General features: G+C 37.1%; 1 protein-coding gene across 3 annotated transcripts; it reads left to right on the top strand.

Moving 5' to 3' along the window:
• The first annotated feature begins 31,910 nt into the window (after positions 1-31,910).
• LOC127791945 (E3 ubiquitin-protein ligase UPL1) lies at positions 31,911-61,413 on the top strand. Of its 3 annotated transcripts, none has more exons than XR_008021034.1 (17): positions 31,911-32,305; positions 38,838-38,933; positions 39,028-39,234; positions 39,402-46,739; positions 46,831-47,400; positions 47,478-47,795; positions 48,308-48,509; positions 48,604-48,893; positions 49,158-49,447; positions 49,685-50,816; positions 50,948-51,094; positions 51,208-51,288; positions 51,459-51,684; positions 51,774-51,913; positions 52,384-52,490; positions 52,602-52,761; positions 60,865-61,413. XR_008021034.1 is itself a non-coding variant. In XM_052322167.1 (17 exons), the coding sequence occupies exons 1-17, from the start codon at positions 32,273-32,275 to the stop codon at positions 52,702-52,704; spliced, it is 11,181 nt and encodes a 3,726-aa protein (XP_052178127.1). In that variant the 5' UTR covers positions 31,911-32,272; the 3' UTR covers positions 52,705-52,767. The 3 variants fall into 3 exon arrangements, 2 of the variants coding, with proteins under 2 accessions (XP_052178127.1, XP_052178126.1); XM_052322167.1 differs by lacking the exon at positions 60,865-61,413 and having other exon boundaries at positions 39,402-46,074; positions 46,174-46,739; positions 52,602-52,767; XM_052322166.1 differs by lacking the exon at positions 60,865-61,413 and having other exon boundaries at positions 52,602-52,767.
• The last annotated feature ends 6,239 nt before the right edge of the window (positions 61,414-67,652 follow it).

The raw sequence follows: 67,652 nt of genomic DNA, 5'->3' as shown, positions 1-67,652 counted from the left end.
TAATGCTAAGCTTCAAATGCTCTCATTCCTCCTAGGAACTGCCCTAGGGATGGGTTCTTACTTAGGTCCCTCCACGCATGCTTAACCCTGGGATGACCGAATGGAGCAGGAGAGTCATGTACTATCTGCATCCTTGCGTCACGTGTTGATCATGTGTCGCAGTCATAGCCAACTACTATAAATACCTATCAATCCCTTGACTTTCAACAAGTCATTCTGATTTCAGAGTTTCTCTCTTTACCTTTTCGTGCCACTCATCTAAAGGGTCTATCTACATAACTCACTCATACTGCTTACTCGTACACCTCTTTATAGAGCACCCGTGGATTCCATCCGTGTGACACATCTGAGCATACTCACTACAAGAATTTGAGGATTTTACCCACACATAAATCATCCACAGAGAGCCCATACGGGAGAAATTCCTGCGTGTCTTTTGAGGATGGGGCTTGTTTACTTCTCTAGTGCTCCATCATTCAGCTCTTCCAGATAGAGGGTCGAGCCCTTGGTTGTTAATCTCCTTTGAAGATTCATTGCTCTTCCTTCTTACTTGTGAAAGGTAATGAAGTGTGTGCGCTAACACTTAGTGGTAAATGCAAGAAGACAAACTAGAAGAAATTTTTTAAAAAACCATATAAAATATGCAGTTAAAATGGATCGTTTCTTGCATGACACAGTGACAACAACCATATGCATATAATAAAACCATATAATATGAAAATGCAATAAACCGTAACTGTTACCTCAATTGAGAAAAAGATGTCGGTTGCTTTTTTTGCACATCTAACACGAACACTTTAGTCTCCCGATTGATCTCCCATGATCTTATTACGTATCAGCTCACGAATCAACTTCTCAAATTAGCTCTTTGTCTGCTCTAGTAATTGTCCTTAGCTAACCAAGCCACCCCTATAAACATAGGGGACCAAGTCTGTCCGTTCATATGCCACCCTGGAACCCTTTGTTAGACTCATGCTAGGACCTTCCAGGTGTTGCTGATCCTTTTGTTTGTGAGTGTGGTTTTATTGCAAGGTTTTTGGATGGGCTACCCCGTGATCCTCTTCTTATTCTTGATGGATGGGCTCCTTTGTCCTTTGCTACTTTCTCCCTTCCCGTTGTTCCCCCCTGGTGTACTCAGGAAATGGTTGTGGGTTAGCCTTTGTTTTCTTTCCCACTTCTTTCTTGGTTGGTTGTTCTTAGAGGATTTTCCTATAGTCCTCATTCCTATCAATGTGTTAGGCTGCTTGCAGTCGGGCTCGCGTGCTTTTCCATAATATCATAGTTGTTAACCTTTGCTTCTATTAGTTCTACTTTGTTTGTCTCTACTTAGCTGATTGAGGTTTTTTTTTTTTCATTTCTAGTGCGTTTGTAAGTCTTTTCCTCTATGTTTTGTTCGGTTTGCCTCTTTTGTTTTTTGTAATCTTTTGCGCAGTTTTTTCTTGCTAATTCATTTTCATTTATAGAAAAAAAAAAAGATGAAATGAGTTGGGAATGTCCTTTCAATAGACAATCTGTTAGTGTAGGTGCTCTAAACCCAATCAGTTTGGGCTTGTTGTACACTGACAATTGCAATCATATTTATTATTGAATAAGGAATTATTCAATTTCACAAGAAGTCATTCTATTAATTTATTGTTATTATTGTAATGACTTGATAAAACTAGATAAAAGTTCATATAATGTATACTATGATTAATCTATAAAGTTGTGAGATAATGCATCGCAGTTTCTAGACATCATTAAATATCCCAAATTGTTGCAATGTCAAGAATGGACATTGACAATTGCGGTAAAACTTGTATGTGCTATGTTTTTGCAATGTAATAACAATGGGAGTCTCACACCCATAGGCATGGGGATGCCTAGACAAGTACATAGGTGACAAATGTTGGAGAACGTGTTACTGGATATGACTTGCCATGAGAATCCATTTTGATTATACGCTGATGGAATTCTCACACGACGTGGGTGTAACTAATCCTTGGACCTGAGATTGTCACGGTCATCTCATAAGAAGACCGGTATACTTTGACATCATTTTGATGGGCCTAGACAAAGGCTGCATGTGGGCAATCATTGGGCATATCGAGGCTTTTGGAGATGGGTGCATAACCAAGATGGGACTCTTCTATCTCTTGATTGATGATGATATATCTAAGGCGTCTTTGGTGGATATTCACTTCAAATCTATGGCCATAGTGAAAGAGATCAATAAGGAGTTATTGATTCACATTCTATTAAATGAAGATATCCGGATGACCGAAGTAAACTCATGCGATCGTAATTAAGCAACACATCACTAGATTTGAGATCACATAAGATATATTGGCAAGATCATCGAATTACACGGTAACAGTGCTCGTGAAAGGTTATTTAAGGATTATGAATCCTTCTCAATAATTGGGTTGGAATGATGCCTTGCTAGAGGCCAATCTTGTCTTATGTGTTCGTACTGATACATTGCCAACATATTTATAAGTCTAATGAGTCATATGCAATATGTACGGTCTCTGATTTAAACCAGAAGAGCGGACATATGGTTAAGTGGGACATTTCGACAATAAGTTGTGTCATCGTAAGTTCTCATGAAAAAAGAACAAATAGACGTAATGACGTCGATATGACGAGGGTTGTCATAAAGAAAACATTTTCCTAAAATAACAATTGATTAAATTAGAAATGAGTTTCTGATTTAATAATTTTTTATTTGTTGGAGTGGCAAATAGGAAATAATATATATATTTGGGCTAAATAAAGTATTTGGTCCAACTATTAAATTAAATTAATACTTAGGCTAAATTAGATTTGGACCAAATATTAAATTAAATATTATATTTGTGTTAAATTAGATTTGAACCAAATATTTTATTTAAATTTATTATTGGATTTGAGCCATTTAATTAAGTTTCTAGTTGGACTAGAATAAACACATTTAAATAATTTCCTAGTTAGACTAGAATAAATGGGTCGACCCATATCCATTAGAGTTTAAGAAACTCTAACTCTATAAATACCCCTTTATGGGTTGCCCAAACAAAAAGATTGTTTTGTGTGGTTTTTCAAGAGTTCAAAAACAATTTGCCGTTCACTCTCTTCTGTTTCTTTTTTGCATGGATTCGAAATGAGAGCGTTCTTTTCATCCGTACACAAGCCGCGAACAGGAGAAGGAGTTAGCACTCCTATTCTGCTCTCATCACCAACGGACACGTGCCGCGTATCATGAGTTAGAGGCTGGATGCTTGGATGGCTCAGATTCGTAATCGATTCGAAAATCTAAATGTTAGATTTATTTTATTTTGCATGTGAATGTTATGATTTCGACGTTGATCCAATCGCAGGGATCGGGGTAAGGTTCAAAATTTTTGAACTACAGTACTTGCCTCATAGCAATACTGCTTTATTTTCCCTATCCATCTCATGGACTTTAAGTGGGATATAATAAAGGGGTTGTATTTATAAAACCACTACTAGAAACTCTTACCGTGCAGTCATCGAAAGCCTTGCCAGAAACCACAAATGTTGTTACTACCAATAACTCTTGTCATCATAGCTGTTGGAACCACCAGAGAACGAACCATGACCTTTGCTGGCTACCTACAATAGAGTACTATTGGACATTAACAACTTTTGCTACAAAGAAGATGCTATTTTCCAATTGCGCTACGTTGGTCACTTGCAACTATCATGACAAACTCTTTCACTGGATCTACACACTACAACTCCGTTCTAATGGCTATTAATTTTTTCAGCCGCACCTCTTATTCTTTTAATAGGTTGTCTGACAACTTAAACTCCATTCACCAACTCATTTCTCAGATGATACACACACATATATATCGCATATATATTAAAGAATCAAGGAGAGGAATAAGAAGAAGCTGAGAGAAGAATTGGCATTAGAAGCTTCAGTTGAACACTCCTTCTCAATCCTACTTTCTTTCATTGCCATCATCTCTCACTCTATAATATATATCATATATATATACACATATACACATATACAATGAGATGGCTGAGAGAGTGAGAGAATAGCTATGCGATCTTGCTTTATATATATATATATCAAATATAAACCATAGGCTGAAGGAAGAATAATCGAGAAGAAAAATGGAGAAATGGAGAAGAAAATCTGAGAGTAAGGTCGTGCATTTAATACGCCTAAAGCTCCAACTCAATTTCTCTCCTACCCCCTTATTAGTCTAATTGGCTTTTCAAAAGTCAATTTTGACCTTTTGACTCTTCATTTATATATATTGATTCTTATATATAATATATATTATGTATAATAATTATACACATTAATATTATACAAAAATTAATTACATACTGAGAGCTTTTCTCATATTTAATATTCAAATAAAAACACCATTAACTCTTAATGGTAGAAGAACAATCTGCTAACTCAGATTCACTAATTCAGTGCTATACCTACTTAGGGTGTGACCATCTAGGTCTATAGCTGAGTAGTAATTGAGACACCTCAAACTCTTTGATGCCGATCGAACACTTTATTCTACTAAGAGGATCTCTCATTCTCCTCAAAGCATCCTGAATGGTTTTAAGTAACATCTAGCCATGGCTCAAAATGATCCCATCAACAATGAAGTCAATACTTATTGTAAACCTATTTAGGGCTTTTGATTATAGTGCACTATAGTCCTTCCACTGACTAACATTTCGACCAAGCAAGAGCCATGGATCGATTAAACTCACATGACTCAGTAACTATGCTAAGATCCAGTTTAGGGTGATCGAGATGACACAATGGAACTCCTTCTAACATCGAAAACTCATTTTCGATCATGCGTACCTTGGCCAAGGATTTATACAATCACCAACCAACTGAGATCTCATAGGATGTTCACCCCACGCAAAGAACAATGGATCCCATTAGTGATCATCTGCCTCCATACACCACTACACAAAGGCCACACAAAGAGCATCTCCACCTCTCACTCCAAATGATTCTGCTTAATGACAAATCCCCAACACCAGTGTATAAGACAACTTTGTTGCCTCCGGTCAAAGGACCAGATACATAATCGAAAGCCAGTAATAAATCATTAATCCTTTAAGCCACGTGATTTGTTATAGGCTCATATTCAGTAGATATTCAAATAACACTAACCCATATGTCTACTCTATGCATCTCATGCAATATGGCATGTGACTCGCCATTCTTTATTATTAGTATCTCATACTAATCAAAAGTAGTAGCCCATATGTTAGTTTATAATCAATTAATCATAGTCCCATTTTGAGAAATCTTAGAACTATGAATACCTTTAAGAAACCATGTTTTATAGATCTTTGTCACATATTCTTAATAGTTTAAGAATAAGATTATCAAGATATTCATATACAAGTGGAAAGCTATGAATGAAGATATGACCATTTAGATAACAAGCAAGATTATATCAGTAGGCCCAATACTCATTCTAAATATCATTTAAATATAACATTAAGACACTAACACTAACAACTTGGCCCTGCTGACTATTTGCTGATGTTCCCTTACATACAAATTCAATTGTTGTAGTTTGAAAACAATAATTTAGCGTCGTCTGTAGGAATAACCAAAAGGTTGATCTATTGTTGTTGTAATACAACAATTGAAACATGTTTGTTTTGGGAAAGCTCAACAAAAAGGTGACAGGGCTACATGGAAGAGCAAGGCCTAATAGGAAAGGTGGCTCTGGAAGGGTTTTCGGAGGTCTATAGATGTGGAAGGGTCTTTCGAGTGAATTGGGAAAGGGTGGCTCCGGTAATGATCTTCAAGAGAGCTTCGATCTATAAGGCAAAAGATAGTTAAAAGGCACACAGGGATCTTTCCCATGTGGGCCCTCTGATGCCTATGTCAGATAAGATTATGGTACATAAAAGGTTATGCATATGCAATGCGATACGAATATGCCATAAGAAGAGTAGGGACTTTTTAGAAAATGTGTGTGTGGAAGAGTAAAAGATGAGTATTTGGGTTTGTCAAAATGATCCAAAAGGTGAACGATCAGGGGATATTGATACCCCTTAATAGACTGGGACACGTCGCAAGTCAGGACACGTGGTGCACATGCACAACGATATGTGTCTCGACCCTTCAGATAAGGGTGTTCGACTGCCACTAGGTTAAGCTTTGGGAAGACTAAGCCTTTTGGTAGCTAGCCCTTGAAGGGTCTTCGAAAGACTAATTGGGTCTTTGGGGAAGCAGTCCCTGAAGGGTCTTTGAAAGACTACCTAAGCCTTCGGGGAAACTAGTCGGCGAAGGCTCTTTCGAAAGGCATTCGTGTCTTCGAGGAATAGTACCCCCAAAGGCCCTTTAGGGAGAAGACACTTCTCCCAGACTTGAATTGACTTCTTCAAGAGAACTCCCCCGGAGGCCCTTTAGAGGGAACCTCACGGAGGGTATGCTAGAATAAGTTTAGATCATATGGCGAAAAAAAAAAGGTCTACTCCTTTCATAGAATCATCGTGCCAAGTGAGACACATGGGTAGTCGGAGACACCTTCTTGAATAACCTTCTCCCCTACCAAATCACGTGACGTATACTTTCCAAGATGAATTACAATTCTAGAAAGGAGTGCCCAAGTCCCCATGGGAACCTCGAGATCTTTGAAAAGAGTAGTGTCACAATCAACCTCTTTCATGGGGGATTGATAGCTTTGAGAGAGCCACAAAAAATTGACGCAAAGCTACGAAAAGAGTCTTAGGTTGTTGGGGAATTGTACAAGTCTCATGCAAGACACCTTGGCTGTCATTGAATTACCCTTATTGATAATGAGCTAAGTTTCATGGGGAAATAGGCCTCACTTGACTTTGACACAGTCGAGCATGTTGCCTCAAACTCTATAAGGGGTATTCGCTCACATGCCTGATATTTTAATCTTATGTTTGGTTTTGATGATGAAAAATAAATTGATTTATACCCTAAGTCATCAGCCAAGTTTATGGTTTTTCACAAAAATCAATTTCAAATACTTTGTTAAAATGAAAGCTAATTGAATTACATTCTTATCCATAAATGGAGATTTGCTCAAAACAAGTATTATGATGAATCTCTTAAATGGCTTTCAAAAATTAGTTTTGAACCATTGGTTAAAAGGAAGATAAAATTTTTCAAAGGCAAAAGACCATCTGTTCACTGGTTTTAGGAACTTGTCGACCGTTTTCCTATTTTGGACCAAACTATCGACAGATCTCCTGTATCTTTCGACCATTATGGATTTTATTCTTCTGGTTGTCAACTATTTGTCTTAGGGCTATTGACTGGCATAATGCTTGTTCTTGATGGTTTGCATTTTGCCTTACATTTGTCAACCGTTTTGTTATAAGTTGTCGATGGGTCGACTGCATATTCTTGATAGATTGATGTTTTTCCTTTGATATGGTTTTGAGGCTAAAAATTAATTGCATTTTGATAATGAAATTATTTGTAAATAGATATTAACTTGGTGCTCCAAATTATTTTTATATGATCTATTAAGCACTAAAATTAAAATTAATTTCATCATACAATCCAATGTAAAAAATCTTGTGATAAATTTCTTAATAACATTTGGAATATTATGTTTTTATTTGATAAAAAATATTATATCAAAAATACTTTTGAAAATTTTGGAGTAGAGAAAAAGTTTCAAAGTATTTTTTTTTTATTGTTTCTATAGTAATTTTTGGTTGCTATAGTACTTTCCGTCTGCTATAGTACTTTTCGTTTTGCTACAATAAAGTTGCTTGAGTTCTACAGTAGCTGATAGGTTTGAAATCCTATGGCACACACCCAAGGGGGGTGAAATTGGGTAATTAAAAATTTAGTTTGAACTTGAAATCTTTTTTATACAAATTGAGATTTAAAACATAAAACATATAAAATGACAAATGTAAATCAAGAAAAATAAATTTGTGAATTAAGTGAGGAATAAACATGTAGACACCCCTAACTAGGGACCCACAAAAAGATGACATATATGCCAAAACCCACTAAAAACATTACACATCATCCTTGATATTGACAACGGAAGCAACACTCATACATTTTTACTCATACACATATACATTTGGGTTCACATACTAACAAACATAACTTAATATTACACACCACAATAGGGTCCATAATACATCATATCCCCTCAGGGATACAACCTAAAACATAAACAAACATAACTTAATAATACACATCACAAAACCCCCCAAAGACCTTTGATTGAGATAGTTGTGTACACATTTCTACCCTACTGCTCCAACTTCACTTGACTCGCCTTCTACTTTAGCCTTACCCTTACCTGGAATGATGCAAGCAAATATGAGCCACGAGCCCTAACAAGTATAACTGGCAGAAAACGAGCATAAGAGTCATGGGTATCGAGAGGCAAAAGAGTCATGAATGCCATTTAAGGTACTTTCACATGATAATATGATTGAACATGCATCCATGCTCATATGCAATCTTTTAAAACCATAATCATGGGACCAAAGTCCAAAACCATGGGACGGAAGTCGAAACCTTGGGACCAAAGTCCATAACATAAGCCTGGGACCAAAGTCCAACTCTGAGTTCAAAACATTCTCTGCGTATATATCCTGCGAACTTGTCCGCTGCACGCATCATGAGGCCTTTACATATTTTTAAAAACCATTTCCATGCACATGCTTCATGCATCACCATAACATGCATATTTGTAATAACTTCTCATATATAACTGACATGCGATTAACGAAGCAAAATGCACAACAGAGCAACATTCATGTAAGACAACATCAAACCTTTGCATGACCTCAATAAAGCATCATTCCCAAGGAAAGATAGGGTGATACAAAACCCTATTTGAGACTCAATAAGTATAAATGTAAATCATGGAATAATTTACTAGCAAAAGGGGAATAACTTGTAAAATAGGAAAATGACTTGCAATTTAGAAAATAAAGAGGTAAGATCTTGCAATAACCAGAGATAGAGAATGGAACGTGCAATTTAAAACATAAACTTGAGAAAAGAGAAATTGAACTTGTAAAATAAGAAAAAGAACTTGTAATAACAAGGATAGAGATTTGAACTTGCCTATTAATAAGAAAACTGAGATATTGCCTCTTAAATGGAACAAAGAGGAAGAAGAACTTGCCTTAAATATCTTCTTAATTCTTGCAATGGACTGGGGTTGCTTATGCCACAACCCAAACTCATACGGGTAGAATTTCCCTCAATTTCTCTAAAATTCTCCCTAATTTCTCTCTAAATTCCCCCATTTCCTCAAGCACTAATGGCCTATTTATAGGCCCTAAGGTAGGAAGATGTTAGAGCATCATGGAGGTAGCTTAGGGGGCCAAAAAAATAATCTTGGAACACATAGCAAGGGGCTGGACAAGTGGCATGGCTGTTTGGACAAGTGGCAATGGCTGGAAGCCACTTGGCAGCGGCTGGCAACCACTTGGCGTGCAGTAGGGCCATGCAGGGCCCTGCGTGGCACAGCCTGGCCGCGCATGTGGGCTGCGTGGCCGGGTGCGCAAACATACTGGCCGTTTGTGCCTGCCCGCGCATGGGCGCGCCTAGCGCCAGCGGGGTTAAAAAATCCCAGCTTTTATTTTGTTGAGCCGGAGATTTGATCCCATGACCTCTCCTACCTCCTTGGCATATCCAACCATCTCACCTGCAACCATCCTTCGGTTTAATCCTCGCCATTTATGGTCTTAAGGTGACATCCAGTTTCCAAAATTATACTTTAACCCCAATAACTTTCAAAAATTAACCCAAATCCTTTTATTCTATTCTTTCCTTAAATACTTTCAAACAAAATAATTAATTACCTACGTTGTGCCATCGAAAAATCGAAGGAAGAAATGACAAAAATTTTAGCTCGCCGAGAAGTCGCTTCGTCGTGAGTCGATAGTCGCAAGGCGGCTAGATGATAGCTGCAAAGGCTAGCCGCAAGGCAGCCTAGCGGCAAAGGCTGGCCCCGAAAAGCTAGCTGTTGGGCTACCTCGCGGCAAGCTCAGGCTAGGAGGCCCAGCTACCTCATGGCAGGCAGCCATAAGCAGCCTCGAGGCTGCTTCGTGGCTATTTCCTCATATTTTTGTTAAATTTGGCCCATTAAGTAATCGACACGTGTGAGCATCTGCCATCCTTGAGAATCGTTCCCTATAAATACCCAACCACAGGACATTGATGAGGAATTCCAACTTCAGTAAAATTTAGACATTTTGAATGCATCTTTACTGTTTTGGTGAATAGACATTGGGCTTCAAGACTGACTTTGGCATCGGAGGGTTTTCGCGGGAGAAGATTCCCGCGAACCTTCTAAGCCATTTTTTTAGCATCAATAGAATTAAATCCTTACGGCGAACCTAGTGACGAAGGCAAAAGCTTGCGGTGAACCTAGCAGCGAAAGTAAAACCTTACGGCGAGACCTAGCGATAAAGGCAAAACCTTATGGTAAGATCTAGTGGCGAAGCCTTGTGGCGAGAGCTAGTGGCGAAGCCTTTTGGAAGAACCTTGTGGCAAGAGCTAGTGGTGAAGCCTTGTAGCAGAACCTTATAGCAAGAGCTAGTGGCGAAATCTTGTGGAAAAATCTTGTGGTGAGAGCTAGTGGTGAAGCCTTGTGGCAAAAGAGCTAGTGGCGAAATCCTTCATTGTCATTGAGTTGAGCTTTCTATAATCTATACACACATGCCATCCTGTTTGGATGCAGGTTGGGATCAGCTCATTTTTTTCATTCTTGACTACAGTGACTCCGAATCGTTTTGGCACTACTTGAGTCATACTAACCCACTTAGAATCAAAGATTGGGTAGATGATACCTGCGTCTAAAAGCTTCAGCACTTCCCTTCTCATTACCTCTTTCATGTTGGGGTTAAGCCTCATTGGCATTTGCCTGACAAGCTTTGTTTTCTCTTCCAAAAAGATTCTATGGGTGCAAATGATAGGGCTGATTCCTTGCAAGTCTGCTATAGATATAGCCTTCTTATCTGCTTTCAAAACACCGATCATTTTTCTCTATCGGTTGGGAGTCAAACTAAAAAAAATGACAACTAAGAGTGTCTCCCCCTCACCTGGAAAGGTATACTTTAACTCATTTGGCAATGGCTTCAATTTAGGTGTGGGTAGGTGACTCTCAGAGGGTGATGGCGTACTATGCATAGAACCTAGAGGTTCTGACTTAGGAATCCATCGATACATGGTTGTCTCCCACTCACTTCTGATGCTTTTAATTCCTCTTCACTCCTCTACTTCCTGATTTTCTACACTTGATTCACTTGTGAATCCATTCTTGAAATAAACATCAGCCAGTGTGTGAATTAGATCAACTTCCTCTATCTCACTTTCAATATCCTGTTGTTTGAAAACTCTAAAAATGTTCATTTCCACAGTCAAGTTTCCAAAAGACAACTTAAGCACTCGATTCCTATAGTTGATGATTGCATTTGAGGTGGCTAGGAATGGTCTACCAAGAATAACTGGAACAAGAGGTTGAGAACTATGGTGGGGCTAAATATCCAAAACTATGAAATCTACTGGGACGTAAAATTTATCCACTTGGACTAAAACATCATCCACTATACCTCTTGGAACCTTGACTGATCTGTCTGCTAACTGCAAAGTGACTCTGGTAGGCTTAAATTCTCCTAATCCCAACTGTTGGTACACACTAAATGGCAGCAGGTTGACACTTACCCCTAGGTCTAGGAGTGCCTGATCGACCTTCTGATTTCCTATGATACACGAGATGGTGGGACAACCAGGGTCTTTATATTTTGGAGGTGTTTTGAGTTGCAAAATAGCACTAACCTATTTAGTCAGGAATACTCTTTCATAGACATTTATTTTTCTTTTCACTATACACAAGTCTTTTAAGAATTTGGCATACGAAGGTGTTTGTTTTATTGCATCCAACAATGGAATGTTTATTCTAACTTGTTTGAACACCTCGTAAATGTCTGTATTTTGTTGATCTCTCTTCGTTTGATTCAGTCTCTGTGGGAAGGGTGGTTTAGGCTTGCATTGAATTTCTTCCACAATGTTTTTGCCTTTTTCATCTTTTTGATTTTTTTTCATGATTTTCCTCTAAGGCTGGCTCGATTAATTTTTCTTCCTGGGTAGGCTGACTTGTCCTAGGATCATCATCTGGTTTTTCAATTATTTTTCCACTTTTGAGGACAGTTATGGCCTGGACTTGTTCATGGGAACTAAGTTCATTGGATGTTGCTTCCACTTGGTTTGTTTGTTTGATTGGATTTGGGTTGGGCTGAGATGGAAAACGTCCAGGTTCTCTAATGCTAAGATTTTGAGTCAGTTTGGTGAGTTGGCTCCTAATGTCTTCCATGACTCTATTGGGTTGTTCTTGAAATTTAGCCACTTGTGCATTGGTTCCCATCTGTCATTGCATGAACTGATGAAGGGTATCTTCCAAAGATCTCCTATGAGGAGGTTGGTAAGTATTGGATGAAGAACCCTGATTAGGCTGAAACTGTTGAGGCTGTGTTTGTGAAGGAAAAAGGGGTCTAAGTATGGTTTCCTGAGTCATTTCTCTAAGAGAAGTTTGGGTTATTATGATTATTTGGGTGGTAAGTATTGAAATTTTAGTTATGACCACCCGAATGATAATTTCCTCCCTGATTCTGATTGGAGTATTGCTTTCTCTCATAAGTATGTGAGTGTGTACTATTGGCCTTTCCATACAGAACCTCTTTGAAAGCAAGTAATGTAGGACATTCTTCAGTTTTATGATTGGTTGTTTCACACACAGCACATCTTACCTCAATTTCATTCACTGTTTGGGGTTTTTTGAGTTCTAGATTCTCTATCTTTTTGGTCAATGCAGTTAACCTTGCACTAAAATCATCATTTTCACTCAACTGGTACTTTCCTCTGGGTTGGTCTCTCAGATCACTAGAAAATATTGGTCCTACTTCGAAATTCCTAATATTTTCTACTAGTGTATCAAAGAACTGAAAAGCCTCATCTGGCGTTTTCTCATAAAACTCTCCGTTACGCATAGTGGACACTAGCATTTTCAGATTGGGACTAAGAGCATCATGAAAGAAACTTATCACTATTCACTGTTCAAAAGCATGATGCGGGCAAGCATGAAGAAGGTCCTTAAACTTCTCCCAGGTTTGGGCAAAGTTCTCATTGGGTTTGTGTTAGGAACCGCAATTGTGCAGCCTTTGATGCCATCTGATTTCGATCCGCAGAGAAGCAAGCCCGATCTCATCCAAGTAAGTCAACACGATTGATTCTTCCACAAATGCCTTGGTCGTGCTAGCAACCCTATACGCCTCTTGAGAGAAACAAAATTTTCTTCTTCTTTTTCAACTTCTTAAGTGGCATATAAATGGAGTTCAAGAACTTTAATCATGCCAAAAAAAAGCCTAAACACTTTAGGCGCGGTCCTTAATCACATTGGGTTGGCTCTCTTCTTTTTAATTGTGGAATGAGCTCAATCTAAATGTGTGACCCCTTTGGTCTACCATTATACTAGATGTAGAGCCAATTCTATTTGGGCTATTTCAGGGCCTAACTCATTAGTTTAATTAAACTATTTAATTAACTCATCTCATGGGCTTATTAATTAAACTCTTTAATTAATAGTTTTAGAATTAATCCAATTAATTCTAATATCCTACATATCATGGTTAACGTCTAGAAGCATGCCATGAAAACCTAGCCAATGATGAAATAAACACGAACCTTTTCAATTGCAGTTACCGTGCAGTAAAATCCTTTCAGCAATCTATGTCCCGACTGAATTTAGGATATGGTTTTACAAAGAAACCCTAAGCATTCAATAACTATGTATCCATTCCAGATTTATGACTTGATTGATGAAATCAAAACACCTTTTGATTTCCACCTCACCTTGGCCAAGGATTTCCTCAGTCATGAAATCATCGGAATACATAGGACATCATCTCATCTTGATGATAAGTGATGAATTCTATTTCGACATTCACAAGCTTTCATATGTGATAAGGCCACGCCCTATGACAGTTTGTTAATGACTCCGTTAGAATCCAAAAAAGCACTAAGGCGTAACCAGTCAAATATAAGACTACCATGATGTCTCAAATCTAAGGATTAATCTGCACAATTGCAACACAAGAATTCCAATTCAACATTAAGCAATAACCATTAAGAATTCTGTAGTAGGTTAGTTCAGTGTACTTATTTTTATAATAAACACCCACATATACGCACTAGTGTCCTCACACCAATGTCCATGAAACAATACATTCTCCTGATTGAGCATGCATTATATGTGCTAGTCTATCCGAGTTATTAGTGTTCATTATTGATAACTCTATGACTATGAACATTTAAGATCAAGGCTTATAAGGAATATGTTTCATGATCGTCATTTCTATTCACGATCATACTCCATGAGCCTATTTGATCTATGGACTTTGTCAAATATGGATTGCAATAAATAATGACAACAACAATCAATGTCAAATAAAACATAATGCCTTGCAATAACAATTGATTAAAGATAAAGAATCCCAATGTAAGTATGATCAATTACATAAAATATTATTTGCTTGTGGGGCATAACTCTAATAGTTTGCACACAAAGTTCATTATCTGTCTTTGGAGAGTAGCAGTTCTATTGGTAGGGAATTACTTTTTCAATAAGGTTGTTTGCATTTCTCTCCAGGTTTCTATGGACCTAGATGGAAGAGTGCTCAACCATATCTTAACCTTATCATTCAGTGAAAATAGGAAGAGTTTCAATCTTATGACATTCTCATTTACTGTATGATCCATACAAGTGGTACACACTTCCTCAAACTCCTTCATATGAGTGCATGGGTTTTTATAATCCATACCATCGAAAGTTAGCAATAGTTGGATGGTGTTAGGCTTGAAATTGAACATATGATGATTGATAGGAAGAATAATGCATGAGGGGTTATCTGTCTAGGAGGGTGGAGATAATCCCTAAGAGGCCTGATCATTTCCTGATCAATGGGATCAGGGTCACCGTGGTCACTACCATGTGCAGATATGTTATTGTGTTGAGACATGAGTGAATGCAGTAGTGAAAGTTCAAAATCAGATAAAGCGTCTTCCGCTTGGTTAGAATGCAATTCTTGTTCCATCACACTACCAGATCTAAGTCTCATGCACAACACTAAACTAAAAAGAAACTAAAACAAAAGGGAAGAAAACAATAAAATGAGCAAGATGAATTAGGAATGATTGCTTTCTTATCTTAATCTCCTCAGCAATGGCGCCAAAATTTGGTTGCGTTTAACTCTGTGCAATTAATTAAACAAACACACAAACATATAAAGAAAGAAATCAAACATGCAAGCACAAAGCGTTTATACTCACCAGTGTGCGTTGCAGCACAAAATTTATTTACTAAATGAGAGTCCAGGTTGATTTACTGGGAGATTTTATTAAGACAAAAATAAAAGAAACAAAAATTTGTATTTGCTGAATGGGTTTATCTGACCAATTCAACTGATTTTAGAAAAAAAAAATTGAATGTGCGACTGAAAACAAAATGTCTCTGATCAAGACAATTTCAGTACCAATCCAAATATTTCTCAAGAATCACAAAAGATGGTATCATCAGGTTAAATTAATTTTAAAATCTTTGCTTTTGATTATATTTCAGGATGATGATGGTTCTAATTATAGTAACCGACATACATGGCATGCCGATTCTAATTTAAGCAACCACCATATATCAAAATGGATATAGTACACTTAAGTTTGGAGATGAATAATGATATTTTCAAGTTGGGCAACCCACATACATGGCATGAGGGTTCGGAATTAGGCATATATCTCAATCCAAACTCAAGTGTTTTGCCAATAATGTAAAAATTAATTTAAGCGCCTCAACTTTTAATGAAGTTTGACTAACTCGAAAAATTTTGACATCGGACATTGTCCTTGCCTTAGCGTAAGAATTTATTAGTCACACATCTTCATTTAAAAACTAATTGACAGAAATTAAATGATAGAATTTAAATGGCAAAAATATAAATTACTGAAATTAAATGATAGAAATTAAAGTGTTGAAATTAAATTATAGAAATTAAAAAAAATAGTATTTAAATTACAGAAAATAAACTACTTAATTTAAATGCTGAAAAGTAATCATACTGAAATTTAAATGACAAGAACTAAAATATGAATAGAAACTAAGGGCCTGTTTGATTGGCTACATTTTCCATAAAAAATGACTATTTTCTATCTAAATTTTAGCTTTTGTAGTGTTTGATTGCTTAATTTTTTAGGTAATTTAAATTCTCACTTGAGGGTCACGTGACCCTCTTTTCTCACTTTAGCTGGAAAATGAATTCTTAGGGTGAGGAAGAGAAATTGTTTTCTAGGCAGGCAACCTTCGATTTGCAGTGAGAAGGGGAGGGGCAGCGACTGGAGCTGAGTGGGAAACCATGGTTGAGAGCGAGTACGAGTGATGAGCGAGAGAGCGATCTATGACCAGCGATGGTTGATCTTCATCTTCTCTGCCATCTTTGCCGAAGAACAGCTCCGAGGGTTGATCTTCATCTTCGTTCAAGGTAAGGTTTCAGCCATTTTATGTTCTCATTTTCGACATCCCTTTCCCCTAGAAGTAGATTTGTAGTGAGAGGGACAAAGAACGAATGAGAGGCCAAGATGGAGTGAGCGAGAAAGAGGTTGGGTGGGCGGGCGAGCGAGAGAGAGGCAGCAAACAAGAGCGACGGTGAATGGCCGAGGGGTTTGTAGGGGTGAGCGGCCGACGGTGAGCGAAAACCCCATCCTTGACGCACAGTCCATTCGCTATAACTTTACTTTTTTGTATCTGGATCTACCACAGATGATGGCAGCAGCAATGACAGTGATAGGAAGAGGCAAAAAGGAGACGTGGGTTTGGGAAGGAGAGAGAGATTGGGGGAGGCAAGGAAAAGATGGGTGGGTTTAGGGAGGGAAATTCATAAAAAATAAAATTGTAATCACATGCCCTCAATTGATAATTTTCATGTAAATAATTTCTAAACAATTGAATTGACTGGAACTTATTTTCTTTCCATGCAAGTTCCATACTTACAACCAAATCGCACCTTAAATCTTGCTAAAATAGAAACAAAATGAAATTTAACTGAACAACACAAGAAATTAACAGAAATTATAAGAGCAAAAACAGAAATTAAGAACACAAATTAAATGAACCGGAAGAGATGCGATAAATCCCAGCGCTCCATTTTCTGTTTCTTCCATGCCAGCACACTCTGGTCGTTCCAGCGCACTCTCACTGTGCGATTTCTCCCCTCAGTGTGCTGTCCGACCATTCCAGCCTCCTCACTGTGCGATTCCAGCGCTGGCCCTAATCTTCCCCCTTATTCTGGTTCAACAATGGCGGATGGGGGCTTGCCCTTCTTCACTGTGCAGCTTGAATTTATATATATATATATATATATGAAGCTTAAACCCTTGCCCTTGCAATTCAATGAAATTACAGCTCCCAGGGACAGCGTTTCTATTCCAAACGGTGGGCTGGGGTTTTAATTGATCAGTGGCTGGGCTTCATGATTTGAGCCTCCAATTGCAGCTTCAAATTGGGCTTCACGCATGCTCTCCAATTATGATGCATGTTAGATATTATACATATGTATATATGGCTTGCACTTGTATTATAATATATATATATATATGGGGTATGGCACGCATGGGACATATATATTATGTTTATATTGTATTTATATATTATATTTATTTTTTATTATTTTTATTTTTATTTTTATTTATATATTTTTTAAATCCTTGAATACGTGCTCGATATTAATTTGGTCTTCATTTTTTATATAAAATATTCAATTAAACCTAATTTTAAGATTAAAATAAGAGCATAATTATAATAAAATTTTACAAAATTAGCCGCTAATCACACATTTTAACTTAAACATTGTTAGTCTCGTAACAATTAGATTTCATGCTGGCTAATTTTTATTCACCATATCAACATTAATGTGTAGATTTTAAATTTAAAAATAAAATGTATAAAGCAAGAACAAATTACTCTTACATGCAATCGACCATCCTTTGTTAGATTTTCGTCAAAAGATACTCAATCGCAGAAAGTAGCAATCAAATAAATTAACACACCCATATTACAATCTCTAAACTTTGATTTCAATTCTCTCAGATATACTGTTTAATAAAAAATGATCCCTCATGGTTACTCTCGGGGATGCACCGTAATGAGATTAAATGTAAGCAACTTTTAAATTAGTGTCATCTGAAGATAAAAAAATGAATTATACGAAAGAAAATGGACTTTGATATAGTTTCATGATCGGAATAATGTACAAATGCATAACTTTAGAAATTAAATAAAATTTCAATTCTAAAATTCAAATCTCAAGCTTCCTTGTATCATAGGATATAGAGAGATTGCATATAGGTTGTACGGGGCTTAGGAGTGGATGGGTTAACAAAGAACAGATAAAAGATACAACAAGATATGTGTACAGAAAAATTGACTATGTAAGCAAATAAACCTATTTTGGCTAGACGGGTCTGTTCTTTTTTTTCTTTTTTTTCTTCTTCTCTTTTTTTTTTCTTCTTTTTAAAAAAATTTTAAAGAACGTGAATAACAACGCACAATCTTATATAATCTCCTCAATATTTTTATTGAATTACTACGCCAAAGCAGCTGAGAAAGTTTATCTTTGAATGCTATTTTGAATTGAAATATACAAAGATCAGCATTTTTTTTTTTTTTCTTGCTATGCTAAGGTAAACTATTTCCCGAATACATTCGGTAGGGCAAACTTTATAGGGTTAAGGGATTAGATAAGGGTAAATGAAATGAAATAATTTTAATTGACTCAATGAGGCTAATAAGGGAAAATAATCATAAAAAGAAATAAGTTAACAGGTTCAATATTTCAACAAAAAAATCTCACTGTCATATCTTATTGACACACTTTCACTCAGTTTAAATCTTTCATTGACATTTTTGACATTCAAAACAAAATAACATACTGAAGTTATTGAAAAACATAAGAGGCAATGAAAACTGCAACTAGAATAAGCGTTAATTCACTCAGAAAAAATGTTAATATGCTCAAATTGCTCAAACTAAGTAACAGACTCTACTTAAATTGAGAAATAATGCGATACATTAATCAATTAATCACTATCTCTTTAAATTTCATGCCCGTCAAACAAATTTTCAATCAAAGGACAATCTATGCATGCAATCACTCGTTCTAAATCCTATACATTCATGGGTTCAAATAAGAAATCATAACATCCATGCACCAGATTGCAAACTCAAATCATAAAAATATAATGCAATAAGACTAACATCATTAAAGCACAAAAAATTCTTAAAAATTATGACAATTAAAACAAAGGCATGCATATTTAGATACAAATAGAAAGATAGCAAGGGTTCCCCAAATTTTTTTTTTAAATTTTTTAATTTTCTTCTTTTTATTGTTTTATTTTTTAACAAGACACAAAAATCAAAAGCACGAAATTAAAACGAAACACAAGCAATAACAAAATTAAAAAAAAAAATAAGGTGTGATACTAACATAATCTGGATCATTCTGCCTATATATGATAACTCCCCCCCCCAACTTAATTTGAAATTTCGAATATTCAAATTTCAAATTCACTTATCTAAAAAAAATTAATTGTAATTGTAAAAAAATCAAATAAAACAATTTCAAATATGACTATTTCAAATTAAATCTCCATGGGTTTTTATTTACATTGGTTCATTTAAAATGATAGCATTTAAAAATTTTATGTAAATATTCAAATTTAATTCATTAATCCAAATAATTAACCCTTACAATTATTATTGAGATATTATAATAATAAAGATAAAATAATGAAAAATCAAAGAAACAGATAAAAATTAGGGCAAAGCTAATTAAAAAAAAAGTGGGGAAGAGAATCAATTCAAATGGATAAAATTTGAAAAAAAAAAATTAAAAGTGGTTGTCTTAATTAATAAGCTTTTTAATTTTATATATTGAAATTAATTTTACAAAAATAAATGTTAATCTATATTTTATAATTTTATAAATTATACAAAATAAATATATCTATGTATATCAATCAATTAAAAAAATTTGTGCTGTGGGCTCGTCACTAATCTTAATTATAAATATCTTAATTTGGATCTTATAATTTCTTCTTATTTACATATCATTTGGTTTGGCTAGTGCAATGTTGTTTTATCCGCCCAATCAAATTTAGGGTTTCGAGTTTAAATTTATGGGTTTAACACTTTTTAAATTTTTTAAAAAAGTGGTTTATTTCCATATTTCTACTCTTTTATTCCATTAAAAAAGTAAACCTGTTATATAATTAAATAATATTTACAAAGAGGTTCATGATCTTGATTTCTGCCAGCCAAAACAAAGCATTGATTTTTGCATCTAAAGAAAGGAATAATTAGCTTTTTCCAAGTGGCCCCTTTTCTTGCACCCTCGAGCAAGAAAATCAAAAGGGGGGAATCCAGTTTCCAGGAAAGTAGCAAGAAAAAGGAATGCCATGCTGATTGGTCACCAAGAAAGTTTTGAATTTCTATGTATTTGGCCTTTTTTTTTTTTAATTTTTATCCTATTTTTAAATGGGTATTAGAGGTGGTGGGGCTGGGCATCCTGGAATTGCTTTTCATGGTAGAAAAAAAAAAAAAAAAAAAGATGTCGCTTGTAAAAATGGAGTGTAAATTCTTGCATAAAAGCATGCCCTTTTCATCCCTTTATATATTTTGGTAATGTTTTCAAAAGGCCAAGGCTCATTTAATTTTATTATCATTTTTAGTTTTATGTTTTCATTTTAATCTAAAATTAAAAATAAAAAATAAAAACAAATATTTAATGTTTATTGTTGTTGAGATGCAATAATATATTTATAACTACAGTAGAGTCATCTTTAAGTTTTTAAGAGACTGCAAGACAGAAAATAATTAAGGGCGCAAAATGTCTCCCACGCAAATCATCCAATATTTAAATTTTTACATACTTGGAGAGTTGGGGTCATTCTTATTTATAGCTACAGGCTAAAATTGACAGATGAAAAAGGATTCATATCTTATATGATCGTTTGTTTCGGATTTCAAGTTATCAATTTTAAAAGTTAGCTGGCATGCTTCAAACAAGACCGCATTCTGAGGGTCTCTGCGAGACCTATGTGAGAGGAATTTTTCGTGGATTACTCTTTTATTTTTTGGGTTTATTTATTTTTTGACCTACTCTTAAAATATTGAGTGAGTCGTGATTTAAGACACATTAATTTTATGTTGTTATTTTACTCTAAAAAATTAAAAATAAAAATAAAAATTGTGTTTAGCGTATTAACAGATTTCATTCTTTAAAAAAAGAAACAAGAAACAAGAAAACATAGTATTTTGTCTCTTTTCTATTTATGCTGATCACGACCGGTTAATTACCACCTCAACCACTCTTAAAAACTTATGAATACTCTTTTATGGGTTATCAATATTACCATAATCAACTACTTTGATTTTAAATATCATTTTATACATAATAGGAAAACATCTAAAATTTCTTACAAGACAAAACGCTCAAACTTGGCATTTCTAACTCTAAGGGTCGTTTGTTTGGGGAGAAACATTTTCTCAGAAAATACTTTTCTTATTTTTTGACTTTCTAGTAAATGAAAAATGAGGTTTTAAACGCCAAAACATTCTAAAAAAATGACTTCCTAACTTGAAAAGAGGAAGTCACTTTCTAGATTAAACCAGTGCCTTCTCTGCTTCTGTCCATTAAGCTTCTCCTTGTTTCATCTACGTCGATCCACCTCTTCTTCCATGTTAGCCTCTACCTACATCGTTGTACAAGTTGTCATCTCCGTTGGGCTCCATCTTTATCTGTCTCCTTCGAGATTTGTCTTTTTGTGCCACTATATTAGTCATTATCTCCATCAAGCTCTGCCTTTGTTCATCTCCTTCGCAAGCCATTTCTCTTGGTCTTTGCCTGTGTCACCATACATGTCGCCATCTCCATCACACTCCCACTCCACCTCTCTCAGTATTTTTCTATATCGTCGCATCGCATGCCCATACATCACCATCGCCATCACCGTGTTCGCTTACATTGTCGTCGCCATCTCGCTTGCCTCTCACCGGCCACCATTTGGCTCTTTGTCCAGCTCTCTTTCTCTATTCTTCATTGTTATAGATATACATATATATCATAGTAATATATATGATATTATTATTATTATATTTGTATTACTGTGTTTATTAATTTTTTTAATCTTTATGTTATAGATTTGATAATAAGAACAAATTATTATAATTTTTTAAGTATCAGTCAAATGCTAGATATAGATTTTCAATAATATTTTTAAATTAGAGCCAAATAACATAAAACACATTTCAAAAAATTATTTACGAGAAAAATTGTTTTTCCTCATAAAACATTTTCTCTCAAATAAAGAAACTTAAGTCCTTGTTTAATGATGAATCTCGTTCTACTCTTAGGACATATTTTTAGATTTTTCACACATTATATATTTATGCTTGTGTGGTCATACTATAGGTTTATAAACAAAAAAAATAATAAAAACACTTTTTTTCTACACTTGCAAAAAATACAAATAAACGATAATTCCAATAGTAGCCCAAGGCGTGGGATTTTTTATGCTACTTCGGTGCTAAGAATGCTCGTACGTCGCCGTTTTAGTAGGAATCGTGAACATTTTCCCTTTCTCGCACCGCCATTCTCGGTGCATTTTGTTGAAGGGCAACGACATTGACCAAACTGCCCTTACACCTTTCTAACATTTCCAATCAAGTAAAAAGATGCTATGGGGCATCTTTCAATTCCTTATAATTAGTGTTGAGCCACCCAGCTTTTGAATTTTAGGACATTTCAAGTGGTCTTATAGAAAATGACTTCTTCAATATTTCAAAATAAATTGAAACCTAAAACTCTTACCAAAATATTTTATCTTCTAAAATTTTTTGGTTTAATTTTACCTTTTGATCATAGCTTATGTCGTTTAAAGAGTTTCAAAAAATTGAACACTAAAAAACTACAAAATTGGTAATACGGGTTTTTTTTATTTTAAAAACTTATTAGCCGTTTAAGTTTTTTTTGAGAGTTATAGTAAAGAGCTGCACGGAAGATTTCTTAAAGAACAAATAAATCATAAATACAACCTATGTAGTAATGAAAAAACTATTGTAGAAATGAGTGTTCAATTGGTCCTAATTACCCTAGATCGGATTGAATTAAGATCAATTTTTTTAAAAATTCTGGACTAAGGACTAGACTAAACAAAGGTTGGACTAGAGCAATTTAATCTGTCTCGATCTTATGTAGTCACACCCTCAAATAAGTTCAAAAAATTGAAAAATCAATTTTCTTTATACATTCAATATAAAATAAGATTTTTCATACACAAGACGAATATTTAATAAGAAATAGACATTAACCTGAACAAATAGAAAAATCAATTCACAAAGAAAACAATTAAGGCAAGAAAAAACCCTATCATCCTTTACTATTAAGTTAATTAACAAAAAACAAATTGTTAAGATAACTCCTCAAATTTTATTTTATTTGTGATTACACTTTTTATGTCTTTGCGGGGAAAAATTCCCACGAGCCTTCTAACCCATTTTTTGAGCATGAACAAGGTCAAATTTTTGTGGCGAAAACAAAAGCTTGCGACGAACCTAGCGGTGAGGGCAAAACCTGGTGGCGAGACCTTGTGGCGAAGGCAAAACCTGGTAGCGAGACCTTGTGGCGAAGGCAAAAGCTTGTGGCGAGACCTTGTGGCGAAGGCAAAAGCTTGTGGCGAGACCTTGTGACGAAGGCAAAAATTTGTAGCAGGACTTAGCGGCGAAGGCAAAACCTTGTGGCAAGCGTTAGTGGCGAAGGCAAAATCTTGTGGCAAGGGCTAGTGGCGAAGTCTTGTGGCACAACTTTGTGGTAAGAGTTAGTGACGAAGACTTGTGGCGCAAGAGCTAGTGACGAAAACTTGTGGCGCAAGAGCTAGTGGCGAAGCCTTATGGTAAAACCTTGTGGCGAGAGCCAACGGCGAAGCCTTGTGACAAAAATCTTGTGGCATGACCTTGTGAAGAAAGGGTTAGTGGCGAAATCCTTGCGGTGAGCATCCTAGCAGCAAACTCTCTTGAGGCGACCTTTCTTACGACAACCTAACTTCACCTGACACCGAGCTTAAGTGGACCCCACATCACAAATTTTAATTGTTATATTTTGACAACAACAACTATCAAGTTAGAAAAATCAATTGAGCTAGGACCATCATCCTTCGCTGAGACAAAAGCTAAAACCCAAACTATAAATTTGCTTGATGGTTGTTGATATAACCTTGCATTAGATAGGATAATAGTCGAGTGTTGAACTCTATCAATTAATTGGGAAAGACGTTGAACTTCTCTCCAAAAAGGCATCACTTCATAGTTGAGATTAAGAAAGTCTTATAGTCTGCAATTGGAAAAACCCTAAAAAGAATGTTAGCTTAAGGAAGGGTGAATTAAGCTCACCCGAAGATTTTAAGTATAAAATAATAAGTAAATAAAATATAAAAGAGCAAAGAAGATAGTATATAAGGATTTTAGAATGGTTGGGGCCCAACTGCTTATGTCCATTAGCTTAACTTCATGTTAAGAATTTGAACACTTACTATCAGGTGTTTATTTAGAGAGGTGAACACCATCCTCTATTACACGATAGCTGTTACTTGGCTCACCTATAACCACAAATAGCTTTTTCAAGGGCTCAAGCTCTAACTATTACACAAACAATTGAAGAATAAGAATGGTTTGGAGGCTAAGCTCACAATACAATCACTCCCCTCAAAGATATAAATGAAAATACAATGTAGCTAAGAACACCTTAGGACAACACGAAGAAAAAAATAAGGAAAATGAGGACAACTGTTTTGTGTGTTCTTTTCTTGTAGGAAATATTTTGAATAGATAAGATTTTCTCTTTTTGTATTCACTTGGGCTCTATTATCTCTTTTTCTTATTTCATTTTTTATATATTTCAAGCTCCACACATTATATAAAGAACTTAACTTATGTTTGAAATGGAGACAATCAACACTCAGTCTTTTCTCTACAACTATCAAATAGACAAATTTTATTTCTACAATACAGACTATGTTAGAGCAAGTAATCATAGGTAAAACATGTATATTTCCATATAATGTTATGTATAACGATGTTCTATAACATTTATTGCTATTAAAGTTGTCACAGCCTAGGCAACAACCTTCAATATACCCAGACTAATATACCCAAGATCCCCTGACAAATTGATGTGAGATTCAGCATTTTATAATAACACATGTCATCCCTCTCTTAGGGGTGTAGTGTCCCTACTGCATGACCCCCACCATCACCGGACCAACGGGTCGACTCTGATATCATATTGTCACATCCTAAGCAACCACCTTCAAAATGTACACGCCTACCACACGCTTTGGGTCGTGAGCAGTACCCCTATACATTGGTGTTACTGTAGCATGCTGAATCCCACATCGGTCCGCTAAAGGAAAGATCCTGAGTATATTAGTCTGGGTTAGGCAATAACCTTTTGAAGGTGGTTGCCTAGGCTGTGACAATAAGGAACGTGTGTTACTATAACATGTTGAATCCCACATCGATATGCCAAGAGGGAGATCCTAGGTATATTAGTCTAGGCTAGACATCAACCTTTAAAGGCGGTTTCCTAGGCTGTGATAGTATGGTATCAGAGCCGACTTGCTGGACCTGCACAATGGGGCCACTGCACCTACGGGCGATGGCGTGTGGTACTGTGGTTAGCTAGAGAAGGTGACTGGGCATGAGGTTTGGGCTAGGCATTAACCTTTAGAAGGTGGTTTCCTAGGCTATGGCAAAAGTAACATTAAATGCACTTTCAAATACCATTAATGACAATCTAACTGGTAGAAATTTCAAATTTTAAGTTTCGCAGGCCATCTTAGTCGAGTATTGTCAGAGGTTACTAGAGTAATTTATAGAACAAAAATGAATTTCTTATTTGGAGCCAAGATTACTCGAGTAGTATATATGGGTTATTCAAGTAAGATTTTAAGCATATTTTAAACTTTCTCAAGTTAGTTGAGTAATATATACATGTTACTCAAGTAAGATTTTGAACTTCTCAATTTCTTTACAAATTACTCAAGTAATGTATAGTATTGCTCCACTAATTCTTTGAAACTCTTAGTTCCTTTGTAGGTTACTCAAGTAATGTAAAGCATTACTTGACTAGTTCCGATTAATTATTTGAAGCTCTCAGTTTCTTTACAAGTTATTTGAATAATGTAAAATTTACTCGATTAATTCTTTGAAGCTGTCAATTTCTCTACATGTTACTCGAGTAACATAAACTATTACTCGATTAACTTATTTCTGATGCTATATTACTTATGTTTCTTAATGTAATTGCTTGAGTAATGAATTCTGATATTCAAGTAATGACCTCAAATGAATGTTAAGCTTGGTTTCCATTTTCAATACTCTATTAACACATTATCAATCACTTGATATTTCTAATATTTCATTCAATTATCCATTGATACTTGATCCAACATATTTAAAATTCCATATATCATTAATTTTGTCAATGATTGTTTTCTTAAGCATCAAAATTAAACTATTGAGAATCATGAAATGGATTCAACAAACCCCTTTAACATTGATAACCCTTTTGGAAAGTTAACAACACCAAAAGCAAGTATGAATCAAGTAAGGAAGTAAACAAATAATAGTGTCAACGTGATGGGCGTGAGGTTTGAGATGCGATCCTCGACGTGCCGTAGTAAACCTTGGCATGTAGGGTGTTAAAGTTTCCCTCAATAAGCAATTGTTAGCCTATCACACTATGATCAAGCATTTCCCTCGATAGGTAAGCATGGACCTTTATACACAACAACCTCTATAACACCCTTTAGTGAAACATAATGAGCCTCGACAAAGGGTGACCCCTAAGGTCATGACTACCCTTGGCATAGGAATAGAAACTTGTGGTGCCCTTACTAATGGATCCACTTAGACCATGTACCCCAAGGATAGAAAATTCAAAAACAACAAAATATTGGAACAGACACAAAAGAAAGAGGGGAAAATGTGACCAAGTACACAAAAATAAGGGAAAAACAATATGAATACCTTCCTAATATAGCTATTCACTTGGAATAATTAATGTTATCATTTCCTTCTCATTTCTTCCTTCCATTGATAATAAATGCATAGGTGACAATAAAAAAGAGGGCCTTTCATTGGCAAAAACTATCATTTTCTTGTTTGATAGTGAGCAAGTAGAAGGAAAAATGGGAGGTGCCTTCTTTTTTATAGTTGCCAATGTGTTAATTAGTAGCACATTCTTTCATGACTGCACAATTCCCAAAAAATAATTTGGAATGGTCCAACTCCCCAAGCAACAAAATCATCGGATTAATGCTATAAGGTGACAAATAGATAGACCATGTAGATTAGTCATTAAATGAGACCTATTTGTGAACAAATTGTGACATTTTGCTTCAATTATGAGGATATAATCACAAGGCACAAAGGTCACTAGGGGAAAAAAATGAAATGTTTGATTATCATTACAAAGTAAAGGTTGTAAAAAAACCCACTAAATTTCATTACAAGATTAAGTTATTACAAAGTAGATAGGCAAATAAGCCTTGAAAACAAAAAATATATATATAATAAGAAAATGAGGGTCACTCCTCAAATAAAGCTCATAGTACAATTTTTTAACAACTTTGCCAATTGTTATTAACTTTGGAAACAACTGAGCATGAAGTTTGATGAAAGGACTCGAGCCTTATGATTACAACTCTATATATAGAAAATTTTGGTGAGCAAGAAAAAGAAAAATTGCTCAAATCGACCAAATTAGAATGACCTAAATTGCTAAATCGTCAAATTACAAAAGAAATGATTAATTATTGTTTGATAATTTTAAACATTGTTGTAAGTTTTTTAGTTTCAGTTTTGAGTATCGATAAATCACAAAATTACCCACCCATAAAAACTAAATTTTTTATAATTTTTTTTATTTAGCCACAAAATTGTGAATTTTAGTTGATCGTGAAGTAAAATAAAAAATTCACAATTTTTGGTTAATGATTTGGAATAAAGTCTTTTGAATAATCAAGATATGATCAACTTTTTTACCTCACTCTCAATAAAAAATAAAGAATATTGTTAGGCATCCTTTCTCTTTTTCTTATTAGTTGTGGTTAATTATTATAGTTGAAATTGCCTAAACTTTTATGTAACGGGTTAGGTAATTCAAGCACATAGTGATTTGGTTTAAACAACGCTTTCTAAATCGCTTAAATCGATCATTGCATACCTTTACCCAAAATTTTCAAGGAATCTCTTGAGAATTCTCAAGATCAATCATAGGAATGAATGCCTTTATTCGAGCCCCTTCAACAAACTATCCCATAACATTTTAGGCCAAATTAACCTTTGATGACCTTATTTGTAACCTCGACAACCTTGTCTACGATAAGAACTCTTTTAATGTCAATATCATCAATGTTAACAAGTCCATTGAGATTTGGACGTTCTCAATAAGAATAAGGAGTGATATTGATATTTTTTTTCATCTACTTCTTATTTCTCCTCTAATTTCAACTTTTTAAGGAATAATGAAAAGGCGGCATGGGAGTATCAATCAATTGGGGATTCCTTTTTCAAATAGGTTAACCTTTTTCAAATAGGTTCTTTCAAAAACAGTGATCACTAGTTGCACATTGATAACATTACGAGAATGGTTGAACAACACGATAGAAGGTAGAGCTTCATTTTCTAAGAATTAGAAGCAAAAATCAAGTGATAAGGAAAAAAATCCTAAGCCTTCTTTTAAAATAAGGAACGATAGCCTAAGTAAATGCAAGCTTGTGTGACCAAATGACTCCCAATAGGTGTTAACTCAATCTATTTAATCATTACAATCATAATTATGGAAAAATATGTGACATTTGATGGAGTCATTCACGCAAACAAATATCGAAACAATTTGATTCTCTTATTCTCCTACTCTTTCTATCTCCCTACTTTCTAGTCATCGAATTCTCTCAAATCATCCATTGAAAAGACTTTGTCTTTATAAGGTAGCCATCTTGGATAGTCATCGAATTCTCTTATTAGTTATTTTTTAAGAAGTGGTAGACTGGTCAATCATTCGAGACTCACAAGTGTATTGGTAACAAAAGTTGGTGTCATTAGAAAGTATCATAATGAAAAAAATTTAGTTGGTCGAAATTATTGATAAAAGAACTTGAATGCAATCAACCTTGTGTCAATGTCATTATTGTTATCATTAGTTGAGCCCCAAAATGGCTACAATAGAGGCTATTAAGGGTTTAGATAGATATCATTCAATATATTATTTTTCTTTTAAAAGATCATATTTTGATATTAAAGGTGTTTTTTTTCCTATTATTTTTGTACCAATGCTTCTTGAAGAATTGGGCAACACTATTTTGTCAAATGTGCCCTTGATTAGCATCACACTTTGTTAAAGTTTGTTGGTAGTCTCATTGGCCTTACTTAAACTTTAGGATCATACGAGGGGGGATAGGATGACTCAAACATTAGTAAATGTATCAAATCCACAATCTCAAACTTGTACGGTAATATTTACGAACGATGCCAACCCTACAATCTTTATCTACTATAACATTGGATGGTTAAAAATGTTTTTATCATTATTTTATGTATCAAAGTTTAACACTAAATTTTGCCTAGACAATAATATGTGAAAATACTAAAGCTTATCAAGGGCCCGCCTAATTTTGTTATTATTTTTTTAAATTAGAAAAAAAGAAAATATCACTTGGCTGACACTCTTTGTTTCAAAAAGATAAAGCCTAATAATTTTTTTTTTTAAAAAAAGCAAAGCACAAAAGCATCAAAATGGTGTTTTCATCCTCCACTTTTTTACTTAATTTTTAAAGAATTTTCAAAATATGTACATTCATAAATAACTAAAAATATTTAATAAAAAATTAATATAAATAAAAAATAAGATTATATTAATGAATTTGCAAAAAGTTTTATCTCTGTATGAATAAAATTAGGGAAAATATCAAATTGACCATTGTACTTAAGTTTGAGGGTTAAATTAACCAATGTACTTTAAAAAAACTAAATAAGCCATTGTATTTTTTGATTTGTGATTAGGTTAGCCATTAGGGTAAATACCATCTTGATACTATTAGAAGACAATTTAATTCAAATTGCCAAGTACTTTGGCTTGGGGATCAAATAGATTATTGCAATTTACAAAAAAAAAAAAGGCCAAATAAACCATTATAGTTTTAGATGCAACGCCACCTTAGTTATTATGATAGATGTTGTCTTTGTTAAATTGTATTTTAATTTTATTAACCTTGTCAATTATATCTCTACTTAGATCCTAATTAAAAAATTACATTAAAAATTTTATGATCTTGATTTAGGATTATTGTGTTGCAAAACAATTGTGAGACTGTGTTCTCAAACCTCAATTAGGGTTTCAATTCTCATTTCCCTTATTTGACTCATAACATAGTCACTTCACAGTGCAATAACCTTAAATTGTAATCATGAATGATTGTAATGTGATTTTAGATGTAATTTTTAAATTATGATTTGATTAGAATATAATTGACATTATTAATAGAATTAAAATACCGTCTATAAAAGTGTCAGACATGACATCTATTGTAATGGCTAATGTACATTTGAGTTTGAAAATATATTGGTTTATTTGCCTTATTCTTAAGCTATGGTGACCAATTTGGCTCTTAAGTGCCACCGTATGATAACCAAGATGACATTTCACTTAATGGAATTAAACAGTCATCTAATAATGTCAAGATGACATATACCATAATGACACATGTAACTTGGAATCTGAAAATATAATAATTTATTTGGGCATTTTTAAATTATAGTAATCAATTTGATCTTAAATGATAGTGTAACTACCAGTTTGACACTCATTGAAAAGATTACCATAGATAAATTTAGGCAAAATGCATAAAAAATGCCTCTCAACTTTGGCATTTTAGCCGGTTGACATCTTTAAATTTGACTTAAACTTATTGTGCTCCTCAACTTTTAATTTTATAACAATTATACTCCTTAACAAGCAAAATACAACACGTGACTTATATGCCGTCATCAATGAATCAACATTGGCATGAAAGTAATGTCGCTTGGGGTTGGCAGCGAGGAAGGAAATACCAGGGTTGGTCAACGATAGAGAAGGCGAGACCAAGGTTGGTCGATGGCGAGGAAGGTAATGAATGAGAGACCAGGGTCGGTTGGCGATGAAGAAAACGAGACCAGGGTCAGTCGACAATAAGGAATGATGGACCAAGGTAGGTCAGTCAACAAAGAAAGTGAAAAGTTTATTAGTGCGAGAAAGGCGAGAGATTGGTTGATCACGAGGAAAGAAGAAGCTGAATATGACTTCACACTTCTCAACCATGCGCAAGTTCACGCAATATGCTGATAGGACCAAAATGTGTGTGATTGTTACAAAATTAAAAATCGAAATGCGTAATTGTTGCGAAATTAAAAATTGAGAGACATAATAGGTCAAAGTTGAAGTTAAAGATACCAAACAATCAAAATATCAAAGTTAAGGGACATTTTTATGCCTTTCACCATAAATTTAATTTACAATGATAAAGAACACACAAACCATATATATGCAGAACAAAAAGAATCTAAAATTCAAAATGAAAGCAGGCAGGGGCCAGCCTTCAAATAACCAAACTTCTGCTTTTGGATTTTGGAAGGCAGGGCAGGGGTAGTTTCGGTAAACAAAAATAAAAAAGAAAAAATTAAATTTATTCTTATTTTTCTCTATCTTCCCAATCTCCCATTTCGCGTTGCTAATGGTCTCTCTGTATGTTTATATATAAGAGAGAGAGTCGGCTTCTGCTGAGTATTTCTCATTTCTTTTTATTCGGTCTCTCTTTCTCTCTCGTCTATTTCTCTGGGATCGATCACCAATCGGAAACAAAACCCTTCTCTGAAACCCTAGAAAGGATCGATCCGTAAAACCTCGTTTCATTTCAATTCCTAATCCCTTGCTTTCTTTCTCGGCCAACGGATTCCTCATCTCAGTCCTATCTCTCGATCTATTTCACTCCGCATACGTTCACTTTGATCGACCCCCTCCGCCGCCTCGCGCCTCGCGCTTTTGTCCGTCCATATTGACTTGGGTCGATTCTCATCGGAGAGTCGATCGGTTTCGCCGCCGCGTCTTTGATCGTCAAATGGTTTCAGTTGGTTGATTCAAGATGAAGTTGAAGAAGAGGAGGGCTTCGGAAGTGGTGAGTGATGTTTCTTCCAATTCTGATGAATGTGTAGGTTTTGCAGGATGGGTTGATTTAGGGTTTTATATTGATTTCTGCGCGCGTGTGTGTGTGTGTTGGTGGGGGGTTACTGAAGCGTCGGGGTGATGTTTATGGTTAACAATGATCGGTGAGGGTGTGACCAGAATTATCTAGAGTTTGATGGTCTAAAAAGGTCGTTCCTTTGATTAATCTTGCTTGTGTTTTTTTTTTCCAATCAGGCTAGCTATTCTAACTTTTGCTTTCGAAACTGTGCAATTGTTGCTTGACTGTGGGCGTGTTCGTTTTGGAAAATGAAATTATGAATGAAAATTTAAGATTGACCTTCCGAAATGGTTTCTTTTCCTCCACGATTTGAAGGTTTCTTTTGCATTAAATGGTTATGCTTGTATATATGCATCTATATGTGTGTGTTGGTGTCATACTGTGTTTCTTATGTTTCTTTTATTTGGAATATTTTTTTGTATTTAAAATTCTCTCATCTTTAGTCTCGTTCCCTTAAGTATTGCTGTGATCATGGAAAATTCATGTGGTCAGATGGAGCTGTAGAGAAAGCTACAATTCTACTTGAAAAGTTATGGCTACAATTCTCTTTAGTCTCGATCCCTTTTTAAATTCTCCAGTTCTACTAGAAAACTCATGTTTAGACTGTCTTTTGCCTATTTGTTGCTTAAAAAATAAGTGTGTTTAGAATGCCTCTGCACACAAAGTGTGTGGCCTGAGGCACAAGGTTTAGGCAAGCTCCTCATAGACGTGAGGCACACTTTTATTCAAAATGTATATAAAATATTTGTACACCATAATTTTCAATTTATAACTATAAAGAGGTAAATGCAAAATCATAAAATCATGAATGGCAAGTAACTAACGCCACAATAACAACAATATAGCAAACCTTAATCCCTCTAGGTGGGTTGGCTATATGAATTCTAGCCTTATTATAAATGACCTTGTTTCTAATTTTTATCTTTTTTTTTGTGTGTGTTTGTGGACATATCCATTTTACCATCCTTATCTACTTTATGGTCATATTTTGTACATGATGTTGGTGCTTTATTGCCCAACATTCTTTCTCAAACCACAAAACTGGTTTTATAGTTGTCTTGTAACATATTCCTTTTGGTTTTAATGGAGTCTTATTATCACATAAAATGCCTGATGTACTTTTCTAGTTTAGCCATCCTACCTTGATTGAACAAGTAACATCTTCATTAATCTCTCAATCTTTTTGGATGATTGATCTTGTTTATCTAAATTGTTCTTTTATTGGGATGATTTGATTGTCAAGTTTTACATGACATCATTCACACTTATATTTTTCCAAATTCATATTTCATGTATTTAGTTTTCAATTTGTTTAACTTAAAACCTTTAGGTCTATGGTGTTTTTCTGTATCTCAAGCTTAATCCTCACTACTTCTCTTGTCTCATCCACCAAGATAGTGTCATATGCAAATAACATACAACAAGATGCCTTTGCGTGTTAATGTTTAATGCATTCTTTATTACTTGGGCAGAGAGATAAGGGCCTAATTTTGATCCCTGATGTAATCCAATTGTAATTGGAAAAGCCTCAATAATTCCTCCACATGGTCTGAGAGTGTTCCTGCTCCATGATATGTGTCGTTAATAATTTGTATATATGCTATTTGAAATCCTTTCTTCTCTAAGACGCTCTCTAAGACTTCTCCAGGAACATTGTCATAATTTTCTTGTAAATTTATGAACACAAATTGGTTTCCAGACACCTTGATATCTCTTCTTAACCTTTGCTCAATCACTTTGTACTAAACTGTTATGGTGTGGCTCATTAGCTTGATTTCTCTATAAATCCACAGCTCTGAACATCTCCTTTATTTTTATTATAAATAGTTACTAAAGTGTTCTTCCTCCACTCATTTGACATCCTTTTTTATTTAAGGATCACATTAAGAATTTGTTAATAAAAAATGCCTTATTTTCCTATGCTTTTCCATGTTTTTGTTGGTATATTATCTAGTCCACTTCCTTATATTACCATCTTTACTGTACCTGTTTTATTTTTTTGGGACATACACGCTAGAGAACATGCGTTCCATTGTCTTCTGAGTTATAAAGATGTCCTAACATATTACTTGTATATTTATTTTTATTGAATAACATCAAAAAATATTTCTTCTCTCTCTCCTTGGTTGCCTCCTCATTTACTCTAGTAGTACTTTTGGTTTTTATCTTTCATTTGTCTCAATTTCCTCATCTTTAGCCCCCCTTCTTTTTCAATCAAGTCATTGGTATATATTTTGACAAGCTTTTGACGCCGTAAATTTACTAACTTAGAAAAATTCTTCTTCCACGTCTTCTTGATTTCCCCCTCATTTACTTCTACTTTTTTGTTTTCGTCTTTAATGCATTTCACTTGGCTCAAATCCCTTGTTTTTCTTTTTTCTTACTTTAACTAGTTTATATAATATATATGTATATCTCTTCCCTCCCGCTCCCTTTTTTCCTATCAAGTCATAGATTTTTATAAGCTTTAACTCTGCTTTATTAATTGCCTTTCTTTGTTCCTTTTTTGGCTAACATACGCCACTTTAGGCTTTCTTCATTATGACATGTATGTAGCCTGTTGCATGCCGCCTTAGTTTTGATTTTTTCTTGTATCTCTTCATTCCATCACCAAGACTCGTTTTGGTTTGGGACTGCTCACTTCGACAATTTTTGCCATATTTCTAATACCAACAGCTATTTCAATCCACATTTGCTTGGGTTCATGTTCTACAGTCCAATCTGTTGTGCCACTTACTTTTTTTTCCCTGAAATTGGCTTTTTTTCACCTTTCAAATCCCACCATTTGATTATTAAGCTTCGTTTTGTGTCACTTTTTACCTTCATTTTTGACATGGATGTCAAGGGCTATAAGTCTATCTTGAGTGGTCAAGCATTCTTCTGGTTTAACTTTACAGTCCTTGCAACATAAGTATTCTCCTCAGCTCATAAAAAATAAGTCTATTTGGGTAGTAATAGGCAATTTATAATGTTTGTCTTGTTTCTTAAATCTAGTGTTGGCCATGATGAGCACATATGCTGTGATAAAATTCAAAATTGTTTTACCTTCATTATTTCTCTCTCAAAATCCATGACCATTTTGCACTGGGTTTGTCAAGGGCCACGATGATTATGTGTTATGCCTTTGTTCCAGCTCTCTTTTGCTTCAAATGATGTGTCCAAGAGCCCTTTATCGAAAGAGGACTTATATAGGGCTTTCTGAGTAGATCAAGGTGGTGTATGAAGCAGGTGGCTGTTTGGCAGACATGCTTCTTGTCATTTGGCTGCTGCTTCAGCTGAAGCAGGCCTCTGCACATGGTTGTAGAACTTTCTCCCATGCTCAAATGACCTGCTGGGTTTAGCTAATATGAGTTAAGCTAATTTATTCCTGATTAATCAATCTTAATAAAAAAAATTATCAGCTTAAAGTCAAGTCTTTTTAGCCACTTTCAAATCCAATTAAACCTGAATCATAATATCATCAAATTAGGCATTCTAGAATCTCCTTGAGGCAGGCTACAACATATTAAAAAATAGTTTGTTGTGACAATTCCCGTCTACCCTCTCACTCAATTCTCCCTCAAGTTGGAATCAATCTCTCACACACGAATAGGACAGAGAGTAGGATACAAGAAACAACACAAAATAAAGCACTCATACACAAGACAAGGTAATTTATCCTGGTTCAGAACTCCTAACGGAGAACCTATATCTAGACTGGGATGATCTCGATCTTCACTATCTTGAAAATGGGAAAACAAGATTACATGCACTGATTTCACTCACAGCCCTATTACCAAGCTGCCCTACCTGGAGATTGCAAAGAAATGAATACTTTCCTCTCTCGCACATACACACAGCATACACTCTTTCTCAAGATAGAGATGAAAACTGATTAGGGAGAGAATGAGACCCCGCGGACCCTCTATTTATAAAGTATAGAGGGTGAGAAAATAGAAGGGCACTAATCTCGGTAACCGCCTTATACAACTGGCGGTTACTGTTATAAACCCTAACTACCGGTCTTCTAAAAGCTTTAATCTAATTCCTTCTCTTTGACCTTCCTCTCCCGTAACCATGTCTAATCCTTAGGCAAATACTTCAACATAGTGTAAAATCTCATTCATTTGGTCTCCTAAAGTGACCCTCAGAGTTGGCCCTTCACCTTGTCAACACTTAGAAATCTTTCTTTTGGGTGGATAGCTGTCCCCTTAAGTCAACTTATGGGTTGACCGGTGGTACCCGCAAATCACCTACCCCTTCATGAATGCTCAGGCTCTCCAGAAATGGTATTGTTTGGTGCTCGCCTCAACAAATTTGATGAACTGGCCACTTCTATAGTTGGACCAGCAAGCCTGCCACTGCTCCAACTCCCATTTGATCTTAGTCTCTGAATGGACTTGGCAACCTTTCTTGTTTTATGCTTATTATTTATTGAACAACTTCATTTGCTATATCTATCCTGATGACCCCAGCCAGCAAACATAGTCTAATTAAGGTGAATCTGCTATGTTACATGGCTTCCTATGGCTTTGGGTATTTTGTAATTACTGCTGCACACACAACTTCTTGGTTTACTTGGATGTTATGAAGTAGGGATTAAATACTCAATGCATGGTTATCTATGTTTTGAAATTGGTTCGTTAATTCCATTCTCAAGTTTTTAAATTTGTCATCTTTTAATATTAACAGCTCTTACATATTGATGAAAGATCTGCTTTGTCTATTACTTTGCAATAGTTGATTCTCCACTGGTAGGTGGACCATTCATGCATTTATCTTAAATAGGATGAACATAAAAATTGTTGGATTTTCTGGATTCTGGAATAGGTGGAATATTTAAGATGGATTCTAAGATGATGTTTCTTGTATCTGATTTTTGCTCATTTTCACAAAATTGTTATTGTTTTTGTTGCTAGGATTTGGCGATGATTGCTTGTTGATGAAATGTAATTTTAATCTCTTTGTTTGTATAGTTGATCTCAAACTAATTTAAAGTTACAATATTTGATGAAATTAGAGTAGAATATGGGTGCCACAGGCTGTTTTAGTAGAAACTGAGGTTGGTTAGCTTCTTAGAGCTTTTGTGGGATTTTGCTTGTTTTAAGGTGCTGTGATGTCATTACTTTCTTGCTAACATATGCACACTAGGTTTGGAAACCCCCTAATGCTATTTAGCTTCCTTAGTGATAGCAGTTATTTACACAATTTGTTTGTGGTTCTGAAACTTTTCTTGAGAGTTGGCAATTAATGGTTTTTGTTGACATTGCTAATCTTTTTTTTGCATAGTGTGAGCCTTCCCTATTGATCTGGGGAAACATGTTAAGCGTATCTATTTTAAGTCAATTGAGGCTTTGGTATCTGGCAGTCAAACAAGCATGTTTATGATGTTGGTGGATCTTGGTACTTTTAATGGATCTCTGTTAGTGAGGGAGATGATACTTGGGGATGAAAGAGCTTGAGTGAGTTGCTTTTGAAATTTTAATGAGGCCTTGGGGGGCAGGAGAGGCTCTTCCTTTTGCTTGGGAGGGATTTGTGCTTCTGAGTTAACCTCGCAAGTTAACTGTTTTATCTGGACAGCATGAAATGACAATTTGATTTGGAGATGGCCGCCTAATGTTTGAAAATAGGTACTGCATGTGTAGGGAAGACATTGAATTGGTTGATTATGTTCTGCATGACCAAGAGTGAGGCAATTTGAAATGGTTATAACTATGTGTGCAGTTCATATGGTTTTCTGAAGTTGTGAGAGAGAAAGACATTGCCCATAGTTAAGAGGAAGGGGGGAAATGGATGAGGGTTTAGGCCTTTTTTACTGTATTTGATGAGCATTATCAGGGATAGCATGTTTGTTTCTTCTAATCGAGGGAAACCTCTAAGTGGTATTAATGTTTCTAACTGACCCTTTATTTATTTATTTTTTTTCTTTATAAAATGTATCCTTTAGCTAGGTGTTTTATCAGTTTTTTTTAATGATTTTACTTTTTTTTTTTTTTGTCATGGCTTGTTTGTCTGTAGGTGTAGTGGCTGGCCTCCTCCTATGCTATCTCTCTTTTTTTTTTAACAAAATTTTGGTCATAAATGTAATTTTAGTTCTGGACCTATCTAATGAAAGGGCATTAATTTTTAGGATACATGGCTTTTGATGTTGCTTTTTCCTGCGCACTAATTAGAAATAGTAAAGAAAGATCTTGTGGAAGTGTCATGTTCATGTTCCTGTGGTGTTACTTTTAATTACTTAAATACTCTTATCTGATAACTGAATTTGCATTTGCTCTCTCTCTCTCTCTCTCTATATATATATATCCCCCCCCCCCCCCACCCCAAAATTCTCTTTATGTTCTATGCCTATTAAATTTACTATTCGCCTTCTGTGCATTTCTTGGTTGCCTCTTGTCTATTATGTCATTTCATTTTATCATTTGTACTTTGTAAATGTTTAATCAATGCTTAGAAGTATGATTATCATTTTTCTATTGCCCGTCAGCCTCCAAAAATTAGATCGTTCATTGATGGTGTGGTAGCTACTCCACTTGAAAATATAGAGGAACCCCTGAAAGGTTTTGTTTGGGAGTTTGACAAGGTATGTTTCAGCCTTTGCTCAATTTGAAATGCTGCTTGGCAATTCAGAAACCCGCTTCTTGGCAGTTAGATTAATGATTGTTGAATTATTGCAGGGAGATTTTCATCATTGGGCGGATCTCTTTAATCACTTTGATACATTTTTTGAAAAGCACGTAAAGACAAGGAAGGACTTGCAGGTTGAGGATAATTTCCTGGAATCTGATCCTCCCTTCCCAAGGGAGGCTGTCCTTCAGATCCTCCGTGTTATAAGGATAATCTTGGAGAACTGTACAAATAAACACTTCTGTAGTTCTTATGAGGTATTTTCTTTTACGTATGTGATACTCTTTCAACAAGCTAATTATTTTCCCTTTTCTTTTATCTCTTTGTGTGTGTGTGAATCATTTGGTGTCAGCAGTTCGTTTTTTACATTATACCTTTCCCATCTTTGTGAGGTTTAATGTTCTCTTTTGTCATGATAATGCAGCATCATCTTTCGTCTCTGCTTGCTTCCACTGATGCAGATGTTGTTGAGGCTTGCCTGCAAACTTTGGCAGCTTTCTTGAAGAAAACAATTGGAAAGTACATCATAAGAGATTCTTCTCTTAATTCAAAATTGTTTGCTTTTGCACAAGGTTGGGGAGGAAAGGAAGAAGGCCTTGGATTAATTACATGTGCTACAGAGGGTGGATCTGAACCAATTGCTCATGAGTTAGGTTCCACCCTCCATTTTGAGTTCTATGAAGCAAATGAGGTGTCTAATGAATTTCTAGCTGCTGAACAGGCAGCTGAGGGCTTACAAATTATTCATTTGCCTAACATTAACACTTATCAAGAATCTGATCTTGAACTTCTGAATAAGTTAGTTATAGAGTACAAAGTACCTCCATCTTTAAGATTTTCTCTTTTGACAAGATTACGATTTGCAAGAGCTTTCAGCTCCTTAGCTGCCCGACAGCAGTACATGTGCATTCGGCTGTACGCCTTTATAGTTCTTGTTCAAGCATGTGGTGATACTGATGACTTGGGTTCTTTCTTTAACACTGAGCCGGAGTTCATTAATGAGTTGGTGTCATTACTGAGCTATGAAGATGCAGTTCCTGAAAAGATTCGAATTCTGAGTCTTCTTTCCTTGGTTGCTTTATGTCAAGACCGGTCTCGGCAACCTAGTGTACTGACTGCTGTAACATCTGGAGGGCACCGTGGCATCCTTTCTAGCCTTATGCAGAAGGCCATTGATTCTGTTGTCAGTAATTCTTCCAAGTGGTCTGTTGTTTTTGCAGAGGCTTTATTATCTCTGGTCACTGTGCTGGTCTCATCATCATCAGGTTGCTCTGCAATGCGTGAAGCAGGATTTATACCCACTCTGCTGCCTCTTCTTAAAGATACAGATGCCCAACACCTGCATTTAGTTAGTATGGCTGTACATGTTCTAGAAGCTTTTATGGATTACAGCAACCCAGCTGCCGCACTGTTTAGAGACCTTGGGGGATTAGATGATACCATTTCAAGGCTGAAAGTAGAGGTGTCTTATGTGGAAAATGGCTCAAAGCAGCAAATTGCTTCTACTGAGCTGGAGGGTTCTGAATATAGTGGCACCCAGGTAGTTGCAGGTACTTCTGCCATGCTTGATAATGTGCACCCTCTTTACTCAGAGGCATTGGTTGCATATTATCGGCGGTTGCTGATTAAAGCTTTATTACGTGCCATTTCTCTTGGTACGTATGCCCCTGGAAGCACTGCCCGTATTTATGGTTCAGAGGAGAGTTTGTTGCCACATTGCTTGTGCATTATTTTTCGAAGAGCAAAAGATTTTGGTGGTGGAGTCTTCTCACTTGCAGCCACTGTCATGAGTGATCTAATCCATAAAGATCCTACTTGTTTTCCAGTACTAGAAGCAGCTGGTCTTCCATCTGCATTCATAGATGCTATAATGGATGGTGTCCTCTGCTCTGCAGAAGCCATTACATGCATACCTCAATGCTTGGATGCTTTGTGCCTCAACAACAGTGGCCTTCAGGCTGTGAAAGATCGCAATGCTTTGAAGTGCTTTGTGAAAATATTTACTTCCAAGACATACCTGCGTGCCCTTTCTGGTGATACACCTGGATCTTTGTCTGGTGGTCTTGATGAACTAATGCGCCATGCTTCCTCATTGCGTGGTCCTGGTGTAGAGATGATGGTTGAGATTTTGAATGCCATTGCAAAGATAGGATCTGGGGTAGAAGCTGCTGCTTCCTCTTCAACTGATTCTATATGCTGTTCAACTCCTGTTCCCATGGAAACTGATGCTGAAGAGAGAAGTTTAGATTTGTCCGATGATAAGGGATTGTGCAAGAATGAGAAGTCTGAGCAGTCTTCTGAGGCCACTCCCGATGCCTCATTAGTTAATGTGGAGTCTTTTCTTCCTGATTTTGTAAGCAATGCTGCCCGTCTTCTTGAAACAGTTCTTCAGAATGCTGATACTTGTCGGATATTTGTTGAGAAGAAAGGAATTGAAGCTGTTTTGCAATTGTTTGTTTTGCCGTTAATGCCTATTTCCGTATCTGTTGGTCAGAGCATCTCTGTGGCATTTAAGAACTTCTCTGCACAGCATTCTGCTTCACTTGCTCGAGCTGTATGTTCATTTTTGAGAGAGTATTTAAAATCAGTCAATGAGATCTTGGTCACAGTTGGTGGGACACAAATTGCTCAGTTAGAATCTTCAAAACAAATGAAAGTCTTGAGGTGTCTTTCTAGTCTTGAAGGTATCCTAGCACTATCCAATTCTTTGTTGAAGGGCACAACTACTGTAGTGTCTGAGTTGGCTACTGCAGATGCTGATGTATTAAAAGAGCTTGGGAGGGTTTACAAGGAAGTACTATGGCAGATTTCCCTATGTTGTGATTCCAAGGTGGATGGCAAACAGAATGTTGAATTGGAATCTGAAAATGCAGATGCAGGTGTATCCAATGCTGCTGGAAGAGAGAGTGATGAGGATGGAAATATTCCTGTTGTGAGATACATGAATCCTGTTTCTGTAAGGAGTTCTTCCCAACCCCACTGGGGCACTGAGCGTGATTTTCTCTCTGTTGTTCGGTCTGGTGAAGGCTTTAACCGTCGCAGTCGACATGGGTTGTCACGACTTAGGGGTGGAAGGACTGGCAGGCATCTAGAGGCTTTGAACATAGATTCTGAAATTTTATCAAATGCACCAGAGACTTCTTCCCAAGAAATGAAGAAGAAAAGTCCGGATGTTCTTGTTTCAGAAACATTGGATAAGCTTGGTTCGACTATGCGGTCTTTCTTCACTGCTCTTGTCAGAGGATTCACATCGCCAAATCGTCGTCGAACTGAATCGGGATCATTGGGTTCATTTTCAAAGAGCATTGGAACTGCGTTGGTTAAAGTTTTTCTTGATGCTCTTAGTTTTTCAGGCTATCCTACTTCTAGTGGGATTGATGTGCCACTCTCAGTGAAGTGTCGCTATCTTGGAAAGGTTGTGGATGACATGGCAGCACTTACATTTGATACTAGGCGGCGTACTTGTTATACGGCAATGGTCAATAATTTTTATGTAAATGGAACCTTCAAGGAACTGCTTACAACATTTGAAGCTACAAGTCAGCTATTATGGACGCCACCTTACTCTATTCCTGCTGCATGTGGTGTTGATCATGATAAGACTGGGGAAGGAAGTAAATTGTCTCACAGTTCATGGCTGCTGGACACATTGCAGAGCTATTGCCGCTTGCTTGAGTATTTTGTTAATTCTTCTCTACTTCTATCTTCAACCTCTGCCTCTCAGGCACAGTTGCTTGTCCAGCCTGGTGCAGTTGGTTTGTCAATTGGACTGTTTCCTGTTCCCAGGGACAGAGAGGTATTTGTTCGCATGCTTCAGTCTCAGGTTTTGGATGTGATACTTCCTGTGTGGAAGCATCCTATGTTTCCCAATTGTAGTCCTGGTTTTATCACTTCCATTGTTTCGCTTGTTACTCATATATATTCTGGTGTTGGAGATGTGAAGCGAAGTCGCAGTGGCATGTCAGGGAGTACAAACCAACGTTTTGTGGCCCCGCCACCTGATGAAACTACTATTGCTACAATTGTGGAGATGGGTTTCACAAGGGCAAGGGCAGAGGAAGCATTGAGACGTGTGGAAACGAATAGTGTTGAAATGGCTATGGAATGGTTGTTTAGTCATGCTGAAGATCCAGTGCAGGAGGATGATGAACTAGCTCGAGCACTTGCTTTGTCACTAGGAAGTTCATCAGAAACCTCTAAAGCTGATAGTGTTGATAAATCAATGGATGTCCTCACAGAAGAGAGCCAAACAAAGTCACCCCCTGTAGATGATATCCTTACTTCAGTGACAAAGTTATTCCAGAGTAATGACTCAATGGCATTCCCTTTGACTGACTTGCTTGTGACCCTTTCTAATCGGAATAAAGGAGAAGATCGGCCAAGAGTGGTATCTTATCTTATTGAGCAGCTTAAGCTTTGTCCATTGGAATTTATGAAGGATACAAGTGCTTTAAGTATGGTATCACATATTTTAGCATTGCTTCTTTTTGAAGATGGAAGCACAAGAGAAATTGCAGCAAAAAATGGTGTCGTCTCTACAGCCATAGATATCTTGATGAACTTCAGGGCTAGAACTGAGTCGGGAAGTGAAGTCCTGGCTCCAAAATGCATTAGCTCATTGCTTCTTATCTTGGATAACTTGTTGCAGTCAAGGCCAAGAGTTTCTTCTGATAACATGGAAGGAATTAATTCAGTGACTATACCCGATTCATCTGGAGAGCAAGCTCCATTGTCTGCTTCAGGAGGAGTTACTGAGAAAAAATCCACTCCAGAAGTCCATGAGAAAGAATCTGAAACTGCCTTTGAGAAGATTTTTGGAAAATCTACTGGCTATCTGACTATTGAGGAGAGTAACCAGGTACTCTCTGTTGCTTGTGATTTGATTAAACAGCATGTTCATGCTGTGGTCATGCAAGCTGTTCTTCAGTTATGTGCTCGTTTGACAAAAACACATTCTCTGGCTTTGCAATTCCTTGAGAATGGAGGTATGGCTTCTCTTTTTAGTCTTCCAAGAAGTTGCTTCTTTCCTGGATATGACACCCTGGCATCTGCAATCATTCGGCATTTACTTGAGGATACTCAGACGTTGCAAACGGCCATGGAATTGGAGATACGGCAAACTCTCAGTGGAAGCCGCCATTCTGGTCGTCTTTCGCCACGGACATTTTTGACATCAATGGCACCTGTTGTCTCTAGAGATCCGGAGGTTTTTGTGAGAGCTGCAGCTGCTGTTTGTCAGTTGGAGACATCAGGAGGAAGGACTGTTGTGGTGTTATCAAAGGAAAGGGAAAAGGAAAAGGAGAAATCAAAGGCATCTGGTGTTGAAATTGGAGCATCTTCTAATGATTGTGTAAAAATTTCTGATGCTAAGACCCATGACACACCTGGTAAATGTTCCAAAGGCCACAAAAAAATTCCTGCAAATCTGACTCAGGTAATTGATCAGCTTCTAGAAATTGTGCTCAAGTATCCTTCACCTACAAGTGATGAAACTTGCACAAGCTATTTAACGGCTATGGACGTGGATGAACCTGCTACCAAAATAAAGGGTAAGTCGAAGGTTGATGAGAGTAAGAAGATTGCGTCAGACAACCTATCAGAGAGATCAGCAGAACTAGCTAAGGTTACATTTGTCCTCAAGCTGTTGAGTGACATTCTTCTGATGTATGTCCATGCAGTTGGGGTTATACTGAGGCGGGATTCAGAAATGTGTCTACCCCGTGGACCTAATCATCTAGAAAGCACTGGACATGGTGGAATATTGCATCATGTTTTACATCGTCTTCTTCCCTTCGCTGCAGATAAAAGCACTGGAAATAATGAATGGAGTAATAAATTGTCTGAAAAAGCCTCATGGTTTCTTGTGGTTTTGTGTGGTCGTTCTAGTGAAGGGCGTAGACGAGTTATTAGTGAACTTGTGAAAGCCTTATCTGTCATATCAAACTTGGAGAGCAATTCTTCCAAGAGCAGCTTAGTGCCAGACAAGAAGGTTCTAGCTTTTGCTGACTTGGTATATTCCATTTTGTCAAAAAATTCCTCCTCCAGCACCTTACCAAATTCTGGGTGCTCTCCAGACATTGCAAGAAGTATGATAGATGGTGGAATGGTTCCATCTCTAACCAGCATTCTCCAAGTGATTGATTTGGATCATCCCGATGCCCCCAAACTTGTCAATCTTATACTTAAAGCTTTGGAAAGCCTTGCACGAGCTGCCAATGCTAGTGAACAGGTCTTTAAATCCGATACATTGAGCAAGAAAAAGTCCGTGGGTTCCAATGGGAGGTCAGATGATCAACTAGTTATGACAGGAGTTGCTGAGATGGTAGAACCAAATCAAATTCAGGGGAGTCAACAGGAAGTTGCTGATGCAGCAAATGCTGAACAGCAGCATCAGGGGGCATCCCAAAATCAAGCTGATCGTAATGCAACTTCGAACCAGTCCCTGGGGCAGGATATGAGAACTGAAGTGGAAGAGACAGAGACTGCTAATCCAACAATGGATATTCAAATGGATTTCATGCGTGAAGAAATTGATGGTGGTGTGTTACATAATAGGGACGAAATTGAGATGACTTTTCATGTTGAGAACAGGGCAGATGATGATATGGGGGATGAAGATGATGATATGGGGGATGATGGTGACGATGATGAGGATGATGATGAGGGGGAGGATGATGAGGACATAGCAGAAGATGGCACTGCTCTGATGTCTTTAGCTGATACGGATGTGGAAGACCATGATGATACAGGTTTGGGAGACGAGTATAATGATGATATGGTTGATGAGGAAGATGATGATTTCCATGAAAATCGTGTGATAGAAGTTAGATGGAGGGAAGCACTTGATGGTTTAGATCATCTGCAGGTACTTGGGCAACCTGGAGCTGCCAGTGGTCTCTTTGATGTTGCAGCTGAACCCTTTGAAGGGGTGAATGTGGATGACCTTTTTGGTCTCCGTAGGCCTCTTGGCTTTGAACGTCGTCGCCAGACAAGTAGGACTTCCTTTGAGAGATCTGTTACGGAAGGAAATGGTCTTCAACATCCTCTCCTATTGAGACCATCACAGTCCAGCGATTTTATGTCAATTTGGTCATCAGGTGGGAATTCATCCAGGGATTTGGAATCCTCTGGAAGTTTTGATGTTGCTCAGTTTTACATGTTTGATGCCCCTGTTCTTCCTTATGATCGTGCATCAGGTAGTCTGTTTGGCGAACGACTGGGAGGTGCAGCACCACCACCATTGGCGGATTTTTCTGTGGGGCTGGAGTCATTGCGAATGCCAGGAAGAAGAGGCCCAGGTGATGGTAGATGGACAGATGATGGTCAGCCACAAGCAGGTGGTCTAGCTGCTGGCATTGCACAGGCGCTGGAGGAACAGTTCATATCTCAACTACGCAGTGTTGTTCCTCCGGATAGTTCAGTCGAAAGGCAGCCTCCAAATCCAGGAGTTAATGAGAGGCAACAATTAGATGCACCCTTAACAAGTGATAGTCGGCCACCAGTAGTTGATGATAGTACTAGTGGACAGCAGACTGAAGGCCAGCATCATGAAAATGGTGTTGAACTTGCTCATCAGGATCCTAATGAAATGCTTGAAAGCAGCACTCCTCATCAAGAAGTAGACCCAGTGGTTGGTGAAGCCAATGAATGCCAGCAGGGATGTGAACCCATGTTGAGTCATGAGCTGGTGGATAACTGTGCATTAAATGATCATGGTAGCATGGAAATTGTGGAAGTAAATGGTGGCCCAGCAAATGAGCAGGTGGTAAATTGTTTACTGAATGTAAAACATATAATCATCATTTTAAAAGTGACTAATTTTCTTCTCAAATCTCCCTAATGTGCTGTTTCAGGATCTTGGCCGTGATAGATTGTCAGCTACAGAAAGCCATTCAAGTAACCGGGCATTAATAACTTCTGGCTTTGAAAGTTCTAATCAAGGTGCCGATGGTCGTGATTCTTCAGTGAACGGAAGTATTGATGTTGATATGAACAGTGTAGCCACAGAAGGAAATCAAGTTGAGCAGCCCTTGCCTTCTTCTGATGTTGCTGTGGATGAACCATTGTCAGGGCAGCATGCTCTGGAAGTTCATGATGCGGGTCAGACTGATCAAACTAGTTTGAATAATGAGGCTCCTAATATGAATGGTATTGATCCAACTTTCTTGGAGGCCCTTCCTGAAGATCTTCGTGCAGAAGTTTTAGCTTCCCAACAAGCTCAGTCTGCACAAGCTCCAACATTTGATCCACCTTCAGCTGAGGATATTGATCCTGAGTTTTTAGCTGCTCTCCCACCGGATATTCAAGCTGAAGTTTTGGCACAACAACGTGCAAGGAGGGTTGCACAGCAGGCTGAAGGACAACCTGTTGATATGGACAATGCCTCAATAATAGCTACTTTCCCTGCCGATTTACGTGAAGAGGTTTGGATCTGGATCATTGCAGCTTATCACGTGCCATGGTTGAATTATAATAACATTAATGGCTGCTTTTGTTTCAGGTGCTTTTGACTAGCTCAGAGGCAGTTTTGTCTGCATTGCCATCTCCATTGCTTGCGGAAGCTCAAATGCTCAGGGATAGGGCAATGAGCCACTACCAAGCTCGCAGTCTTTTTGGAAGTAGCCATAGGCTAAATAATCGGAGGAATGGTTTAGGGCTTGACAGGCAGACAGTGATGGATAGAGGTGTTGGTGTTACAATAGGTCGAAGGGCATCATCTGCTCTTGCAGAGAGTTCAAAGTTGAAGGAGATTGAAGGGGAGCCACTTTTGGATGCACAAGCTCTAAGGGCCTTGATCCGACTCCTAAGATTAGCACAGGTAATCCATTATCTATATTGTTATATGGTGGAAGATCTCCAAGTTGATGGTTCTCCACTTTGAAACTATCACAATTTTATGTGGCAATATTATCCTTGATTATCATTTTGACATTGTTGTCTTAAAAATCATTTTGAGTAATATTTAACCTAATTGCATTAAATTGTATAAGTTATCCATCTAAAAAAAAATTGTGACGGAGAGAGGGGGAGGGGGTTGAAGAAAATGGTGAAAGGAAAAGGAACAGGGAAAGATCATACAAGAAAAAAGAATGAAATCCAGATGTACATACAAAATAGGCATGTGTGTGCTGTTGTTTTTTAGTCCCTTTTTAATGGGTAGAATTGGAATCTTATTGGGGAAGTGACTCGTCTCTGTGTAGTATGATTAATGCGTAAATGCATACTTTGACATTCTTTTTCAATTGCTTTTGCCACAATAATTTTAGCTCATGACAAATTATGATTTTAGTTTAAGATGGTAATTTCTTTTTTCTTTGTTTCCTGTGTTAGCCTCTTGGTAAAGGCCTTCTCCAGAGATTATTGTTGAATTTATGTGCACATAGTGTGACAAGATCAGTTCTAGTGTGGCTTCTGCTCGACATGATCAAGCCTGAGACTGGACCCCTGGCCAATGGATTGACAACAGTTAATTCCCGGAGGCTTTATGGTTGCCAGCCAAATGTTGTTTATGGTCGATCTCAACTGTTAGATGGTACTGAATTCTTCTGATATGAGAAACTTTTTTGTTTCCCTGTTGGTTTGCCTGTTCTAAATGTTTATTTCATGTAAAATGTATTTATCTACAGGTCTTCCCCCCCTGGTGTTGCGTCGGATTCTTGAGATTTTGACTTATCTGGCAACCAACCATTCTGCAGTTGCAAACATCTTATTTCATTTTGATCCCTCACTTATTCCAGAAGATGTGAAACCAAGATATTCCGAGATTAAGAAGGATAAAGGAAAGGAGAAAATTGGGGAAGTAGGGGAGCTGTCAAACCCTTCAGATAGCTTCCAGACAGGGGATGTTCCTTTGATACTGTTCTTAAAACTCTTGAGTCAACCACTTTTCTTGCACAGTAGTGCTCTTCTTGAGCAGGTATGAGCAATACCACAACCTTGTACAATTGCTTGCTGCATGCACTTGTGCTATATCTGTTGTTTAATGACTTTGGTAGTAGTTTAGAATCCAGGATAAATATCTGAGTTTTTACGCTAGCTGTTGACAACTTAACATAACTCTCCATCTGTGCTTAAGTCCATGTAGCCAATCCACTTACTGGTCATGGCGGTGGTGGTTCTGTTGTTATATGTTGCTATTAGTAATGAATTTATTTGTCGTTGGTTCATTTATGTGATGCAGGTAATGGGTCTGGTTCAAGTAGTTGTTTACACTGCATCATCCAAGTTGGACTGCCAATCTCATTCTGAACAAGTAGCAGCTGATAGCCACAATTTATCTCAAGATGAAGCCACAGGTGGGGATCAGAAAGATATGCCTTCATCCAATCTGGAATCTGGCCAGGATGGAAAAGGTCCCAATGCTGAATCATCTACATCAGATGGGAAGAGAAGCTCCGATACCCACGACATCTTCTTGCAGCTCCCACAAGCTGATTTGCATAATCTCTGCAGTCTTCTAGGCAATGAGGGGTACATAATATTATCCTAATCCATTTATTATAAGCGTTGCCAGAAATTTTATGTTACTACTTTTGCAACTTGGCTAACCAAGAATTTCATCAGTTTAATTGACTTCATTTCTGCACTTATTTTTCCAATTTGACTTTTCATTTTCTCTACAGTTTCAGTAGGTGGAACTTGCTTAGTAGTATCTATCTATTTGCTGCTCTGTTGGATGATTTCTAACTCTATCTAGTTATTCTTTAGGCTCTCCGACAAAGTTTACTCACTTGCTGGTGAGGTACTGAAGAAGTTGGCTTTGGTTGCTTCCCCCCATAGAAAATTTTTCACGTCTGAGCTTGCAAGCCTAGCTCATAATTTGAGCAGTTCTGCAGTCAATGAACTCATCACTATGAGGAATACACATATGCTGGGCCTAAGTGCTGGATCTATGGCTGGTCCTGCTATTCTACGTGTGCTTCAGACACTTAGCTCACTTATTTCACCTAGTCTTGATGGCAACAAGGGTATGGAGGGTGATGCAGAATTGGAAGAGCATGCCATTATGTGGAAGTTATGTTTCGCACTGGAGCCATTATGGCAAGAACTGAGCGACTGTATAAGCACTACTGAAGCTGAATTGGCACAGAGCTCTTTCTCTTCAATTATGTCAAATGCAACTGGTGGGGAGCACGTACCTGGTTCCTCATCTTTATCTCCTCCCCTTCCTCCTGGAACTCAGAGACTACTGCCATTTATTGAGGCTTTCTTTGTTTTATGTGAAAAACTGCATGCAAACAATTCCATCATGCAGCAGGATCAGGCCAACATAACTGCAAGAGAAGTCAAAGAGTTTGCGGGGAATTCAGGTCCATCGCCCACCAAAAATGGAGTTGATTCTCAGAAAAGGCTTGATGGTGTTGTCACATTTACCAAGTTTGCTGAGAAACATCGTCGATTACTAAATGCTTTTGTTAGGCAGAATCCAGGTTTGTTGGAGAAATCCCTTTCTATGATGCTGAAGGCACCAAAGCTGATTGATTTTGATAACAAAAGAGCTTATTTCCGCTCTAGAATTAGGCAGCAGCATGAGCAACACCTCTCTGGCCCATTACGTATAAGTGTTCGGCGGGCATATGTTTTAGAGGATTCCTATAATCAACTGCGGATGCGACCTAGTCAGGATCTGAAAGGTAGATTGAATGTACATTTCCAAGGTGAGGAGGGTATTGATGCTGGTGGTTTGACGAGAGAGTGGTATCAGTTGCTGTCTAGAGTTATCTTTGACAAGGGAGCCTTGCTTTTCACCACGGTGGGAAACAATGCAACTTTTCAGCCAAATCCTAATTCAGTCTATCAGACTGAACATCTTTCCTATTTCAAATTTGTTGGTCGCGTGGTAAGTCTTCTTGAACCATTCTACATGTTCTGTATTTCTTACTGCAATATAAAATTCATTACTTATCATCCAGACCTGTTAACTGTTGATGCAGAGGTATTTTATACTTATATTTAAGTTTTGGGGTGTAGGTTGCAAAGGCACTGTTTGATGGGCAATTATTAGATGTCTATTTCACGCGATCTTTTTACAAACACATACTTGGTGTGAAGGTGACTTATCATGACATAGAGGCTGTTGATCCTGATTACTACAAGAACTTGAAGTGGATGCTGGAGGTAGAGCTCTTCAATATAATACTCATTCCAGTGATGCAGCTCACTTCTGTTGATTGATAATTGACTTTTTATTTAATTGTTTTTGGGAGTAATGATGACTTGTCTTTTATCAGAATGATGTAAATGACATACCTGATTTGACATTTAGCATGGATGCGGATGAGGAGAAGCACATACTCTATGAGAAAACAGAGGTACTGTTTTCCAACTTATCACTGTTTTTATTCACATCATAATTTTACTAAAGGTCTGCTTTAGTTTGAATTGGTCTTATAATTTTCTTTCTGTCTATCTGAAATTATCTGACTTATCGCTGAAACCTCCATTCGTGATGTACTTATTCTTTATAATTTACATGTTAAAGGTTACTGATTATGAGCTTAAACCCGGTGGAAGAAATATAAGGGTCACAGAAGAAACAAAGCATGAGTATGTGGACCTTGTGGCTGATCATATTCTGACAAATGCTATCCGCCCTCAAATTAATTCTTTCATGGAGGGTTTCAATGAAATGATACCTCGGAACCTTATATCTATTTTTAATGATAAAGAGCTTGAGCTTCTAATCAGTGGGCTTCCAGAAATTGATTGTGAGTTTCCATGCATTTACACTTTCTTTTTTTTACTGTCTATGGCATAGTTTGTGCAGTTTTCAGAAATTCTTGTTGTCACCCTGCAGTGGATGATCTGAAGGACAACACCGAGTACACTGGTTACACTGCAGCATCTAATGTTGTTCAATGGTTTTGGGAGGTTGTTGAAGCTTTCAACAAGGAAGATATGGCAAGATTTCTGCAATTTGTGACTGGTACATCAAAGGTAATTTGATCAGCACTGGAAATGGTGTCTAGTCAAATTACATCTCATAATGGTTGTACTTGATATGGTCTTTCATGACTGCTGGATTTTGTTAGTTGTGATGTCTACTGAATTTGCTTGACATGTGATATATGTTTTACCATCTTAAATTCTTTTCATGTCTCTGATGGATAGGCTTTATGCCTTTTCATTTTTCAAAAAAAATACTCCTCTCTCTCTCTCTCTCTCTCTCTCTTTCATATATATATATATATATTTTTTTTTTTTTCTTGTAAGGAAGTTTGTATTGCACCAACTTGTCTTCTAAAAGCTACGTTGGAATGAGTTTGGTATGTTCAAAATTCTTGTGTACAATTACAATAAATGAGGTGTCATTTTCTTCAGTAGAAGGTGATGAATGGAAAATATTGACTAATTAATAATCTTCATGCTTTCTATATCATTTACTACTGTATTTTTTTTTATCTTAGATTCCTTTAGAGGGTTTCAAAGCATTGCAAGGCATTTCTGGTCCACAGAGGTTTCAGGTTCACAAAGCATATGGGGCTCCTGAGAGGTTGCCATCAGCTCATACCTGGTTGGTGCTGTGTTTAATTGCTGTTTGGATGTAACTTTGCCCTGTTTTTCAGGAATAATGATTTAATTGAAATCATCTTGATGTTTTGTTTTTTGATTCTTATTTTTCCAGCTTTAATCAGTTAGACCTCCCTGAATATACTTCCAAGGAACAGCTTCAAGATCGGTTGCTTCTTGCTATCCATGAAGCTAGCGAAGGATTTGGCTTTGGCTGAGCATGAATTGCTCCATCACATTATGATTGTAGTGGTGCCAGCCCTTCCAATTGCCATGTATATGTTAGTTGAGACCTCCTCCTTTTGCTTCATTTTCGCATTAGTACTATTTATTGGAATCTTCTACTATACATCTCCTATGATCTCTGTGTGCCCACTCTTGATTTTGATATTTGGAAATAGTGTCCAATTGAATCAGAAAAGATGAAGTGCATTAAAACTGGACTGCTATTAGTTCAATTCTTGTGTGGGGAGAGTAAAAATAGGTTTATGTATGGCATCGCTTTAGTGAATCACAAATTGAGTGTGACTAGTGGAGCAAAACCACTTCATTGACAACAGCAATTAGGTACAAATTTTTTACCCAAAAAGGCAGTCTTTTTTAATGAACTTGATAATGTGGTAGAGCTTTTAAAGGGAATCTTACTGTTGAACTCCCTAAAGTTTTTGTAATTAACACAGTACGTTAATAGTGATTGTGCTCTACAATAATTCTATTCCTTTTTGTTTTTTATAAGTGAACATGTAAAATTATTTTCCAGGAAAGATGTATGAAAAACAAATTCAAGCTCTAAAGGATCTAATTTTCTTGACAAGATTGCTATGTCATGAAATTCAAATTGTTTAGAAGATGCATAGAGTGTGATGTTCACTGGAAATACTTATAGAAAGTCATTGAAGTCTTTGTGAAAATCTGTGAGGGAATTGTTTGGTTCCTTCAATGGGTCGTTTAAGTGTAGTGATCATTAATGCGTTGGTGACTGGATGAGGATTGAGGGCTATTACATGATGTGACTGGATGAGGATTGAGGGCTATTACATGATGTGCACTTGTGTTGACATGTTATGGGAGTATATAACCATTCCTACTTTGTGGGGACAGAAAGGCAGGGTAATGCTGTCCTATGAAGACTAAATGACACTTCATGATAAGGGGAAGGATGGGGAGGAGGACAAGCTTTGTTCAGAAAGAACTGGACTCGACATTAGAAAGTTTTGTTCAGAAAGGGCATATATGTAATTTTAGCAAGCACAAGCAATTTGGTCATTTTGCCAGTATGAGACGTTTAAAGCATTGAAAGGTGTTACCGGTTGTTAGAGATAAACACAATACTCCCACAGATTTCCTCAACTCAATAGCTCACCTTAGACACTCCCCCACTCGAGAACCCAACTGATATATGAAACATACAAGAGAATAACATAAACAATAAGAACACAAAATGATTTATCCTGGTTCGGTCTCAAAATGAGAAAAACGTCCAGACTGCTAGAGCACCTCCAATCCACTATCTTGAAAACGCTTTAGGATGATTACAAAGGGAACCTTAATTCTACCCAGCCCATATACCCTGAAAGCTTAGCAGAATTCTGAGATTACAAAGCTATATACCCAGCCTTTCTCTACTTCTCTTGCTCAATCCCAAACACAAGACAGAAACCGAAAATAACCCTTCCCGAAATGAGGCGCACAATACTAATCCCTCTACCCCTATCCCTATTTATAAGCCATAGGGCTGTGATTTACAAGGAAACAACTAACTGACCGATTGACTGGAAATAACTAACTTAACCAGTCAATCATCCTTCTAGAAAACAAACCTTCTGGAAGAATTATACATCTAACATTGCAACAGGAAAAACTACAAATGCAACAATATAAATGCTGATTACACACGTCCTAATCTAATACAAATGACACAACAAATTCTCCACCCATTTGTACTTTGATTAGGCTTCATCTTCAGGTCCTTCAATGTCTTCCGCTGCCCTGAATCTTCAATTCCCTCTTGGATCTATGTGAAGGATCTTCATGCAGTGTTTTAGTTTTGCTGTAGGCACAGATTTTGTAAACATATCTGCTGCATTGTCTTCCCCTGCAACCTTGGTTAGAAACACAGTTTTATCTTCAGCAATTTGTTTTATAAAGTGATGTCTTACATCTATATGCTTAGTCCTTTTATGATGGGCTTGGTTTTTGGACAAGTGAATGGCACTTTGGCTATCACACATCAAAATGGCCTTGACTTCTACCCCTAGGAACTCACTTACTAGATCCTTAAGCCACATAGCTTCTTTAATTGCATCTGAAACGGTTACGTATTCTACCTCGGTGGTGGACAGTGCTACCACATGTTGGAGGCCTGATTTCCAACTAATTGTGGAGTTCCACAGTCTAAAGACATAACAGGTTGTGGATCTCTTTTTTGTCTATGTCGGCAGCATAGTCGGCATTCGAGTATCCTAGGATGCTAGCCTTCTCTCCTAATTTTGCTCCACCATAGGATAAAGCATTGTTTATTGATCCTTTGATATATCTAAACATCCATTTTACTGCCATCTAGTGGAATTTTCCTGGATTTTCCATAAACCAACTTATGACAGTCATTCCATGAGCCAAGTCGGGTCGGGTGCACACCATGCTATACATGATGCTGCCTACTACACTGGAATAAGAAATATGAATCCATTTCCTTCTTCTCTTCTTCATCTTTTGGGGCCTGATCTAAGGATAATTTGAAATGGGCAGCAAATGGCACTGCTTTTGCATCAGCCATTCCTAATCTAGCTAATAGCTTTGCTAAATAGGATTTTTGTGAGAGATACAACTTCCTATGATGCTTATCTCTTGAGATTTCCATCCCTAGAATTTTCCTAGCGTCCTCTAGCTCATTCATTTCGAATTCAGCCCTCGGCTTTTTCTTGAGGAGCTGGATTTCTTGAGTGGACTGATTTGCAATGAGCATGTCATCCACATAGAGCTACAAATATATGGAAATACTAGAAGAGATATGTTTAAAGTAGATACAACAATCATAGGAGCTTCTAGAGTACCCTTGGCCTAACATGACCGAATTAAACTTTCGGTACCACTGCCTTGGGGACTGCTTAAGTCCATTCAAGGAATTTCTAAGCAGGCTTACCTTCTCCACCTCTTCCTTAGCTTCAAAACCCTTTGGTTGATCCATTAAAATCTTCTCCTCTAGGTCCCCATGAAGAAAAGTGGTTCTTACATCCATTTGCTTAAGATACAAATCTAACTGAGCAGTAATGGCTAAGAGAATTCGCATGGAGGTGTGTCTCACGACGGGAGAGAGCACCTCATTAAAATCAACTCCCGGCACTTGGGTAAAACCCCTAGCCACTAGTCTTGTCTTAAACCTAGGCTTAGAATTCTCACCTGCTCCTTTAATTTTGTACAACCATTTGCAACCTACCACACGCTGCCATTTTGGTCTTTCAACTAATTCCCAGGTGTGTTTCTTCTTAAGGGATGCAATCTCAAATTTTATGGCTTCCAGCCACTTATTTGCATCCTTTGAGGCCATTGCCTCTTCATAAGTAAGGGGCTCTTCTCCTATAGATTCTGCTGCACTAATGAATGCGTAGGCTACTAGTTCTGAGTAACCATACCTTTGGGGAGGCCTATGGGATCTAGGTTGCCGGTCTCTTGCCACATTATACCTATCAGGGTTAGGGTGGTCTCCTAGGCTGGGATCTACATCACTATCACCATCTTCCCCTTCAATTTGGGAAGGTTCTTGGTCCTGGTCATGGTCACTTGTAGATTCAGGTTAAGGAATTTCATGCTCGGATTCTGAGACAACTTGAGTCAGATTTGGGTTTATATTAGGAATCTCCACCTGAACTGCTTCTCTAGATTCTTCCTGATCGGGCTGAGGTTCATGGCTTCCTAACTTTATGGTAGACTCCTCATCAAATGTAACATCCCTAGAAACTATAGTCCTTGGTCCATCTGATTCTAAGTTCCATAGTTTGTAGCATTTAACACCCGATGGGTAACCAATGAGCAGGCATTTCTTTGCCCTTGGTTCTAATTTTCCTTGCTTTACATGAGCATAGGCTAGGCAATCGAATACTCTAAGATGGGCAAAGCTTGGCTTATGATCAGTCCATCTTTCATAAGGGGTTTGGAGGCTGATAGCTTTGGAGGGTGTTCTGTTAAGAACATGAGCTGCTGCAGCAACTTCTTCCCCCCAAAAAGACTTGGGTAGTTGTGCATGAAAAAACATGCATCTTACCCTTTCTAAGAGGGTTCTATTCATCCTCTCGGCAACCTCATTTTGCTTGGGATTTTCGGGAGTTGTAAGGTGTCTAATAATACCACCATCCTTACACATTTGGTCAAACTCTCTGTTACAAAATTCTAACCCATTGTAAGTTCTTATGACCTTAACCGACCTGCCCTTTTGGTTCTCTACCATACGAAAAGTGTTATCCTTTGATTTTAGAACATATACCCACAACATCCTTGAGTAGTCATCTATAATTGAAAGGAAATACCGAGAGCCACCATGAGTTACTGTTTGGGCTGGACCTCATAACTCTGAATGTATATAATCTAGGGGTGCTTTGGATGAATGGATTGCTGTTTTATTAAATTTAACTTTGGCTGCCTTGCCTAAAATGCAAGGTTCACATTTATTTAATTCTAGAGACTCCTAAATCCAGAATACCCTGGTTTGCAAGTTCCTTGAGCCCTCACTCACTAATATGTGACATTCTTAGGTGCCACAGACTTGCCTTGGACCTAGAATTAATGCTGACAGCTGCAGTTTCACCACATAAAGTGGTGGCCTGCAAGAGGTAAATCCCATTCTTTAAAACAGCCCTCATGCAGATTAGAGACCCCTTTGAAATCTGGACAGCTCCACCCTCACCTTTAAACTTAAGTCCATTCCTATCCAATTCACCAAGAGAAATCAAATTTCTCTTTAATTCAGGGACATACCTAACTGATGTGAGGGTTCTAAGAGAGCCATCATGTAGTTTTAACCTAAAATCTCCTACCCCTTGAACCTTACATTCATGGTCATTGCCAAGCAAGACCTTTCCTCCATTGATTTCTCTAAAATTTTGCAACCAATGTTTTCTTGGGGTCATGTGAAAGGAGCAGCTAGAGTCCAGGACCCACTAGGCTATCTGCACTTTCACTTACAATTAGGGCCTCCGACCTATCATAACCGGAGTCACAATAGTTTGCCCCCCCTCTTGAATTTTCCTTCTCGGCAAGATCCTTCTTTCTCTTAGGGCAGAGATGCTTTATGTGGCCTTCTTGCTAACAATAATAACATTTTATGGGCCTTTTCCATTTCTAGACTTAGACCTTGGTTTTACCCCTATTTTTCTGGTTTCTTTTAGAGCTTCTTGACCTAACTATTGGGGCTTCATTAGGAGAAGATTTATCAATCATCTTAAACCTCAGTTCTTTGGAATTTAATGCACCTATTACATCCTCTAATGTGAGCTTATCTCTACCATGTTGAAGGACATCTACGAAATTCTCATAAGACTTAGGCAGTGAATGTAAGAGCACTAACGCTTTGTCCTCATCTTCATATTTAACGTCTATGTTCCAAGTCTAGGCACAACTTGTTAAATTCATCTATATGATCATGCAATATCTAAGATTTTAGCATTTTGAAGTTAAAAAACTTGGCCTTTAAGTATAGACGGTTGGACAGAGTTCTTCTAAGGTAGAGATCTTCAAGTTTCTTCCAGATTTTTTCCGTCATCTTCCACTTCGATACCTCTCGAAGTACTTTATCTCCTAGGCTTAGGATCGGGATACTATAGGCCCTTTTGTTGATTTCTTTTTTAGCCTTTTTTTGTTCTTCAGTCACCATCGGTACTTCTTTCTCTGTAATCGAGTCTTCTGTCTTGGCTTCTTGTTCCAAAGCTCCCTTGAGTCCTTGATTGTGAAGAAGAGTTTCCATCTTTATCCTCCACAAGCCGAAATCATTTGTTCCATTGAATTTATCGATGTCAAATCTTGAGGCAGTTGGTGCCATATTGCTTTTGGGTGTTAAGAGTCTGATTCCTTGAGTTTCTTGAAAATCTTGATCGCTGTAGGAGACTTCTTGGCTCTGATACCACGTTGTTAGAGATAAACACAACACTCTCACAGATTTCCTCAACTCAATAGCTCACCTTAGACACCCTCCCACCCGAGAACCCAACTGATATATGAAACATACAAGAGAATAACAGAAACAACAAGAACACACAAGGATTTATCCTGGTTCGGTCTCAAAATGAGACCTATGTCCAAATTGCTAGAGCACCTCCAATTCACTATCTTGAAAACCCTTTAGGATGATTACAAAGAGAACCTTAATTCTATCCAGCCCATATATCCTGAAAGCTTAGCTGAATTCTGAGATTACAAAGCTATACCCAGCCTTTCTCTACTTCTCTCGCTCAATCCCAAACACAAGATAGAAACTGAAGATAACCTTTCTCGGAATGAGGCGCACAATACTGATCCCTCTACCCCTATCCCACGATCCCTATTTATAAGCCATAGGGCCATGATTTACAAGAAAATAACTAATTGACCGACTGATCGGAAATAACTAACTTAACCGGTGAATCATCCTTCTAGAAAACAAACCTTCTAGAAGAATTATACATCTAACATTACAACAGGAAAAAATACAAATGCAGCAATATAAATGCTGATTACACATGTCCTAGTCTAATACAAGTGACACAACACTGGTCCTTGTCTTCTTATCTTATATTTGGTGTGTGATGAAGCTAATGAGTGATTGGTTCTTGTTTGACTCAACTTTACAGCCAAAAGCTTCATTGAAAGGGAGATGGGTTAATTACATGTGGTTTGTTTTGAGTTCCTTATTCTTTCGTAGGGCAAGAGATACTCGACCTTATATTGGGGGTCCTATGAAACACAATACACTCCACAATAGGTGCTGTAGCAATACCTAAACATACATGCTGATTTACACCTCAAAATACATTTTGTGATTCCAGATGTGTTAAAAGTGTCTCATGACAATAACAACAATCACAATCCTCAATCCCAGTAGGTGTTTAAATGTCTAATGAATATGCTAAAAATTGTGTCAGATGCATGGGATTTTCTATTGTCAACGAAGCTGGAAAATTGGGAATTTCTTCTTTTTGGTACTTTTTATAATTATTTGGTGTTGATTGATATTTTTTAAATTGGATTGGTGTATTAGAGTATTTCACTTTAAATTTATGAATTTATTTATTCCTTATGCTGAATTACCATTGTGCTCTTTTAATGGGGATACAACTTTTGTGTGTATATTAAATGAAATTATATAAAAATCACATTCTTTGCCATAACACATTAACACTACTATCTCCTTAAATTGCCACATCTTGTATCTATATGCCTATCCATGACACTATCTATGTCTATACTAGTGCTTGTTCTTCGCTTTGGGCAATCTGTTTCTGAGTGAGAATGGGTGGACGAGATTGAGGGTTGCATCAGGAGTATTTTCTAGTACATAAGACTTGTTATGATGCACTCATCACGAAAGAAACGAGAACTTTGTTGCATGCTATTGCCAAAAAAGGGGGTAAAATCTACAAGTGTAGCTAAGATTTAGATTTTTAGGTGGTTTGGTGCTGTGGAAAGACTTGAAATAATAGGTGGTGCCATTAGGGTGATATTATAAGGGGCACCAATTGAAGATAAAGCTACATTAACAAAACAATCTTGTAAGGAGTGATTTCATTGAATGTTGATGACAAAAGCAATAAAGATAAGAACATCTAGGTCAGGGGATATCTGGGACATAATTGCCTTAATTTGATGATACAATTTGATATAATCAATTAAACTGTGCGTAGAAATCATATCTTCTTAATTGCAATGTGCTGCTTGTTTTGTTTATAATTTGTGTCTGCAGTAACTGTTGGGACATTGTAAGAAGAAACCAATAGATGCATCTGTGAGGCGAGGTGAGTGAATGAAACAGGAGAATTTTGTAGCAAAGACAGGTGGATCAAAGAAACTTTGGTGGGAAACCTTTTAACGTGGCATAGGAGATGGTCTTACGAAGGATATAGCAACGTTTGCAAATAGCCTAAAACTCATAAGGCTTGTGTTTGGAACTTATTGTTGGGGTCAGTACGAAAATAGACTGACGTGAACCTCTGTTGAGCCTATTGGTTTTTGTTTCCTCTTTTGATCTATGGAGCATTTTGTAACGAAAATGCGACAATGTTGGATTTTTTGACATTAAGACAAAAGGCTATTCTCTATGTAAAAGAAGATGGTATCTCTTTATTTTGTACGATTGATGAACTCTATTCAGCACTGACTCGTTTGACTGGTTCAATGCCTAATCTATGATGCAGATAAAAGAGTTGACTGATGCAATATCCAGGATACTTTGCTCCTGCTGCAATATCAATGCCTCAGCCCCTATTAATCAAAAGTCGTCAAATCCGCGAGTGAGTGAGTGAGAGAGAGAGAGAGAGAGAGAGAGAGAGAGATGTTGAGAGCCATGTTTGGAACAGGGAGAGGTGGCGGCCTCATATCGGTTCCTTGTAGTTCCATCTGTTCACTCAATTCAGGAGGAAGCATTGGTTAGAAGGCCGGGGAGAAGATAGAAATGTATGTGGCTATTTTTGTACATGGGTTTTTTTTTTTTTTTTTTTTTTCTATTTTTGGTTTAGTGTTAATATTAGCCATCCATCCATAAAAAATACCCTGAGAGATATGATGGCCAATTTATTTGCATGCTGATCAGTCAAATCTTCTTCTATCTGGTTAAAGTCTCCCACCAATTGCTGCTATGAATTGAGGAGAATGGATGGTTAATTTTAGTTAAAAGAGATTTGTCTCATATCCTATCGTAATGTAATTCAATGTCTGGATGAATCATCATTTGCTATTTCCATTTCCATTTCCCTTTCCTTTTTGGTAAATACCTTCCCTCCTGCTGCTGCTGGTGTGCTTTTTAGAAAGGCATTTGCAAAATTTCAAGGGATACTTGGAATAAAACATTTTAAAGTCATTAAAATTGATCACAAATGATGATGTATATATTTTAATTAAACAGATATCTGTCATGCTAAGTACGAAGTCATGGGTTTAAATATTTTCATGCTTCGTTTAGTGTGGACATTTAGAATTTCTAATGTACCAAAAAAATGAAGGCACACCTTACTTTATATTAAATTCACAATAATTTTCAGTAGGGTCTATTCATTTATTAATTTATTTACTTTTTATAGACAATTCTTTAGCTTCGTAATTATGTTATTTTTTACAATAACAATTTGACCTAGCTTGGGTTAAACCCTACTAAAATCCTAGCTTGGGTTAAACCCTAAATCTAATCAACATTATTTGTGTGAAATACTTTGGTTCAGATTGACCTTTTGCAAAAATCTAGATTAAAGGATTAATCTTGACGAAAATCACACTGAATCAAATCAATTCAATCTAATTTAATTTGGTTCTAAATCCATATTCCCACTTCTTATTTTTTATGAGATTTTTGAACAAAAAAAATACACATTACATGTATCAATAGCTACAAAGATAACGAGAGGGAGAGCTTGGAAATGGAAGAATAAGGAGAAAACAAGAAAGTATGGAGCGGTGAGGGGGAAGGAATGGGCTGCCAATCACCCTCTTGCTTTTACCCTTTTGCCCCTATATCATGCGCGGGCACACACACACATACATAATATTTCATGCCTATTTTGGTCATTTTATATTATTATCTTTTGTAATAAATATGAGTTATGGATCCTAGTCCTGGACTCAAGTCTTTTTACCCATAAAGGGCTCTTGAACCAAATCCAAATTCGGATATGCTATGTGTAGTTGGACAAAGATAACTGCTAGGTGTAGTTGAAGCCACATCCTCCAAATGTGGAGGAAGTGGGCAAATGGATCAATATGGATACTTGCGAGTATGATAGTATATATATCAAATATATACAATTGAAAAAGTTGGCTGAGCAATAAGGCTGTGAAGAAAATTGTGATTGTGTGTTTCCAACTTGCACTCTCCAAAGCATTCTTTGTGAAATGAGGCTTTTAGGTTGTAGGTTAAAAACAATTTCCGCTTTTGTAATTTCGTTTTCACCAATGATTCAACTTGAAGATCCAATTTATTTCCACTGAGAGACAACAAATAAGTTTTATTACATTTGTTTATGATTTTGGTATACCATTCATATTCATTTTCCCCACCATCTTCACTATAGCCAGCCACTAGACTAGCAGCCGCAATTAAGAGAGCAAGACTAATAAGCCCAATCCCCATTTTAGTAGAAGAAAATCAAGCAAGCAACCGCAATGGGAAATCCAGCAATTTAGGGGCAAGATCTAGACCCCCCCCCCCAAAAAAAAAAAACCTCCACAAGCAACGTTATCATTGAATTTGAGGGTCCTTTGAAAATACTGTGTTTTTAAGTGGAGAATGTTTCTTGTAGTTAATTTTGTGGGAAGTAGTAGCCTTGAGAGTTCTCATTCATCATTTACAAGGCATCAGAAAATTTTCTTACTATGGTGAAACACTTCGTCTTCATTTTCATGCCTGTTTCTTTGCTGTTTATCTAATTAGGTTGGAGCATTCGAATCTAAATCTGTAGGGAGTCTCCAACATCTCTCTTTCAATGCCCCAATTACTTATTGTAGAAACACATACTATTATAAATTTTCTTTTAATTTTTCTATAGTTTCATTCTTAGAATTTCTCTCTTAAACCTTCAACATTTGTTTCTATATAGTTATATTATGTTATTCATATTGTCTTTTTATTATATACTGCCTATATGGTTGGTTAAAAAATAGTCTTTCAATTATTGTCTTTTTATTATATACCGCCTATATGGTCGGTTAAAAAATAGTTTTTCAATTATTGTCTTTTCATTATATACCGCCTATATGGTCGGTTAAAAAATAGTCTTTTAAATACTGTCTTTTAATTCTCGTCATTTAAATTCCAGCAAATTTATTTTAAAATGAAGATGAGTAGTTAAATCCAATCTTGAGTTAAGGCAAGAACAGTGTCCAATGACAATGATTCCCAGAGAAAGTTACGCTTCAAATGTGTAATATTAATTTGATTTAATTTGAGCAGTGTGCGTATAGTGTATCTTTGAGTTTGGATTGAAGCATACGCCTAACTTAGAATTTTCATGCCACGTATGGAGATTGCTAGACCTAGAAATGTTTTCATACCCGAGCCCAAATGATTAATTTGTACCTATAAATTCTGTCTATGGGATATAATTCAATTTATGATAATTGCTTAACTTCGAATTTTCATGCCATGTATGGAGATTGCTTAAATAAGAATTATCATTATCTTGAACTAAAATTACTGACAGATCTGCAAAACTCAAATCAGATGAATATTACTGATCTTTTCTATTAAATCGGAAATTAATTGGTTTTGGCACTGAAATTATCTTGACCCAAGCTACTTAAATTCAGTATTAGTTTAGTTTTAATTTTTGCCATTAGATCATCTTAATCACCTCCTAAAATCAAATATTCTATGATTTTTACTTTCAACCATAAATAATTTCCTTGTGAACCGACTCGGACTCACCGAAATATAAATTTAAAATTGTACTACACGCACACTGGTGAGTATAATCGCCCTACACCTACTTTAATAAAAGGATTGACGTCTGATGAATTTGGTTGTATTTTTGATAAATAAATGTGCAGGGTAGCGTAACAGTCAATTGGTGCGCCAAAAGATTGAGGAGCGTAAGGTGTGATTGGGCAAAAGTAGATTCATTAGTGAAAGGCCACCAAGAGAATATCAATAAATTGGTCGAAGAAGGCTCAGTAAATTTATCGTATTTAATAAATAATACATGCCTTATTGAGGCTGGATGGATGATTGTTAAAGGGCGCGATAGTGCTAGTCCTTTAGAACTTGTTCAAACTCAAACGACCGTGTCCTCCTCATCCTCTTCGTTAGATGATAACGAGATAGAGAAAAGAGAGGAATGTGAGGGAGAAGATGAAGATGTGGATATTATAAGGCATTTAGATGAGGCCAAAGAGGAGAAAAATGGCTAAAAAGGGAGTCAGACCCTAGGGGTGCTCATCTTGAGCCTCATCTTTTTACTTAGCGCTTTGAAACTTTTTAAATATTAATATTCAATTGTTTTACTAACAATTTGATTGAATGTGAAGAAATGTAGCGGCTTCAAAGAGATGCACGAGCCAGGCAATAGGAATCAACACGACGGATGCATGAGGCCTTTCAAATGACACAATTGTTGTGACCCCAATCCCATTTTTGGGAGAGGCCGAGGAAGAGGAATCTTTACAAGCCCAAAGGAACAAGAGAGCCTGGACAGACGAAAAGGGTCCTAGCTTGGCAGAGATTTCTATGGACCCACTTTCAGAGGACTTTCTCAATTTATCTACAGCGGATCTTTCTCTATCCCCCACACACGCTGGCAGGGCTATTGAGAAGAGAGAGATCCCAGTGTCGTCACAATTGAGCCTAGGGGCCCAAGAGGCTATAACTGCTTCTCAATAAGAATGAGAGGCTAAGAAAAATGATGAGGCTTAGGCAGAGCTAGAGTGTCATCATGGCCAAAATTGGCCAATTAGTAATTTACCCCTTCCACAACCGATGGAGCGACCAGGAATGAGGTGCCAGTGATAGAACTTTAGATGTGTAACACCCCGCCTTACACGAGCGTATCACTATAAGGGAATCCCCGAGAATCTTTTTTTTTTTTTTTCCAAGTCTGTCACATGCGGCGCTATGAGAACAATCTTCACATGCAGATGAAACACTCGTCGCATACAATGGTCGGTGCCCGCGGTGATTTCAAGAGCAATCTTCACATGCACGTAAAAATCCGGAGAACTCCAGTCTTACTCATTTAACTAACAAGATCAATAGACTTAAAACTAAACAAGATATAATATAACACAGCGGAATAATTAACATCAAAATATCGTGGCCTACCACGAGTTTCATACAAGGTGTTCCCACACCGAAATACGTCTTACAACGTTACAAAATGATAATAACAGTATCATACAACTGTTCGTACATATACCAAAATAAATACTAACACCTTCAAAATGGTACAACCACTATCAACTGAACACTGTTGGGCCCACCAGCCACGTCCTCGACCTCGCAGCAGTCCCTGGTTAGAACGTTGAATGTTCCAGGGGTATAACTCAGGTTAGATGATGAAACATCTAAGTGAAAGTATGAAACAGTTTACACAATGCATGAATGACATATAAGCATGGCATAAACAGACAACGACAACACGCAATATGTCTAACTTGAGAAATCTCCCTGACATACTCAACCTCCCGTGAAAAATCCATTCCACACACCGTTGGGGTTTACCTTGCCGCGACATACTTAATCCCTCGAGTGCCCTACCTTGTCACTCGTTCATTAGGATTAACCTTGTCCCATTCTCAAGAAGACGCCATCCTGTCCCATACGGACCTAACAACGAGACGAACAATTGACACCCCAATGATATGAAAATCACACGCCATGCACCGACTTCTTGTAAGAAAAAGAGTTGATGCAATAAGCCCCATGTTTAATATGCAAATGATGTCACAAACACACAAAGAAATGCCTTTGCAAAATAACCCAAGTTCTGAAGGGTGTAATCGCTCACTAGAACTGGTCCAATCACGAATAACCTAAGTTCGGAAGGATAAAATCACTCACAAAAACCCATTACACACACTTCAACACACATTCAAGACAAGGTAAAACTAGAATCAAACCACTCATCTCAATTTGAGAAAGTCTGATTTTTGCCTCGAAAAATGTGTTATCTCGAAAAACGTGCAATCCTTCTTTCCAACACACCAATCGTCTCCTATTCATCATTAGAACCTTAGAAATCAATATTTCAATTTTTCCTCAATTTTCTCTATTTTCCTTCATTTTTAAACCTTTTTTACCTTCGAAAATTCATAAAAAATACCTAACATCAAGTTTCACCAATTTTTTTTTTTGATAATTCCAAAAATAATTTTACCAAAATTACAAAATCAAACTCAAGGAAAAACCCGCCCTCACGTGCCACCCAGGGGCTCGACGAGTGAAGCCCACGTGCGACCGGTGCAGTCGTCTTCTCCGGCTTCGGCGATTTCCGATACTTCAAACGACTATAGAGGCTTGAAGATCTCTTCAAGGTGACCTCGATGGCACCCTTCAATGGCCAAAGTAGCAGCTGGAAAATGCCTTAAATGGAAGTTGCAGGTTGCGGTCCGGCGGCCCTCGTTTTTCCGACCAACTCTCTGAAACCCTATGATTTCTACACCAAACGACCCAAAATTCTTCGTAAACGATCCTTGCAACACAAAGAACAAAAGCCCCTTATCTCAGAAGCTCGATTCATCCTAAAACGAGAAAAATTTCACCCGATTGTGCTTCAAAACTCTCGGCCAACAACCTCTTTTATACTCATTTTTGACCTAATTCCCCACCATATCTTGCTCATTCTTATCCCTTAAGCCCAAATCTAGCCTCCAAACCAATCAAAAATCTCCAAATCACGAGCTATAGCCTTCGAAAAATTCAGCCGAATCAGACATCCCATCCGCCATTAAAATCGATCACATTTTGCCATTTTTCGGCCAATGGCAACCTCTAACGTCCTCATCATCGCCTGGAGACTACCCTAGAGTCTCCGGGCGACCTTCCCGACGCCTTAGAGGTGGCTTCCGGGGACCACAGGTGGCTGGTTGGTTTCCCACTATGGAATTTTTGAAATTTGCAGTTTTGCTCTGATAAATTTTCTAATTGCATTTTCTCCCTATCCATGGCACCCCTGGACTTTTCAAACACTTCCACTACTGCCCACAAATTCTAAACTATTCATTTCCCTCAAGAATTTCTTGAAAATTCATCATTTCAACCTCCTTCGAGTATTTTGCAAAATCTACACAATGCCCCTAATCGTGTGTTTTTTGACTTCAAACCTTCGCGAATCTCTTGATTTTATCAAATGTTGCTTATTTGGAATATTTCACCTTCATTGGATTTCTTGACATGGTCCCTCATCCTTCGGTTGTGTTTTGAATAATACACGTAGGTCCGAAATTATATTCAATACTAATTTTGACCCCGTAAATTTTGAAAATACTTTAATATAAAATATTG

The sequence above is a fragment of the Diospyros lotus genome, chromosome 15, assembly GCF_014633365.1.
Source record: "Diospyros lotus cultivar Yz01 chromosome 15, ASM1463336v1, whole genome shotgun sequence".
NCBI classification, from domain to species: Eukaryota; Viridiplantae; Streptophyta; class Magnoliopsida; order Ericales; family Ebenaceae; genus Diospyros; species Diospyros lotus.
The sequence above is the reverse complement of the archived record's forward strand: the minus strand, read 5'-3'. Positions and strand labels throughout refer to the sequence as shown.

Bases quoted from the DNA above. Each gene is read 5' to 3' on its own strand.
- LOC127791945 (XM_052322166.1), top strand. From the start codon at position 32,273: ATGAAGTTGAAGAAGAGGAGGGCTTCGGAAGTG. The intron at 47,796-48,307 runs GTAATCCATTAT...TTCCTGTGTTAG, and splicing joins GACTCCTAAGATTAGCACAG to CCTCTTGGTAAAGGCCTTCT. The intron at 51,685-51,773 runs GTGAGTTTCCAT...GTCACCCTGCAG, and splicing joins TGGGCTTCCAGAAATTGATT to TGGATGATCTGAAGGACAAC.